The sequence below is a fragment of the Plectropomus leopardus genome, chromosome 4 (assembly GCF_008729295.1).
Source record: "Plectropomus leopardus isolate mb chromosome 4, YSFRI_Pleo_2.0, whole genome shotgun sequence".
In the NCBI taxonomy this organism is placed as follows: Eukaryota; Metazoa; Chordata; class Actinopteri; order Perciformes; family Serranidae; genus Plectropomus; species Plectropomus leopardus.
In genome coordinates, this window is record NC_056466.1 from 25,595,287 (window position 1) to 25,656,234 (window position 60,948).

At 38.3% G+C, this 60,948-nt stretch overlaps 5 protein-coding genes across 5 annotated transcripts; 3 read left to right on the forward strand and 2 right to left on the reverse strand.

The window, feature by feature from the left end:
- The first annotated feature begins 4,924 nt into the window (after positions 1-4,924).
- On the forward strand, positions 4,925-34,823 carry LOC121941679 (ecto-ADP-ribosyltransferase 4-like). The gene is made up of 6 exons (XM_042484509.1): positions 4,925-4,992; positions 5,285-5,415; positions 5,528-5,729; positions 29,855-29,865; positions 33,392-33,402; positions 33,995-34,823. Exons 1-6 carry the CDS (start codon positions 4,925-4,927, stop codon positions 34,730-34,732), a joined length of 1,161 nt encoding a protein of 386 aa, XP_042340443.1. The 3' UTR covers positions 34,733-34,823.
- A 704-nt stretch (positions 34,824-35,527) lies between these two features.
- Positions 35,528-37,288, forward strand: LOC121942572 (erythroblast NAD(P)(+)--arginine ADP-ribosyltransferase-like). The gene is made up of 3 exons (XM_042485820.1): positions 35,528-35,569; positions 35,680-35,777; positions 36,369-37,288. Exons 2-3 carry the CDS (start codon positions 35,703-35,705, stop codon positions 37,107-37,109), a joined length of 816 nt encoding a protein of 271 aa, XP_042341754.1. The 5' UTR covers positions 35,528-35,569; positions 35,680-35,702; the 3' UTR covers positions 37,110-37,288.
- A 1,296-nt stretch (positions 37,289-38,584) lies between these two features.
- Positions 38,585-43,209, reverse strand: LOC121941680 (complement C1q-like protein 2). Its single transcript, XM_042484510.1, has 6 exons — positions 43,183-43,209; positions 41,130-41,241; positions 40,382-40,388; positions 40,008-40,249; positions 39,260-39,391; positions 38,585-39,049 (listed from the first exon to the last, which is right to left on the reverse strand). Exons 1-6 carry the CDS (start codon positions 43,207-43,209, stop codon positions 38,748-38,750), a joined length of 822 nt encoding a protein of 273 aa, XP_042340444.1. The 3' UTR covers positions 38,585-38,747.
- Positions 43,210-43,421: 212 nt separating this feature from the next.
- tppp2 (tubulin polymerization-promoting protein family member 2) lies at positions 43,422-47,682 on the reverse strand. Its single transcript, XM_042485536.1, has 4 exons — positions 47,581-47,682; positions 46,479-46,670; positions 46,058-46,211; positions 43,422-45,303 (listed from the first exon to the last, which is right to left on the reverse strand). Exons 2-4 carry the CDS (start codon positions 46,667-46,669, stop codon positions 45,112-45,114), a joined length of 537 nt encoding a protein of 178 aa, XP_042341470.1. The 5' UTR covers position 46,670; positions 47,581-47,682; the 3' UTR covers positions 43,422-45,111.
- Positions 47,683-50,355: 2,673 nt separating this feature from the next.
- Positions 50,356-54,691, forward strand: ftr84 (finTRIM family, member 84). The gene is made up of 7 exons (XM_042485557.1): positions 50,356-51,080; positions 51,209-51,304; positions 51,749-51,982; positions 52,256-52,412; positions 52,513-52,569; positions 52,742-52,795; positions 53,689-54,691. The coding sequence occupies exons 1-7, from the start codon at positions 50,508-50,510 to the stop codon at positions 54,228-54,230; spliced, it is 1,713 nt and encodes a 570-aa protein (XP_042341491.1). The 5' UTR covers positions 50,356-50,507; the 3' UTR covers positions 54,231-54,691.
- Positions 54,692-60,948: the final 6,257 nt, after the last annotated feature.

Genomic DNA, 60,948 nt, shown 5'->3' on the forward strand with positions numbered 1-60,948 from the left:
TAACTGCTTGAGAGATTTTTCAAATTGGTATCAATTTGATGAATACTTGACAGAGAAAATGTAATGCATATGAAATGAATTGATCAAGGACCATAGAACATTCAAAGCAAAATCATTGACTTTATCCTTGATAGGAAGAATTTATTCAAGTCATATTTTATGCAGATTGCTAATTTATATGAAAATGCCCATAAAATATTGGACTTAGTTAATGGCACTTAAATGCCATGGGTCTTATTTCTTAATTTGTAATTTCAGGAATGTAAGAGTTATTCCTTTAAATAATGGACAGCCCATTTTAAAAAGGCTGTTGATGGGGTGCTCTGTTTCCCTCTGTGCCAGGTATTTTGGAAATTCTTACTTTCTTTTCCTCTCTCCTTCCTCAATTTCTCTCTCTTTTCTTGGAGTTTTTGAACCCATAAATTAATGCAATTCTTATAAGCAAGGTGATAAAAATGCATTATGAATCGCCTGCACTTTTGAACCTCACAGAGTGCGAAACTGCTTTAAACTTAGTAGGAACAGAAGAAGACAGACTAAAAGAAAGAGTGAGAAAGAATGAGGGAGGGCAGAAAGAGGAGGAAACTTCATAACAGTGCGTCGTCAGCAGAAGGACTACAGTATTTCATACTGATGGTGTACTGACTGACTGGTGTGTGTGCGTGTGTGTGAAACTTGTATATCATGCATGATACAAGGTTGACTAGCAAGGACCACACAGAAGATAACTGGTAAGTAGCTAAGAGCCCAAGGTGTGTGAATACAGAGACAGGAGGCAAGGTAAGTTCAAATTATATATATTATAAATTATCACAATTTTAAGTTTCATTCAAGTTCAGTTAAGTTAGGTTCTGTTCATTCAGGTTCCAGAGTACATGTTCCTATCACACTTTGTGGGAGGAGGTGACGCCGGTTTTGGATGGGTAGCTCACCATCATCAACAGTCAAGATCATGAGGAATAATTAATCTATCATTATCTCAATTCTTGTTGTACAACATCAAAATAGTAATATCAAAATCATGTTCATCTAAAGCAAAGGGCCCTTTAAGTTAAGATTAACATCAAAATATGCATTTACTCAGGTTATAGTGAAATAACTCAAAATATATTCATTCACAGGTTGAATAGAATTGCTAATATCCACACTGAAATATGGCCTACTGTGCAGCTAACAGTGGCTAGTCACTCACACACAAATCAATGCAATGTCAACTAGAGTTGCCAACTGTTTCTTAAAATATGGAATCATCCCGTATTTGGGACCTCGGAGACGTGTCCAGTGATGAACTGATACGAAACGCACTTTGTTCCGTATTTTGGAAAATCATGGATTTGTTTTCTATCAAAATGTGCAGAACCAATTAGCTCTGCATATGACTGCTGCTGCTGCTACAGTGTCTCTCTCTCTTTTTCTGTCTCGTTTCACACAGCACGCGTCAGCAGTCTCGCCGAACTACAGCCTGCTTCATGCTTGTGGAGTTCACACATGCAGCGCTGTTGCAAAGTCGCTGCCAGCAGCTATGAGCACCCTCTATTTCCATTTTATATAACCACAAATTCCACTCATTTATGAAGTCGCGCAAGCTCCTGTATTGCCGACGACACGTTCCTGTAAATGTTTCAAAATAAAATGTCTTCTATCAGAAACTGAAGGGATTCTATCCACAGAGGCATTGTCAGAGGTCCTTTGTTTTGAAAGGGAAGCAGGGAAGTTGGAGTAAAGCAGACATTTCTCTCTGTCATCTCTGTGACAAAGAAACTTTAAAACTGCAGTAAAAAATGGAATCGAATCAATATTATCATTGAAACATCATTTTTACTTTCTATTTCTGTCTGGAATGTGCTTATCTTTGATCAAGGAGAATTAATTCTTGCCTAGATACAAAAGTCACTGTGTCATTCTTTTTTCATTATCTTTTACCATTAGGGGAAAATGTGATAGATATATTCTGCCAATTCATCACTGCCATTGACTTCCATTGTATCTGAAAATGTGTCACATAAACCCTTGAAAGTCACCTTTACACATCTGTGGTGCATTTATTTTGCTAAACAGTTTTTGTTTTTCCCCATAATAGTTACTCTACAAATTTAAAACATATCTGAAGTCAACGCCAGTGGTGATTCAGCAGAGAATAACTAATACATAGTTCACCTATGGTGAAAGATTATGGAAAATAATGACAGTGACTTTTGTATCAAGGCAAGAATGATTTGGAAACCACATGTCAGAATGACTGATCCTTTAAAAGAAAGTTCTTTAATAAGATTTGTTTTATTTTACTTATTCAAAAGAATCACAATGCTATTGTTTGCATGGATTTGCACTGTGGTTGTTTGCACTGTTGAAGAGCATGTTAAAAGAAAGTTCGGTAACACTTTCTATGACCACATCTATAATGCATTACATATAGATGCTTTTATAATAATGTAAGCTTCATCATAATGTTTCATTGTAGGTATTAAGTAAAGTGTAATCATTTTCATGCATTATTAAGAATGTATGCCACATCATATGTGTTTACTGCATACTATACACTAGAATACTTTGAAAATGTATTTAGAAGACTGAATTCTGACAATGTGTTTTAGCCACAGAATTAGATTTCACAAAGATTGGGGATCTTGCAGTGTCAGAGGTGGACAGAAACTGTTGCAGCCCTTGAAATCTGCAGTGAGTATGAAATATCCTGTAGATAGCTAGCTAAACAGTGTCCCCATATCAAACAGGCTATCTGCAAGTTAGCCACTGGGATGTTTGCTTTTATGAGCAAAATGGAACGGGCAGGCAGAACAGATCGGATACTAACAGACACAACACAAACAGCCAGATGAGATCAGGGAAAAGAGGAAGTGATCTGGCCTCACCTTGATTTTTATGACATGGGAGTGGTCGAGGAATGTCTACGAGGCTACTGGGGTTTTAACCTGGGTTACAAATAACATTCATCAGAGCACATACACATAAACACTTCTGGTTCATATTTATGCGCCCGTCATATGAATAAATATTGTAGTATCGCACTTCTGGTCGCACATACTTATCTGAAATGAACAGGCACAATAAACACATTTATAGTAGGTGACACACACACGCAGCATGACTGTTAACAAGACTCATAGTAGATGTTGGTCATTACTTCAGTGCTGTCTCCATTGCACATATCTCATGAATAGCTACTCTGTCCCTGGCTCTTTATCTCTCGCCCACATTTTCTCCCATATGAAATTTTCACCATTGATTCCCTACCTTTTTTTTTTCATTTAGTCATTTCATCCAAAACATTTCATCATGGTTTCTGTCTGCCTTTACTCTATTTCTTCCTGTATCTCAATCTGTTGGAGTTGGAGTATCTATCCAGCTGATATTTCTAGTTTTTTATTATTATATATTAATATTAAACTATTTAAACCTGGTAATTGATATTTTTGGAATAATGAAGTCTCACACTTTAAAGGTAATGAGAAAAGATGTATGCAGGGGACTTGCTGTTTTCTTTTTTGTTTTTTCTTTTTTTGCCAAGCTGCGCTTTCCAGGGAAAGATGTTTTCTGCTCTGTAATATCACTTTACACATTTTAATCAGCATTGCCCCCCATACAAATAGCATGAAAACGCATTTTGTCTGCAGTTGTGTGTAATGTTTGTGTGAGCAGGCTTGGAAGGTTTATGAAAATAGGTTTGCATGTGGGTGTAGGTGGGTGCACAAGGGCATTTGCGTGTGAAAGTGTGTGAATGAATGCACTCATGTGAGTGTTGCATTTCAAAAGTGATGCTCAGCAGCCCCATCATCATCATTCATCCTCTTGGAGATTTGAGCACAGAGTGGCAGAGTCATCTCAAAGACAATTAGAGGGAGAGCGAGCCTGTGCTCCAGTCAGCGCATTAATGTCTACTGCTGTGTGTTATTGTCTCTCTGTTACTGTGTGTGAGCTACTATGTTGAGTGTGTGTGAATGGATTTTTTAGTCCATAAAGGCAACATGAGCCAGCATATTGGTAGAGGCTTTGTAATTTCTTATCGTCTATCTCCAGCTTTGAGGAAAATTATCTCTTCAGACTGGCTTCTCCATAAGCTCTTGCTCCAGATCCAGAGTCATGCAACATGCTCCTGCCTTTCTATAAAAATCAATGCTGCTCTATTTTCTCAACTTTGTCATTCCAAGTACTATTTCACACAAGCTAGACCTAATAATAGGCTCTTGTCCACTCTTGGATCAAGTCCCTTAATAATGCATGTGCTACGTGTTAAACCAATCAGGGCTTACTGACCAGATGCACCTGATATTAGCTGTATGCATTAACAGGATATGGACAAGGAACATGTTTTCAGTCGTCTGTCTCACAATGCTTTTGATAGAACAGGTTAAAATTTAATCAATTTACTTGTCTACACACAATGGCAACCATGATCAAAATTCCCCACTTCCTGTGATCTTTGCCAACTAATAATGGCATAAAATACCTAAATAATTTATAATTTTTTAAAGACAAAGAAATAGAGGGGTACCTAGTAATATCTATACTTTATGAATAAGTCTTGACACTGGGGACATAATTGTGCTTGGTTTGTGACTGTTGGCGATATCAAAAAGCAAGGCCTCCTGGACAGAAAAGGAATTTCTGCTGCATTCTTGCAATCTTCACTCTAATAACAATAGCTGACCTCCGTTAAGGATTAATATGGGGAGTTTGGTTGATTACTAAGAGCTTCTCACTTAAAGGGATACTTTGCCAGTTTTCAACCAGCTTTACATCATGTGGGTAGGTTGTGCAAATGAACTGTGGTAAACTTCCCTCCATCTCTGCAGCACCCAGATTTTCCTGCTCATCTCTTATCACAAATCCAGTGAGATTTTTGCTGACTCTGGGGCTGTTACTCCAACTACAGTTTGTACATCCTCATTTTTATTTACCCGCCACCATGGACACAAAGAGTATAACAGGATGGAACTGGTTGCATTTGCATGAAACGCTGAACGACAGTGTCGGGTAATAACATTGCCGGTAACGATGTAATATTAGGAAGAGAGGTGGACGGGTCCCACAAACAACTGACTTACATGCGGGAGGGAACAGGAGGGAAACACAGGGATAGGCTTACAAATGAAGGTGTGGCAGGACATTAAAGCAGTGCAAGTGTGCAGGGAGGACTAACAGGCAAAGTGTGGTGGTTTTGGTTTTTTGGGTTTTTTGGGTGGATTACATTTTTGGGTGGAATTCTTGGGACTGTGTTTTTTGTGTGTGCAGCGCTGGTTTGTTCTCTTTTGTGGTTGTGTTGCAGGGGCTGGGCGTGGCTTCTGGGTGCTGGAGCTCACGGGCACTTCCTCACCTGCACCTCGTCAGTAATCAACCCCAGCATAAAGCCTGCTGCTCCACTCGACTCATGGGCCAGATTGTTACCTGCTACCCATGGTTAGATCGACCGCTTTACTCTTTGTGATCCTTATCATAACTAGTGTTGGCTCTTTGAATTTTTGGATATCTCTTGTGCTCGTGGTTTTTTTTTTTTCGTGTGTTTCTGCAGTGTCTCTACCTGCAAGCTCCAGTGCCTCACGACCCAGCCTCTCGCCTCTGTGTAGCAGCACCCGTTTTCCCCCTCCACTCTGGACTCCACCATCTTCCCGCCTCACCAGCCTCACCAGCCTCACCAGCCCTGCCGGCTCTCTTTATCTGCTCGGCTTCTTGGACTCCCCTTCCACACATTCCCCAATCCTTCCCCATCCATGGCCATTAAAACCTTTTTTCAATCATCTCCTCTGTCTGTGTGTTTGCTTCTTGGTCCATCCACCTCCTTTGGTTTTCAGACCACAACAGAAAGACAGACAAGACTGACAAAAGACAGGTGAACCAAATCAGGGAAGCACAGAGACGGGAAGTAAAACCACACGACACATGAGGATATATACTACAAAAATAAAACAAGAAACAGAACACGAGTAACATTAAACCATAACAATACTCAAAAACAACATCCACAATGTAACTCAAAACCTAAAACCATGACAAAGTTGGGATGAGCACGTTTTTTTCCTCTGTTTTCTCTGGACATGTGGCAACAATTTTAAAAGTATTTGACCCTTTTTACTGCATAGACAGTCCAGTTTTATGAAAAGACTGTCTTTTCAGGATGACAGAGCACCAAGTTTCATTGACACTCCGATATATTCCCAAACCACCCTGCTCCAATAAACACATGAAAACAAGAGCTACTGTATATGGTCAAATGATTAGTTGCCTGAATCTGTTTCTTGTCTTTGACGTCACAGGGTTTTTATTAATAACATAGTATGGCACAGCTGAGACTCTCCTTCTCTTCTTCAGAGTTACGAGAGCTGTTCTGCTCAGCACATTTCTTTCACGGCAAATGGACCTTTGTACTCCTTGGACTGTAGTAACCCAGGGAGTTTCCGCACTTGGCTTGTGAGGAAAAAATAATGTATCTCATAATTCCACCAAAAATATTTATTTCCAGAACAGCTCACTCCACTGTTTCTGTGCAGTAAACCTCAGGGCTCATAGGTTCCCAGCGTAATAAGTGTTCCATAATCGTGGCGCTGATGCTACAACTTTATGGTCCAATGTGGCTGATATGCATGTCCTATCTTACATCAAGTTTCTTCTTCATTTGGTGGCCCATTCCGAGTCTTCCTCTTCAGATCCAGCTATGCATACCTTATTTGTAATTATTCATAATAATTTCCTAGCTCTCCCTTATCCTATCAAAGTTATGGTGAGACTTACTGCCCTTCTTTGTAATCTGTTTTGCCACATTATGCAGAGCAGACATTTTTGTCAACAATTTTAAGCAAAATAGAATTTCAACTCATCAACTGTTTGGAAAGAAGTTGGGGATTTAGGGCCATCTTTGAGCACAATAACAAAATCAGAGATGTCCTTTTAATTAATCTTTCACCCTCATCTCCTTCTGAGCATCTGTGAGCCATTCACTGTTCCAAAAGAGCAGCCTCGCTGTTCGTCGAATGTGTGCCACTGCCATGAATATATAAATGGCAAACAGGGAGTGCTCTCTATGATGAACACTATGTCCTCTACAACCTTTGTGTGTATGCGTGTGAGTCACTCCATAATGTGACAGGTAGCAGGCCAATGAATACATCCCTGCTGAGCAAGTGCCCTTGTCATTTAGCCATTTGGATGTGTTCTTGGATGCATGCAGGTGTCTGCATATGAGCGTGTGGCCTGGCATAGAGCTATCTCTATGATGACTGTTGCCATGGACAGCTTGACTGACAGCAGCTGCACCTCACCAATATGGAATCAGGCACTGTGTTCGCTAGAGTACAGCATGTGTGACAAAAGAATGAGAGAGAAAAAGTTAACTATTTTTCATTTTAGCCAAGCACCAAGTAGTCATCTTTTAGGATTTTATTGTATTCTAATACAACCTACAAAACCTTCTAATAGGTTTCCAGTTGCATTTTTTTCTTTGTCCTGGGACGTATATTTCTTGTGCAGGTTCAAAATAAATGGCATTTTTCGTCAGATATATAAAGCTGTGAATACTCAAATCTGATTTCTACTCCCAGAGTAATCTATATATGGACACAGAAACACCCTTAATCATATTAAGACCTTGTTATGTTCCAACATACAACAAAGGAGAGAAGGACCATTTTACAGATTATCCATGTCACATTGGCAAAGTCCTAGTCTAAATGCTGGAGACGTTGTCCTTGGTTACAACAATTACAGACTTGGGGCTATTTATAGCATCAATATTATTGTTATTCATCGCATGTACCCATAAACCATCATCATCAGTAAAATCTACCATAGATTGGCCTAGTGCCGTTTTTCATGTTATTTAATCGGTGCAGGGTAGTGCAGAAGACTAACTGGTATTCCAACTCATATGACCACATATGTCATGTGTTCTGTCCTCTAACACAACCCATGGGAGCGCTACCTGAATAGTGCCCCTACCAGTGTCATACCTACATAACAGAAAAGGTTGTAAATTCGAGAGGCAGTAGTTTGGTACATGGGGACTTGCTTTGTGAAATGGATCGAGTCCTCGCATGGACCAAACCCGGTGTATGGACTGGTAGCTGGAGAAGTGCCAGTTCATGTTCCTGGGCAATGCTGAAGTGTCACTTAGCAAGGCACTGAACCCTAAACTGCTTGGGGCACCTATCCATAGGCAGTCCAGTCCCTCTAATATCTCTCCAGTAATGCATATGTATAGGTCCTGTTTGTGCACATGTTTGTATTTTGGGGCTGTTTTTGTTAAGTGAGACTAATAAAGATATTCAGTCTTTCTTTTCTAAATGACTGTTAACAGTTGCACTTAATGTTGTGAAACAGTTACAGCTGTGATAAAACAACTTGGTTAGGTTCAGAGAGAAAATGATTTGGGTTAAATAAGTTACTTATGGGATATTGTGTGATATATTACACATGACATACAACATATACGTCACATGTCATACTTTGTCACGCAGTTAAAATAACTGTTGACTTTTGGTTGCACAGGGGACACAAACAGCAGTCTCCTGGAGGAAAGTCCAGTGTTTTTGACACATCCACCCCAACATCCTCCCTGTTCAGACTTTGTTACTCTTTATACTATGTCACCGGACTTGCTACTTATTACTACAGCCACGAGGAGTCGCTGCCTAACAATAACATTACTATGGGTCTTAATAAGCTGCTTGTACAAAAACCTATTTGGTCGTATTTTGGAGAAGCACAGTCTCTGTAATAGCTCTGTACTCTGACAGTGCTATTACTATCAAATCAGATACTGCAGATTTATTGGCATAGCTGTCCTGATTTCTTCAGAAAGCTGCAAAGTTTTAATGATATGAGGAAGGTAGTAATACAGTATGAAGCTCTATGGATGACCAACAGCAAAAATGACCTAAAATAAATCATGAGATCAGTGCAGTCAGATTACCAGTATTTTTCCTTCTGTCCAATTCAGTCAAGTTTTTCCTAAACAAATCTGCTGGTTGGAGAGTGTTTGATTTGAAAAGTTTATTGACATTTTAAACACTATTCCATGATTTATGCGCGTTTCCTGCAAATGTTGTCTTGTTGATAATATCAGCAGAGATGTCTGTTCTGAGCACATGGTCTAAAACCCAGCTTCTACTAAAATTCCAACAACTCTCTTTGCTCTGCCTCATTTGTACAAACCTCCCACCTGTTTATGCCTTTCCTCCCACCTGTGCACTGTGCACTCTGTGCTGGGTGCCGAAATACCACATGGATGGGCAAAGCCAATTTCAAGGTCGAGATTATAACAAAGTGTTGCATGAAATTGCAGGCATGTCAACATGCCTCATGACAGGGTTACAGATAAGTACACCTTTGATTACAACTAAATTCATTGAATGTAAGCTGGTCAGTCATGGCTGTGCACTCTTCATGACAAGCATGGTAGAACCAGAGAAATGCTGTTTACATAGTTTTTGTGTGTATATACATGGATGTAGATTTTGGAGGTGGGCACAGGGAACAGGTCCCCCTCAGTACGTACAGCACTGGTTCCCAATTTAATAATACCCAAAGAAAGGATACCTCTAGGTAGCTGGAGTAAGGCTGAAGTAAAAACTGCAGTAAATGCCTGGCTGGACAACATCTTTATCAGTTATGTGAAAGAACTGCCTTTTGTTTCATCCTCTTAGAGGATATGCGGGACAAAGTTGCAGGGTAAAATAACCGATTTTTTGGGCTTCCTAACCTGAACCAAGACTTCAGCTGAATGTCTGAGAATGTCCAGTCAATACTTGTAAGGAACGATCTTCCCAACTTGTCTCAAAGAGAACAAACACATCACAAAAACAATCACTGAGATAGATTTTTTTTTGGTTTTTCAGTTTGAGGCTGTGTACCAATTGTTTGCACGATCAACTAAGAGTGAGACCCAGGTGTTAATTTTCCCATCTGTTCAACTGGCTGTGTACAACAGGCCTCAGCACAATGTCAAAGTAGTGTGGCACGGACTGGTGCAAATGGCATGCTTCTGACCCTGCAATCTTCCTTCTTGTTAAAGTTAATGTCCATAGATACCCAGCAGGAACTGACAGAAGGGATGAAGGTTGCAGGACAGAATCAAGGCAATGATGTTGTCAGCATTTTTTTTTCTTAGATCGCTCACCCTCGATGAAAGCCTGTAACACTACTGTACTTTGTTAGACATTACCCAATGTCCGACAACACTGAACTTGCCGGCTGAGATAAAAAAGGCACTCCAAGGTTATTACTCGGTGTGGCTGAGAGTTAAAAAGGGGGAGAGAAAGATGGAGACAGAAAAAGAGAGAGAAGGGCAGATGTCCACAACGTTGGAGCCACTCAGCAGTCACTCTCATTAACTCACAGTACAGTCAGGCTGAAAACAAGGCACATATGGGCACCCACACACTTGCATCCTGTCAACCTAGCGCCATAATGCTCGGTGGTCGTTACATCTTTGTTATTGTGTAATTACACTTTGGTTTCTTAATTAAAGCCTAATTTTCCAAGTACTTAAGTAGCTTCCTAATTAAGCACTAATTAACTCTATGTTACTATATCAGAGCCTTGACAACTATAAATCATAAATTATATGATGATGAATGTATGTAGATGTAAAATTGCTGTCTAAAATGACTGGCTGACTTATTTTTTATCTAAAGCTGCAATCTATGCAGGGGAGGGGACATAATTAAACATCTGAGTCCTCAAGGGGAAAAAAACCCTGCAAATGATGAACTACACAAAAGAGACATGCATGCTGAGCTGAATTTATTCATAATTTACAAAGGGTTTCTCTCACTGTCTTTCTCACTCTACCAGGTGTGATGAATGCACAAACTAATTAAGTCAACGAGGAGAGAGCTGAGGGGAGGTGAAGGAACAAGGGATGGGTAAACGAGCATACCTTACAAATGAGCATGTCTAAGTACGTGGTTGGTTTTTTTAGGGGTTTTTTTTAAACGTGTGCTTGAGTGTTATGTATGACTTTATGTTCTCATTTGGCCGTAATGGACAGGTGCATCATTATGTACGTGAGAAACTTAGTTAGAAGTTTGCACTTTTTCTCACAGACAAAATTCCCTCTAGGTCCCTTACTCCCACACAGGCAAATCTGGGGCACAGAAAACAGCCAACTCTAATGTCATTATAATGTGATGAGCATTGACTTAAAAAGAGCCCATGAAGTGAAAATGACTTCTGGTGGTTTTCAGCAATGCACCTCACCCTAAGGTTCTCCAAGGAGATGATGCAGACTGAAAGTTTCACAAAAAGTTTACCTGTTAGAAATTTGCACTCAAAAAAAAAAAGAGAAAAAAAAGCGACCCAGATCATTTTCTTCAACCGCATGGTAAATGTGCTGTGAAGTTCTGATGCGATGTGCTCCGCTGCTCATCAGCTTGCAAAACCCCTGCCTATTTCCTTTTTATCAGGTCCACTTGTCATAAAGTCAGCTCCAATCTCCATTTCATGGGTTCTTTAACAAGGCATATTGTTTTGAATTCTTCTCGAGCCACTGGAAAGTCATTTTTTATTCATGTGCTCCCAACTTCAACTCAATTCCAGTTGCTAAATATTTCAACATAATATAATATATATCTACATAAGATAAAGATGCTCCATGTTATGGAATAGATTGCTTAATTAATTACAACAGTTCAATGCTAAATTTAAAGATCAAAGGTAAACATAGATGTGATGGAAATGGTATTGCAAACAGTAAATCCTCAAGTAAAGCCATGATCAACTGATGGTTGACTGCAAACACTGCTATTTGCCGACTCCCCAGTCAGGGAAAGCCTCTTTGCCTATATAAAGTTTTTATTATTATTATTATTTTATTTTTATTCATACATTTTTTTTTTCAAATCTCTGCTTAGCATGTATATTGGTGGCAAATAAAGATATATTATGCTCGTTTTTTTTCTTTTTGAAAGAAAAATAATATAGACTCATACAAAAGTATTGACTTACACAAAAGTAATCCCTCTCAATCATCACTTATGACCCACTAAAAATTTGGCGGTGTATGTATCTGCAGAGACACTGCCCTCTGCCTGTATTTCCTTATTTTATTTTTATTTCTGTGCTTGGGCCCTCTATGGGTGTGTACCCCCACAGCAGGTGAGGTTGTGGCTTTATTATAAGGTAGTGACTGTGTGCAAGACTATAAGTCTCAGGTCTAAAGAGACAAAAAATGAAAAAAATTACGAAAGAAACTCGTTTACAAATGGTAACGAACAATCCTGCAGAGTGTACCTTTAAGGCAAGGCAAGGCAAGGCAGGTTTATTTGTATATCACATTTCACACACAGGGCAATTCAAAGTGCTTTACAGAGTAATAAAATATAAAAACATAATAAAATATACAGATTTACAATCAAAGAGAAAGAGATAAGATAAACAAGTTGAAATCAATTACTAAATTGCTTTAAAAAACACGTATTTAAGGATTAGCAACTATAGTATCTGCTCAAACACGGGAACAGTTTGGGGAGAAAATGTGCTGACATCACGTCATTTTCTTCTCTCTCCGATTATTTCATTTCAGCTTTCACTGTCATATAAAGATAAAAATGCCAAAAAACATTGAGAGAGTCATGGGGAATTTGTTTTACAGACAAATCTACCCATCACACTAAGATGTATATATGATTGCTACTTACTCATCCAACCTAAGATCCAACCAGCCTTCACCCTAATTTGTTATAATTTGTACTGGTACTTGTAAACAGTGAAGAAAATGAAAGATGAAGGGAAGCTGTTTTAGATTATATAAATATCGTAAGATATGAAACAATTAAGAAAGAAGTTAGATAGTTTCAGTAACAAATGTTGCATACTTATTCCAAAGAATTTCAGGAGGTTTTAACATGCTCTAAAAATATAGTCAGAACTTTCAGTAACTGTGAAAAACATTTTTTTCTGTTGTCATGGATTGAATTGGAATTGTGGTAATTTCTTGGTCAATGGGTTTAATTTAAATAAGACTTTTAAGTCATTGTAATAGAATAATCCGGTCGGTCTGCGTGACAGTGTTTTGAAAGTCATAGGAGCACAGTAAAGAAATCACTCAAGGACAAACATATTACTCTGCTGGTATTGACTACATGACAATTTAAGCACTTACTACTTTTATTTTGTGATCATTTAAATTACTTTATATGCTACATTTGTTACCTTCAAATTTTTCTCTGTGTAATCTGATGCAATGTTTGGTGTTAAAAAAAGGAAAAAAGTTAAATTTTTTTTCAGATAACTTTAAATCAACTCACAGTATGCCACTCTTATGCAAATGAGACCTCTGTTTAGTGCTGAAATTTATATTCCTTATGTTTTCATATCATAGAAGCCATATCCTTGCAGTTTTCTGCTTTTCAAGAAAACAGCTGTATCCCATGCATTACTGCATGGCCCTATAACAGAATTAGCATTTTCTGGAATCCAAGCATCTGGGCTTTGTGCATACCCAGTGCTTCTATTTTTATATGTTGCTTATTATGAGCCCGAGGTCTACGCTGGTGTGGCTTTGTCAGAAATTAGAACCAGGGAAATGTGTGGAGGAAAATGTGGTTGTGTGTATGTGTGTGTCCATGCACACATGTGCATGTGTAGAAGAATGTGCGTATCTGCAGAGTTATTACTCATCCCTGACTGAATTTACATTGTCCTCTAAGTCAGCAGGGTGGTGCAAAAAAGGTGTGTATTTGTGTGTGGTAGAGTGGGTGGATAGGTGTGTGTATGCGAGAGAGACGTTGTATTTGCTATGCTATGCAGATTCACAATGCATTATCGTGCTATTGTGTGTCTATATGTGTGTGTTTCACTGTGGTCTACTTGACCTCCTCTGCACCTCTTCTCTGGTCCTACTGTTTTCATTACAAGCAGCATGCCTCATGCTGCCGCTGTCTGCCCACACACATGCATATACTAGTATACAAGACACACACAACAGCACAACAACACCAAAGGACAACTTCTCTCTACTGATCATGTCTCTCTCTGGGATCCAAGGATAGCAAGACCAACAGCCAGCAGGGCCGCTGTCTAACCGATCACTCACAAACTGAGGACAAGGGAGAGAGCAAGGACAGTAATCAGAGAGAGCCAGTACAATCGAAGGACAAGAAAGAAGAACAGAGAGATGGAGTGATGGATGGAGGGGAAGACAGGTGACATAGGAAGGGAGGAGAGAAGGAATTAAGTGAATATCTTGAGACTACACCTTAAAAAGAAAAAAAAGTCATAAGAAATGCAGTTTTCTGCAATGTGTTTATATTTATTTACATTCATACTTATTTAATATTTTACCATTTACATAATAACATTGAATTTTGATTTAATCAAATTAGAAAAAAAAAGTTATTATATAGCCTCTTTTGCAGTCAGTTGTGTAATGGTAATATTGTATGTTAAACTTTCAAGGCTAAATCATTAAATTTATAATTAATTTAATTTAATTTGATTTAATTTAACTTAATAATTCAACTGGGAAAATTCAAGATCATAAAAGACATCCTACTCAGTCGTATTATTATTCTTTTCTACACTGTCTCATTAAAAAACCTTTATTCTATCCAATATTGATTTAGGTTTCATCTTTAAATTAAAGTTACATATGCTGAATGCATTTGAGTTTGAATATACATTTGATGGACTATGATGAGCCCCAGCAATATAAGAATAAGGTGTTATAATAGAGGGGATCCCAGGCTTCTCTGGTGAAGGAAGGGGGATTATCATACACTAGAAATGTTACCAAATAGAGATTTATCAAGATTTATTTAAACAGAAACTAATAGCATCAGAATTTGAGAAATAATTGTTTTCCCACTGCATGGTCCTGTCACAGCCTATTCAGATAACCGATAATAACAAGGACTCTAATTTCCATACCAACACTGTAATGCACGAAAGAAAAATATAAAACCATTAAAAAAAAGACAATTAAAATATGAAAAAAAAACTGTCAATCAAATCCTATCAGATCATCAGCATCAAAGGCACAAACAGACTTTGAAGCTCCTGCATTTTTAAATCATTGCAGACATGGTAACATTTTCATGGCATCTGCAAGTCTCTTCTGCTTTATTAATACCTACACCATAAATAAGCAGTAGATGGGCATATGGTAGGTCTCCAAAAGAGAGACCGTGACATCTCGGACACATGAAATTTACATAGTGCCCAGTGCCCAGAGCATATTTTCTAACCTTTACTTAGCTGCAGAATGTCAGTGAGATCAAGAGCTCTTATGTGAGAGAGACCCAAGCATAGCAGAATGAAAAAGTTATACATACTGCACATGGCTAGTCACACACAAACACAAGCACATACCTAAATACATATCATTTTTATCACTGATATCTCTAATCATCCATCATCGATTGGTAAAGAAAATACTGATTTTTAGAGAACAGGGAGCAGAGAAAAACAACAAACACCAAAAACAGTTTGTCAAATTTAAATCTTTACTTAAATGATCATGAGTCATACACATGTAAGCAGTCAGCAAAGGCAGAAAAATTCACCCAGGAAACTCACAGTAACAAAGTCCAGTTCCAAGCAGAGTCAAAATCCAGGTAAGCAAACACGAGGAAAAGGCTGGAAAGCATGAACACACTAGCGCAACAATGACAATCTGGCAACTGAATAGAGGAAACACTGGGCTTTAAATACACAACAGCTGATTACTAACTACACACACGTGAGTGAAACAAGACACTGGTGAAACACATGAGGTAATCAAAAAAGGCTGGAAAACGCAGGAAGTAAAAGTACTTAACACAATGAGAACACATTTCATAAATACAACAGGAAGTGGACACAAACATATGAACAGAAACTTGACAAAATATCACAACTCTATGTTTTTCTCTATGTGATTATTTTTTGGCCTTAAATCTAATACCAAACAACTAGTGCCAAATCTACAAGCAACAATAACCAAATCATCTGCATATATGATTAGTTTCAATATTGCTTAAGAATCCACCAGAATTTACAGTCAACCACAAGTCACCATCCTATAATACTAGATTTATATGCAAATGTAGCTCCTTAAATACTTACTTATACAGATGTTCTGTATCAGGTAGGCTGCCCCAGTTGCTAGCCAAAAGGTCCCAACTTCCAAATACTTTATGATAGGGACAGTTTGTCATGTCAGCATTGTCTTGAGGCACAGAAAGATATATTTGAATGTAGCTGTGGACATCTTAAGGTTATTCAATTATCCTAAAAACAAATGCGTATTACTCTGAAGGGCAGTTTCTTCAAACATTCACAACACACTCTCCCAAACAGAAACACGTGGTTTATTATACTATGCAGAATGACATCACAGGACCTTCCTAGCCATGATTATGAACAGTCTTGGCAGAAAGTCTGGATCTGGGGATAAGATTGAAATTGAGCACTAAGCCCTGTAATGTAAACATAGCCTTAGAATTATCTTATTAGTATAAAAATCATGGAATTGTGCAATATAGAAATCCAGCATTATAAACACTTACCTGAGGTCTTCCTGGTTGTGTGTGTGTGTGTGTGTGTGTGTGTGTGTGTGTGTGTGTGTGTGTGTGTGTGCATGTGTGCGTGCAGTAGTAGTAATAGTAGTAGTAGTAGTGGTACGATTTCCTTTTCTTCCCTGCATCATTAAAATGTCTTTATTTTATCCTGATCCTTATTTACCTTGTCTATCTCTACCCAACTAGAGATTATGTGTCTGCACGTGTGATTTTGTGCGGTTGTGTGCGTGCGTGCACATGTGCATATGTGTCTATGTGTGTGCTTTTCTTTATGTGAATAGATGAGGTGGGCACAACGCCTCCCATTAACCTGCCATTTCACAGTCCACAAAGTGTAATAATCTAGGGGCAGAAGACACACGTGCACACACTCACACACTCACACACACACACACACAAAGTGTAGGAGATGATTGCTATGACTACACCTGCAATCACACCACTTTATGGGGCCTTGAAGGCAGTCCCACACATACGCACAGAGAATACTATATATGATCTTTCCCTCTGGATGTTGCCATCATATCACATTACATCTGATTAAAGTTATTAAAGATCAGATGTGTGATGTCAGATAGTCCCCACCCATATTGGGCAATATGTTAATGTGTAATAGTATTCCTTTCACTTTTCCATGCTGCATGTGTGGGCGCACATGTGCAAATCAAGGTAAGAGGTTTATTACCTGTCTAACATGTACGTAGGAGGTGAGCACAGATGCAGCATTGATCCTTGGTGCTTTTTCTAATGTTTAGCTAGTTGCCGGAATAATAAAAATTACTTCTGCCCTATGAGTGACCTTTTTTTCCCCCAAGGGTAGTAGCAATATGTTGAACAATTCATTTAAAGGATGGTGCAAGGCAATAGAATGGAAAGTAAAGTAGAAAGGACATAAGTGAAAACATAGGAGAAGTGGACATGACATGAGCAAAAGTAATGCTCGTATGACTTTGAAATCTTCCGTGGTAGAGACGGATGTTGATTCCAGGGTGTACGTTTTTGCAGACATTAGTGTAAATTGTATTTGCTACATGACTGGTTTACAGAATGGTAATTCTACTTATTTAAGACAAAATGTTTTTTGTCATGATTTGTTCTTGTGCTTGTTTGGTAACTTCCTGGCACCAAAGAAACCCCCTTGCACCAATGTAGATGGAGTGGCTCACCTGACATTGAGTTTATGAAGCTCAGATGGGGCAGATTTTAGTATGACATTGGCATCTACTTTTCACAACTGCATGTGCTAAGAACACAGACGCACACCCTTTAACACACTGAAAAAGTGCAGGAGGTAATGACTGTGACTACACCTGCAATCTCACCGCTTTAGTGCTTTTTTGCTATTCATTTTAGTCTGACGTTGACAACCACTTGTCACAAATGCAAGCCTGCATTTTTTTGTGGCTTTATTTGGCAAAAGCACACACACAAACCTCCTCATGGACGGTATCCATGGAGCTGATCAACACTGAGGCTGCCAGTAGCACTCCCTAAGGCATGTGCCAGTGTTCTTAGCCAGGGTTTATTTGTAATAATCACGATGCGCACACACTCACAAAAACACTCACACACAAACATGCATAAGATCTTTGCAGGTGCTAGGTAACAACCATCTTCAGAAAAAGATACAATACATAATTTGGAGTATATATATCATTTGAGTGACATCAGTGTGCAACAACAAAACGGATTTTGCAGTCATCACATTAAAACAATTCTGACTTTGGGTTTCACACAGGACATGAACTCTGGACTCCTTGATGAAAGTCCAGGTTTGTTTTAACACATCGACCTCCCCTCCAACCCACCCTGGACTTTTTTTGCTCTTTATACGTCAGTTGCTCTAAGCATCAAGTATTTGCATTTATGATTTACAGTGGAGTGCGCTGAAAGTCCGGTGGGTCTCATAAAGACATTAAATGCTGCCTTTGGCATCTATCACATGCCAAGTGATATGACAAAGTGGCAGTAGGGCTTGAAAGAACTTTGACAATGAGTGAGCGAGAATCAGGCTGGCTTATGAGACATTGATAGCTGATTGAATAGCTATTTCCCTTTTGAATATGTTTTTTTTTCATTGTATAGGGAGAATAGCAGCAGTTCAGCAATTCTTTTGTAATGTTATTATTAGTACTTAGATTTTTCCTGCTTAGAAAAAAAGATCAGTATGTAGATGCTGAGGTATTTGGGTGTTCGATTATCAGCACTCTGTTTTTGATCAGATGCCTCACAGTTTGGTTGTCATCGTATTTCTTTCACACCACTGCATTGCTCACCCCTGCCTTATTGTGGCTAGACAGAGGATCATCACTTGGATTTTAAATGTAGGTATTGTCTCTGCCATGAAAACTTCAGCATCAGAAAGACAGTTTGTCTGCAATATGACACATTTTTGTAGTCTATATGCGCAGTATATACATTTGTATTTGTGTGGCAGAAAGAGAGACTGTGTGTAGAAAAGAGAAAAAATAGATGTTTGGAAAAAGGAGATACAGTAAAAGAGAAAGGAACAGGGTGGAGGAGATGAGAGTTGATATTAGAGGCTTTGCACGAATCCTTGGCACTGTACAGGATGTCAGTCAGCATTTTTTAAACACAATGGGACACGTTCCAAACCTAGCATCACACTCTCTCAAGGGAGGACACCACAGCTATTAAAAACCACCATTAAAAACAAAATGTGATCAACCGTTGTGGACATTCTGAGTCTGATCTACCGCGCTATCAAATCAGTATTGCCTCAGTTTTAATTATTGTGTCAGTATCAAGTATTGTGATAATAAACTTGTTATTGGTGTCAAAGTCAAACTTTTGGCATTGTGACACCACTAGTTTGCAATATGGACAACTCAAAAAAGAACCAAAAAGAAAACATTGATTTTCACCATACATATCTCTGCTTATCAAGACAACTCTTTTTGTACTTGTTCCTGTGAAGGAACTTAATTAATCCCCCTCTTTCTCTCAGTGGGGTGTGGCAGATGCATGCCAAACAACAAATCAAAAGCAGTATTCCCTGCAGAACTGGATCAGTCCAGTGGAGAATATGGGCTGTGGAACACACTTCAAACTAAACAGAAACCCCAAATAAATCCCCTGGACTCTTGAAATGAAACTGCAAATCCCAGTGGAAGTCACCGTCGAGAAAAGTGTGCTGACTGTGAGACACATTTCAAATTAAAAACGAGTCAATACAGCCCAACAAAAAACACTTTGCCTCTTGAAAGTAGAATTCTTTACAAAGCTCCAGCCACACCAACAGCATACCCTGTTTCCTCCTCTATGATGCACTGCAAACTCCTAACAATCCACGGGAATTTACAAGCCAAACCAACTAAACAAGTTCGGTTAAGCTATTATAAAAACTATGGTCACTCTCAAGGTGGCCAGAGTTCAGGGTCACTTGAACTGGTTAGGATTCATCTCTTACTTAAAGACTAGAAAAATATCCTGTCAACAAGGGTCCTGTCCAGTTCAGTGATGATTTAAAGGAACATTGCACAGAAAAGCTTAAGATATGTCATGACATGCTCACCCTCAGTCAAACTATCAATTTGTATGATGACATAATATGCTTTTAATTTGCTTTCACTGCTCAATGACAACTTGGGCAGATATTTTGAGGTTTTGAATTTAATCACAATCCTCCAAATATATCCCAATCACATAATGAAATCACTGACAATAAAACCAGTGTTTACCTTGTTATTTTGGCCTTTTCAGCTATTGTTAACTGCGCTACCAGTCATTACAGTATTAGCATAATGTGCTGCCTTCAAGTGGTTTTCAAAACATCCTAATTACAGGTAGAGCATGCTTCAAAAGCCATGGTGCTAAATACACATGAGGCAGGCAGATTTTACATTTCAGGATGTTTGTCTCGCTCTCTGTTTAACTTAACCATGCATATTTAATTAGCTTATTTAAATATCACTCTCAAAACGTCCTTGTCATTTAAAAAAAAAAAGCTCTGTGCCACTTTTTTTCTAAGCAGTCACAAGACAAGCAACAATGTGGTACAATCAACTGACATGCCTGTCAGTAAATAATGAAAGTTTTTCATTTTTGACCAACTTATTTCTTTAATCTATGAGTGCCATCCAGATCACTTGCCACACTTATCCTGATGGCAATAAAATAACATTCTGGCACAATACAAATGGCAGACCTTGCAAAATCAAAACTTTTTTGTGGCATAGGCGCAGACCCTTCCAGTCGCCTCTCTCACGGCTCTGCTAAATTTGTGCAAAGTTAGGCTCATATGTGTGTTGCAAGTCTTGGTGGTGCTTTTTGTGGTTTGCTTTTAGCAGTGTGTCCACTAATCAGGATGAGGAAATCAGATCACCAGTCTGTAAACTCACCCTCTGCAGACTTCTAGCTAGCTAGCTACTAGCTAGCCAGGTCAAGATTATCAAATGCAAACATCAGTTAATATCAAGTAACAGATGGAGAAGAATTGGGCACCACCAAACCAGCATCCTGCTAGCATTGTACAAGCGTTTGATAATAGACTGGATGACCTCAGTGCCACATCAGTTTCCAAAAGGATATCAGGAATTGTAATATCAGAAACCTAACCAAATTGTGGGCAGCGCCATTTAACCAGGAGGCTCTTTTTCTTTTGGCCAATTCATCAGAGCAGAGGACTCTGAAGGAGAGCTCTGAGAGAAGGAGAGGAGGCATGTGCTATACAGTGAATAGGGACTGATATGACTGTCAGAATGTGAAGTGCTGTCCTGTTCCTGCTGTGGATCACTGCTGTATGCTGTGCAGAGATGGCTGCAGTGCCATAGGGAGTCAATGTCCTTGTTTAGGTGAAGCAACCATATGGCTGTCGAGGATATGTAAACAGTTAAATCATTCCACAACCAGAAACTGAGGATAACCAGAACCATCTGGAAACATGTACAATTATAAAGCAGCAGCCCGTTATGTAAAAAGATGTAAAAAAGGACAGAATTGCAGTGTACAAGTTAAAGGAGCTTATGGGTTCACATTTTAATTAAGCTGTACCTTGTATAATTCCATGTGACGAATAAATAATTGATAGATAGATAGATATATGCATTCATTCATTGAAAATCAAAACAGGCAATCCTAGTAGTACTAAATGTATACAATTGAGGTACCCACCTAACTAACTGAAAAGAAACTACCCCACTCATCATGTTACTCAGCTTGGCTCTAGACTAAACCAAAACCCACAGGCTTGGAGCCAAGAGGCTGTGAGGAGAATTTTTAGTTCTATCAATCAAAATCAGCTTTTATATAGTACATCTGCTTAAAGCTCTTAGTGCAATCTATCTATTAACAAAAGCATATTGCTCTAGGCACAACCAAAAACTAATTTAGTAGTAAAACTTAAAAGATTTAAACAGACGTCAATAAGAAGAGCATAAATATTTTGGCTCTGCTGTTGTTGTACGTGGTCAGAATCTACTTCCTGCTGGCCACAAGCCTGCAAGACACTCCTCTGAGAGGGTGATAATGTGTTAGGACAGCTTCCAGTTCAGTACAAGTAAAAACCAAAGGGTGTCATAGGTACAGTACATTAACACACAGATGCACATATATTACGTCTGCATACATGTAAACATGCAGACAAAGTGTTATATCAGGGTAAGTGCTCATTTCAGAAAGTCACATTTTAAAATAAAATTTGAGCTTAGTGCTATTTATAAACCAAAGTAAAGAGGAGAAGCTGATTAAACCAAGCTGTTTTTGATGGAGCATGGCAGATAACATTTCTGGAGCTATAAACAAACAGAAAGAGTAAGGTGGTAATGTACTATAAAAGGGCCATGATGCTTAAATGGGTTTAGCTGATTTGCTAATGGTGGAAATGTTGAACAAACTTAAAACTGCAAGTTCTCTGAGTTGCCCTTAAACACATTTATTGTAAGAACTCTGAAGTACTCAAATGTAAATAAAATAATGCATGTGTTTGAACCATTGTTGATACCTTGGGCAGACTCATGTACCTAGCCAACTGGTTCCAAATCAAGCACAAAATTTGGTTTTAATTCAAACCTGGCCTGGGTGACTGTTAGGTTAAGTATCAGTTAGAATCATTTATCTAAAAGAAGACTCCATCTATTTAGCATTGCACTATACAATTTTCAGAATCACAATCAACAAAAAAGTCCCAAAATTGATACAGTAACGAAAGACAAATGTTGCCTCACATCCTCTGTGTCTCGGCCAAAAGTCGCACTTGAATGCATCCCAAAGACTAAAGCCAGTTGGTATGTTTGCTCTGGGTCTCCATGAGAGGAAATTACTTTACATACCAGGAGAAGAGAGAGGGCAGTAGTCTGTATATCTCTTGCAAAAAGGGAAACCAGAAGACCTACAGGATAGTTTAGTTAGCACATTCACATTGTTTGCCTTCTTGTATTTTACTGAGAACTATTAAGCCAACCATTTCCAGATTTGTTTCCCTTTTTGGATCAAGCACAAATACCATTTGGCTTTGCATCCACTTGAGCTAACTGCTGATGCTACTTTGAGGTTAGTCCAAAATAACATTCTGCCAGTCGCCCTCACAGTTTATTTACTTTAGTCTTTGTTTTTGCAAACAACTCATGAAACCAGAACTAAGACTACATCTAGGCCCGATCGGTAACATTTTCCTATTACCGTTTAGTGTTTTCATGTTATACTACTGGGCAGCAGTTGAACACAGTCAGTGCAATAGACACAGTCTATATTCGTAAACGTGTGTATGTTTTTAAGGGACACCAGGCAATTTGAAAGTTGATGACTCCAAAAACCCGGTGAGGTGAGGTGATGTCCATGTAAACTCATACTATAATGGCACTCAGCCACATCAGCCCAGCTGGTCAGTGATGATTTACTGAATACCAAAAGATACCACAGGGAGGAGAGATATTCAGTTCAGCTTTCTTGGGACAGATTGCTCACTCACCGCTAGGAGTCAGGCCTGTTAAGTTTCGATTTGTCACTTCCTGCTGGCTCAGAACATTTCCCAACAGAGTAGCCTATGGAATTTAATTTGGGTAAATAGGGCAAATCTACTGGGTCTCCATTAGTGGGGATGAGATGCTGTTGTCTGCTGAATCTCACCCTTTAGATTATAGGATGGGAGCTACTTTCACATAAAACTCTTGCCTACTGCAGCTCTAACTACACCTTATGTCATATTTCATTTTTCAACATCTAAAGCTTGTATATTTTGGAGCTAGACATTGCATTCAGAAGCCATCTGTTTTGAAAGTGATTGTCAGCATGTCCCATCCATTCGTTCTGTCTGTCAGTCGCCATCCGTGTTTTCTCCACCTGACTGTGGCGTGTCCTCATGTCCCTTTTCATCAGTTGCAAAGCCTGTATGCTTCTGTTTCCACTTGCAGCTCTATCAGTCTATACCAGTCTGTTTGGAAAAATAAACACAAGCAAATACACAAGTGCACAGGTACACACACACACTTGCGCGCACAGCGTCTTCATTATTTTTTCTGGAAACTTCAGCGTGACTCCTGACTCCCGACCACCGTTACCTTCAGAGCAGTTCATTTGAAGTACAGCAGGAAGTGAGAGTGATAGCACGGCACTGGGGACTACTGCCGCTGCTGCTGACACTGTATGTTACCTGATAGTCAACTAGAGAGAAGAAAAAAGAAGGGTGGAGAGACAGAGGGAAAGAAGTCATGAAGAAGAGGAGAAAAAGGAAGATAGAGGGTGAGCATTAGTGTTACACAAAAGTCCCAGTCCCTTGGGATTAGCATTACCTTGGGACATCCACTGATTTGTAACAAGTCTGCAAGGTGCTTGGATGGCATGGTGTGTGTCTTAGGGAGTGGGATTTCAAAGTCAGCTACTTTGACTTTTAAAAACTCTACTTCTAACTTTAAAGCAGTTTGTTTGCAGAGGTGCCAATACAGAGAGCTCTGAGAAAAAAAAAGTCAGGGTCATCAAGCAAAAAAGTTGAGCCTGGTTTAACTGCAACCATCTGACTGCAAGGTTATTAAGTTAAGGTGATGCAGTTGCTAATGAAATACATGCAGGCCCACTTTGATGAAAATTCTGATGAAACCCTTTCTATAAACCACTGTGCAGTGATTCAAAGTCTCAAAAGTCTTAAATCTGATGGATCTATTACTCAAACAGGACTCCCTGGATTGTATTTCATGTCTAACCAGTGCCTTAACCCAGTCTCCAAGATTGTCAAAATATATCACTTGGGCAGCATCCCTAGCGTCATTATAGTGATGGGGACCATTCAAGCACAATTTGGCACCATTTAGCATCTGTGTGAAAGGCAAACTTCAGTGTTAACCAAACAGTGTTAACAGTCACAGTTTCACAGTCAGAGCAACAGATGTAGTTTAAAGAGCACGAATGTACTCTTAAGGATGGTGAAGGAGAGATGGATAGGTCCAACAAACACTAAATGTTTACCCAGGACAGTGGTGTTCAAGACCAACAAACAACTTCTGCTGCAGCGTTGTGCCACAGTAAGGCAGCTGCTTTTTAGCGACATCACAATCTTTTCCTAATCATAACCAAGTAGTTTTGTTGTGCCGAGCCCTTCTGCATCAAGATACAACTTAAAAGGCTGCCCCCAGCATATGCACAAGAAGGTGTGAGATGTACCTAGAAACATGCTTTGCACAGTGCTTTGCTGGTGCTTATGGGGATCCAAAGAAAGAAAGATAATGTGAAAGGATGAGTAAGCGAGACAACAAATACGCAGAAGATAAAGGTAGTTAGTGATGGCATACACAATACAAATCCAACAACCAAAACCACCAGTTTATTTTAACTATATTATTTTCTTTACCATCCCCTCTCCAGTCAAGAAACAAAACATAATTCTTTTATATTTGAATGTTTTGCTGCCGATTTCAAGTTTTCTGTACTCAGTCAAGATGTAACACACTGCTCTCAACAAATGTGACAGCATGTTTCAGAATCCTTTATAGATTTCAAGAAGCAGAAATATCGGAGGGTCATTTGGAGGGTTATTCATTACACAAGAATGCTCAACTGAGTGCCTTATTTGAATAAACTTTAAGAGAAATATATGGAGGAGAGAACATGAAAGAGAAAAAATCAGTTTCCTGCTCTACAAAATTCATGTTCAAATAGGAGAAGTATGGCCTGCATATTTTCTATGCTTTGTAATTGTTATAGGGATTAGAGATTACAATACTTTAAGTAATCCTTTCAAGAAAAGAAAAAAAATCCAGTATCCAGTGCCTACCATATTTCTTATAGTAGCCTCTGCTCCTGGTTTGAGATTATGGATCTGCCCTACTTGGTTTGTTTGTTTGTCCTCTTGAAAGATATCCCCAAAGAAAAAGATAAATAGAACTTTGTGGAAAGACAAGTCAAAGTCAAAAAAAGAGAAGACAAAAAACTCAATATTGCTGAAGGACAACATCTAAATCCAGATAGGGCTACATATAGTACTATTAAACTTTGTAGCAATTTGGCCAATATGATCTACTGCTGACATTGATAATTTCCTAAAATGCTGAAAAGTGATAACTTTTGGTTAGTTTTTGTGGTTTCTATTACATTTACCAGTGCTATCTCTCATTTTCTATTTATGATACACAACTCTTTATCTTTAACAGGAGGCAAGTAAGAGCTTGGCCAATAAAGTTGCACCTTGACAGTGAATACAGTGGAGTGCAGTTTTTTTTTTATTTTTTTTTTATGTGGGGTTAATCCAATTCATAGTCAAGGTCATATTCAAATAGAGACTACAAGAGGGTGGGTGGGTAGGAAGAAAGAACATTTGGGAAAAAAATCAAAAGAGGGAGATGAAGTAAAGTGGTAAAATTAGGAGAGGAGAAAGATGGAGATGGTAAAACTGATGAATAGAAAAAAAAGAGAAATAGAGGAGCGAGAAGCATGAGAGAAGAACAGTCTCTCCTCACCTGCTGCAGCATCTGTGCCCTGTCAGAGCTGCTTGACTTACTATAATATGCATGCACACACATACACACCCCTTTCAAAACTGTATGTAAAAGCAAGTGAAACAATGGAGAGATCTACACACACCAGCACACATATACTCGACACTGTGCTGTCATGTATGATGAATGTCTGTTTTTGCAGCCTCAATGACCTACTTGAACAGGATCCCTTCTACTGCGTCTACTGGCACTCACTCAGTGAAACATATTACCTATACATCTCCTTTCCCTCCTCTTTTGTTGCCTCTTTTCTCCACTTCTCTTTCTCTCCCCCTACTCATCCCGCTCTTCTCCAGGTATGTGCCGGATCTGATTTACTGAAAGTAACACACCCCCTTTAACTTTGTTTTGACAGTTTTTCTCCCTCCGTCATCAGTCCTCAGAACATCAATCCTTATCTTTTTTTCTTCTTGCTTCAACCCTTTATCTTCATGTCTGTTATTGCATTGTTACTGAGTTTGGGCTATTCTCAAAGTACTGCACCAGAATTTTTGTATAACCCATGTTATCATGAGACATAAATGGTGCATTTGTATATAACCCATGTAATCAGGGAAGCTGTGATCACGTAAACAATGAGCGACGGGAGTAAAGAAGTAAGTAGTATTTAGAGCTTAAGTCTGCATGACGAGTTGGGTTGGGGTGGTGGAAGAGTCAAACAAACACAGGACTTGCCCCCAGGACACCAGTGTTTGTGTCCCATGTGAAACTTTGATTTATTTTAAAGTATGTCATCATCATGTTTCTTTTCTTAAACTTAACCTTCTTAATGTTACTCGCCTAAACCAAACCTAAATAACTTCATGCTAAATACAGACCTTTATGTTAATTACGTAATGTGGTGACGTCCAACCATGTTTCTTTTCCTAACTATACATAAAGAACATGACATTGCCTAAACATGTTTCTATTTATAGTTAACTTCTATAACTTTACATCAAGTGTGCAGCATTATAACACCCAACCATGTTTCCATTCCTGAACCAATCATACATAACTTTAAACTTATTTGTAACTTCTCTTGCCTAAACCTAACATATTTAACTTTACTTGCCTAAAGCTAACCTACATAATTTTACATTATGTATGTTATTTCACGGTACACTGTGTGATAATGCCCAACCCTGTTTCTATTCTTAAACCTAACCTCTGTAAGTACATGTTAAATACATAACTTTGCATTATGTATGTTATGTGACAGTGGTATATTTATTAGATACGATACAACCGTTGAGTGGGCATTTTTGTAAGATATACAAATAGTTATACAAAGATACCTTGCCAAATTAGCTTGTAGAAAGTTGGGAAAATTTAAACTATTCCTTCTACAGTTACTTCTAAGTTAGTTTCAACACACTGAAACCCCAACACAACAATGGCCTTATAGCAAAACATATTTTCCCTAAAGAGAAGCCATTTTAGTGTATCTATAACTGAACCATTTTGCCTTTTCACTTCCACATACGCCTGTCCCCTTTTTTCAGTCTCTCTCTTCCTGTCATGTCTTCCTTTCATCTTTATCGATATCAATCCTCAGCATGATGACAATTCGTTGATTCATCTTTTATATACACCTCTGCTCTGTAACTTGTTGGCTTGCTTTCACTCATTCTTATCCGTCCAGCACTGTGTCCCTCCACCTTATCTACATCCCTCCTCTTTGCATCCCTTCACTAAAACTAAAATCCTTCCTTAAATCACCTCTTCCCCTCCCATGTGCCTCTCCATCCATCTCTCTCAATCAGTATACTATCAGGACTTTCAGTCATGATGATGATTGCTTATATCACTACTGTCCACAACTCTCTTGTGTATGACTGGTCTTGACTTTGAGTATAACTTTCTAGGACAGAATATTTTTTTCTCATTCCTACTTCATCCACCAGAGCTAATTCAACGAAATATCTTCCTTGGAAAAAATCAATTTAGAGAATTTGAAGACTTTTACAGTCCTGCATGGACTTCAGCCACATCTCACAATTTCGTCTAGTTCACTGCCAATGCAGGTAGCAGGGCCTTATCTAGTGAGGCAGAAAGTAAAGGTTTAACATGTCTCACTTTCATACTGGAGACAGAATCTTGCATTGCATCACAGATTCTTAATAAACTTCCAGCTTTTTTTTTTTTTTTTTTTACTGTAACTGTGATCTGTCCATAACCCTTAAAATGTTTTAGACACCTAACTTAGAGCCTATCCCAGCTCACATTGAGGCCTGCTACACCCTGGGCAGGTTGCTTGTCTATCATAAGCAACAATATAGTAAACCTGCCTCAAGCTCCTCCAATCATTTAGTGTAAATTTCCATACACTGTAGCATTTTCCCTTTTTGTAATGTATCCTCTGATACTTGCCTCAGTAACCTGTAGAAAAGTTAAATATTTTACTCTCAACTTAGCCTCCACTTCATTCTTTCCTTCAACCCTCTCATCATACACATCAAGCAGGAGGGAATGCGTCTCTGCTCCCTGTCACCATCCATATATTTCGACACCTTCCCCTTTTTCTGACCTGTCTACTCTTTAGATCTTTAGTATTCTTTTACTTACCAAGAATCTGATATATTTCCTTCTCTCCCTGCTAGGATTCACAAAAATCTGCCCTAGTGATTTATTTCCCCATGCTTCTTTTCACATTTCCTCCTTGTTTCCTTCTTTATCCTTGTACCCTGTCCTCAAGCCCCATTCCTTACCTTCTGGTCCCTTGTCCCACCCTGCTTCTTTTCGTAGGCATTCCTACATTTCCCTATAGTTCTTTTGGGGTTATTATTCCTAAAGTCTTCTTTCTTTTCTTCCCACTTTAATTTTTAATTCTTACCCTTGTTCCATACCTGTCCTTATTCCTTGACTTACTTTCTCTTTCCTCTACAGTCTCACTCCTCTCTTCCTACACTCTTACTTTCATAATTTCTTTCAAACCCCACTTTCCTAAATCACTTCACCTGTCTGTAATCCCTTCACATCCATTCCGCACTATCCCTCCCTTACTAGTTTTTTCTTTCCTTGCATCCCTCTTCCTTTTTTCACTTATTAATTCACTTTTTCACATATTTGGGTTTCCAACTCTTTCAATCTCTCTCTTGCTACCGTTGCCTTTCCTAACCATCTCTTTCTCTCTTTCTTCTTAAGCTGTATCAAAAATGCAGTACCCTTCATTCTGACTTTCCAGTCCCTTCCTCTCCATCCATTCTAAACTTTCCTTCTGTATTTTTAACCACATTCATTTCTTTCTCCTATGCTGGGAATGCTTGAGATAATTCACAATACACCCTCCCTACCCATACACATATACATGTACACACTCTGTTGTGTATGCTTTGTAGAGGGCTCATTCTCGGCTGGGTCTATTCTTATTCTACCTCTCTGTCTTTGCTGTATCACTGTGTTCCTCTCTTGCTCTTCCAGGTATGGCACAAGTAAACCAAATATCTGCTCTCCACCAATCCCTCTGATACTCTTGCTGGCTTGACGTTCCCTGTTTACTTGCACTCTTACTTCACTCTTTGCTCCCGTCTTCTCACAATTTTTCATACCTGACTTTTCCTGTCTTTCTCCTGTCTCTCTGCCAAGCCTGCTTTTTATCTTCTCCTCCTGAATAACCAACCAACCTTTGCCCCCATCTTTTCTTTTTATCAGCTCTCTGAGCATGTTGTATCTTGTCTCCCTACCATTCAGTCCTTCCTGCTCTCCTCTCCGGATCTCTCTAACATGACCTGCCTCACCCGCATTTGGAACCCCTTCTTACTGCTTTACGTCTACTGAGGATTGAATTAAAAAATAATCAAAATGTCCAAGGGGTAGGGCATACCAACACATGATTTGCTCATGCATGAAAACACACAAACACATGCACTCAGAAACAGGGCGCATGGTGTTGAGAAAACCTCGGTCAAGTTAATGATGGGTGGGTCAAATAATTGGACAATGCTGCCATCTGCTGGATATGTATTGACATCATACCTGTCAATAGGCCTTTTTTTCACAGAAAATTTTTTGAAATGTCCCAGTACGAGAAGCACAGGTAGAAAAAATTCAATGTAATGTCTGTAAATGGTGGTGCCACTCTCACCACAGTAGATATAAGAAAATTGCTGTAGCATTCTACTGAAGAATGGTGTTTGTTTCAAAATGGCCACATGATTTGATGGATGTAAGTGAAATACAGCAAAGGAACATTCTGTTATAATCTGTGCCTACTTGTATACCATCAGATTACAGACATAGGGTGTCTTCACAGTAGGCTACAGTTTGTTTCAGGAATCTTGCACTGTGCATCGGTTGGTGCAGTATTTACCTCTTCGGACCCCCTCACGCAAACTGAGCAATAATGTTAATATTGCATAGTCTCAGAGACTCAAATTCTTTCTGTAACAAACTAGCTGCTGCATGCTGATATTTTTACTGAGGGGATGTCCTCATAGTTAAAGTTTAGTTTTTTGTCCACATTGGTCAGTGCTCTACATATTTGATCTTTTGACTCTGTTGACACTGCTGATATCTGCACTAAGACATATTAGCACCACCACACACCATATACACAATAATGGAGAGGGCATGCAAAAAGCCTCTATTAACCTTTTTGACAGGATATTCATGACAAACTGTACTCTGAGCACTGTGATGCCTCCCAGCTCTATATCTGTATGTTTTCATCCACATACATGTGTAAGCAATGAACAAAAAAACTGTGGTTTCATTATTGAGTAGACTTATTATGTAGGCTAAACTTAGACCTGTATTAATTTTTTTTTGGACACTTGGGGGCAGTAACGTCATCATATTGTAACTTTTTAAGTTGAAGGCATAGTTCCGTTAGTTAGCATTTGTTTGTTAACAGTTGCCTTATACAAGTAATTAAATAAATAACATTAAGCAAATACAGACAACTTTGGATTGATGTTTGTGCTCATTTGATGAACTTCGCTTTTAGTCACTCTCTTGTAGCTCTGCTTTAATCTCAGCTAACTGCCGGGGAAAATGTCTGTTTGTCTGTTAAATGCTTCACTTTCTTCACCATCTAATTCCTCACTGTGTCTGACTGTAGCTGACTGTGCCTTCAGGAATAGAATTCTCATTAATACCTCCTGGCAGCTCTGTTTTCCTTACTTTCAACCATTCATAGAAGAATAAAACTGTAAGAAAATGACTAAGTTGGTTTATCCCAATGGTCAGAGGCACACATTATGTATTCATACCACCTTTTTTCCGTATGTATCTAATAAAGTGTAATCAGAAGAAGCTGTATGGGCATAACTAGTGTACCCTAGTTACTTCACATGTGCCACTGTGCTGCACTGTCAAAAGATCCCCTGTCATGCCTTAAAACCATAACAGTAATCATACTTTAATTGCAGAAAGCAGATACTGTAGCTTTTCTTCAAGACAGGGTCTTCATGTAGCTCATTTCACAAGCACTATTGTGAGTTCACACATTTCACATGTAGGTTTTGCTGCTTGTGGCCTTTAACAGGAAATGATGAGGACAAATGATGCAAACTTTGTGGTAGTTGCAAATCTTGATGTCTGTCACTCAGGTTCAACTATTGCTGCAACATACATTTTATTGTGGAGCCCCATGAAATGTAAAACTGGCCGATCTTTGATGATAACTACTCACCAAATAATCCATTACACATGAGTTGGCTGAGGGCACAACCATTGTGGTTCTTTTTGTAAGAGATTTGTTCACATATCTGTTCAGAACATTTCACATATAAGAGGTTGCATCTCTTATCACAAACTTGAAGGACTGTCCTAATCAAATTTAGGTAGCCCATCATCAAAAGGACAAACACTTTCTGTTATCCTTACTTAAGAAGTTTTACCAGTGCAGAATAACTTTCTGATCCCTCTTCTGTGCTTCCATGTTTCATTTGTTTATTACATAAAATAAATTGTTTTGAAGAAATTGGAAAGAGTACTGTTGAAGGATTACATTATATCATTATTGCAGTTAACTCTTAAAAAAGTATGAAGTTGTTGAAATCCAGTGCAGGTAAAATTTCTGTAGATTGTAATATATCGTTTAGACTGTAATTAATAGCTCAGTTGCAAAGTAGCTGATGTTTTGACAGTTGGTACAAGTGGGTTCTGAATGACTTTAACACACTCTATACAAGCTTTGTGATTATGTATTATTTTTGCTTATGTTGTGTTTCAACATTGATATCTCGAATTCCCAATCTTCTAGCAGATATTGTTTAAGAATCTTGATATATTTAGAATTAGAGTTTCGCTTGGCTATGATAAGATTGTTTACTTTTGCCAGATGCATCTCTATTTCAGGCTCAGACTGTTGCTTGCTTTGAAAATATGAGAGTATACTACTCTCTTAGATGGTGACAGATACTGCTACTTGGCATTGTTATTAACATAACAGTATGCTTGTCTGAGTGCACTGGCTTGACTAATTTATTGTGTATTGTGTGGTTACTGAGTGCATTTGAGCCGGCAATGACACCCTGAACATGTCATTCCTTTGTCTAGTAAAAGAGCAAACCACGTGTGTGTGTGTGTGTGTGTGTGTGTATGTGCGCACTCGCGCATATATATAACAGGGAACATACTCATCGTTACACAGTCACCAACAGGGAACGGCAAAACTAACAGGGGACATTTTTTAAGTCCCCACTTGGACATGCTCTAAATCATCATAAAATCATGTGTTATGGCCTCTGGTGAAATTTTTCAGATTTTGCCAAGAGGGGACCAAAGTGTGTGTGAGTGTTTATATCCATATTCAGAGCTCTCCCTCCTGGTTGGAGCTGGTATTTGAACGACCCATTCACACACGTCGCTTTTAACACTCCTCTCCCCAGCAGCCTTTCAGACTGCAGATGGGCCGTTAAACAGGCTTTAGTAATGTTAATGTGGGTGACATGAAGGCCACAGAATGTAATGTAGCTCCACTGTGTTTGCTCCTTTGCTGGATGCTGCCTGTAGGCTCCAAGAAGGTGAGTGGTACATTCCACGTAGCTGGATTTAAACCATGTGAAAAACTATAGAAAATAATAATAGTAATAAATAATAATAATAATAGAAGACTACAGAAAAATATTAACACAGTGTCAAAACATACTTTGAACATGTCTCTCACCCAGGATGCTGGTTTGAAAACTTAAAATCAGTAGAAGGTTCAACATGAAATGTTCTAATTTTTTTTCGATCAAGTACATAAAGAATACACGGCGTGCCTCAAGGCCCTAAAGCAGCATCTTTAGTATCTATGGGTAGCAGTATGGTACATACAGGTAGTGTTGAGGACAATGATTTTTTATATATGGGAGCTATTGGTTTTCAGTAGAACTCAATGTCTATGCAGCAGAAACATCAGTCATCATTAAGTAAGCTAAACTTTGTCCCACTAGTCAAATTAATTTGTTATTATGCATATTTTCTATACTGAATGTTGTGGTATGTAAATCATAGGCTCTGTAGAAACAAGTTTTCCCTTTGGAAACAATGCAAATCAATCTATTTAAAGTTAACTTAGCCTGCATCAAATTCATGACCTTTCCTCCCATCTTTTTATACCCTCCCCTGTAGATCAGTTTTATCATCAATCTACCAAAGAGAAACTCGGACATCCAAATGAGCATGGCTGAAGATGCTGTTGATGACATGTACTTTGGCTGCAGCAAAAGGATGGCGCAAAAGGTCAAGGACAACTACTTCAAAGAGAGCAAAGGAATATTTGAAAAAGTCTGGAAAGCTTCAGAAAAATGTGCATACCGTAATCTCCAACATAAAAACAAAGGGGATGAGGGTTTAACTAAGGATCACATGCAAGCAATCTGTGCTTATACATCTGGTTATCTAAGGTTTCATGCAATGTTCAATGATGCAGTTCAGACCAACAGAACAGACTATGGCACCTCCTTTCCCTTTCACTCTCTACAGTTCTGGCTGACATCTGCTATAAAGATCCTCAGTAAAAATAAAGACTGTCACATTACATACCGCAGAACAAATGCTGTTTATGCTGGCGATGTCAACCAAATAATTCGATTTGGTTTCTTTGCCTCAAGCTCTTACAAATCAGACCTAACCCGTTTTGGTAAGAAGACTTGCTTTAAAATTAAAACCTGTTCAGGTGCTTCCCTGAAAAACTACCCATATCTTAAAGATCATGAGCAAGAGGTGATCATCCCTCCCTATGAGAAGTTCAGGATAACTAAAAAAATAGAGAATAAATCTGCAAGAGATCTGAGGGACTGTGAGGTTGTGTATAACCTAGAAAATGCAGGGCTTCAAAGCAATCTCGACTGCCATGCTGCATACTAAACGACAGACCAGTCATGAAGAAAGTGAAGCTGTTTTTCTTCAACTGGTGGAGCAAAGTGGAAACTAAGTTGAGAGTTTAGTGTTGTTAAGCAAACACCCCACAATTGTTCCAAGATCATTACAATATGTCAGTTCATTCAACCCCTAAATCAGCCTCGGGGGTTCTCTATTGCAGATTTAAGTTTTCATACTTCTCTACATGAGCAACATTTTTTTTTTTTACAATTTTTAAAAAGGCATTTTGATGGTTTTTGCATTTGTCATCATTGTTATGTGAAACAAATATTGTTTTTCTGAATGAAATAAACACATTTTCAACATCAACTTTTATTTTGTTTTCCTTGGTGAATAGCAGTAGATAATATGCACAGTTCTGGATCTAATGAAAATTTAGGTTAACACTTCATAGTACTGTGTTACATTTAGAATTGTCAAGAGATGAGTAAGGAATTGGGCTTTACTTGAAGTGAATTGGGACATTCCTGAAATTGTAAAAATCACATTTGCAGTAATATTGTGAAAGAAGACCTCAAAAGTAAATTTTCAATTCTAGTTTTGTATTTTTAAAATGAGTGCTAATAAAGGTTCCCTCTTGGATAAAAAGAGCAAACCACCTGCTTGTATGTGTGTGTGTGTGTGTGTGCGCACGCGTGCGTGTGTGTGTGTGGGTGTGTTAGTGCATGCATGTGTATGTGTGTTTGCGTGCGTGCAAGCATTTAGTGATGTGCATGACACAAGGCAGGCTATATATAAGTCTTGGAAATTTGCTGTTGAGTGATTGTATGGTCAGAGCTTTTAATCTAAGGGGTGGTCAACACATTCTTCTCTGAAAGACTGGTGAGTTAAAACCACACATTTTCAGTATGAAAAAAACAAGATTTGAAATAGAATTTATCATTTGGTTTCTTTTATATATATATATATAAGTGCTGTGTGTGTTAACTCAGAAGCTACTTGCCAACCTGCAGTGATGAGGGGTATCGTGCTGATCTGTGCTCCACTGTGTTTGCTCCTTTGCTGGATGCTGCCTGTAGGCTCCAAGAAGGTGAGTGGTACATTCCACGTAGCTGGATTTAAACCATGTGAAAAACTATAGAAAATAATAATAGTAATAAAAAATAATAATAATAGAAGACTACAGAAAAATATTAACACAGTGTCAAAACATACTTTGAACATGTCTCTCACCCAGGATGCTGGTTTGAAAACTTAAAATCAGTAGAAGGTTCAACATGAAATGTTCTAATTTTTTTCGATCAAGTACATAAAGAATACACGGCGTGCCTCAAGGCCCTAAAGCAGCATCTTTAGTATCTATGGGTAGCAGTATGGTACATACAGGTAGTGTTGAGGACAATGATTTTTTATATATGGGAGCTATTGGTTTTCAGTAGAACTCAATGTCTATGCAGCAGAAACATCAGTCATCATTAAGTAAGCTAAACTTTGTCCCACTAGTCAAATTAATTTGTTATTATGCATATTTTCTATACTGAATGTTGTGGTATGTAAATCATAGGCTCTGTAGAAACAAGTTTTCCCTTTGGAAACAATGCAAATCAATCTATTTAAAGTTAACTTAGCCTGCATCAAATTCATGACCTTTCCTCCCATCTTTTTATACCCTCCCCTGTAGATCAGTTTTATCATCAATCTACCAAAGAGAAACTCGGACATCCAAATGAGCATGGCTGAAGATGCTGTTGATGACATGTACTTTGGCTGCAGCAAAAGGATGGCGCAAAAGGTCAAGGACAACTACTTCAAAGACGAGAGCAAAGGAATATTTGAAAAAGTCTGGAAAGCTTCAGAAAAATGTGCATACCATAATCTCCAACATAGAAACAAAGGGGATGAGGGTTTAACTAAGGATCACATGCAAGCAATCTGTGCTTATACATCTGGTTATCTAAGGTTTCATGCAATGTTCAATGATGCAGTTCAGACTAACAGAACAGACTATGGCACCTCCTTTCCCTTTCACTCTCTACAGTTCTGGCTGACATCTGCTATAAAGATCCTCAGTAAAAATAAAGACTGTCACATTACATACCGCAGAACAAATGCTGTTTATGCTGGCGATGTCAACCAAATAATTCGATTTGGTTTCTTTGCCTCAAGCTCTTACAAATCAGACCTAACCCATTTTGGTAAGAAGACTTGCTTTAAAATTAAAACCTGTTCAGGTGCTTCCCTGAAAAACTACCCATATCTTAAAGATCATGAGCAAGAGGTGATCATCCCTCCCTATGAGAAGTTCAGGATAACTAAAAAAATAGAGAATAAATCTGCAAGAGATCTGAGGGACTGTGAGGTTGTGTATAACCTAGAAAATGCAGGGCTTCAAAGCAATCTCGACTGCCATGCTGCATACTAAACGACAGACCAGTCATGAAGAAAGTGAAGCTGTTTTTCTTCAACTGGTGGAGCAAAGTGGAAACTAAGTTGAGAGTTTAGTGTTGTTAAGCAAACACCCCACAATTGTTCCAAGATCATTACAATATGTCAGTTCATTCTCAACCCCTAAATCAGCCTCGGGGGTTCTCTATTGCAGATTTAAGTTTTCATACTTCTCTACATGAGCAACATTTTTTTTTTTACAATTTTTAAAAAGGCATTTTGATGGTTTTTGCATTTGTCATCATTGTTATGTGAAACAAATATTGTTTTTCTGAATGAAATAAACACATTTTCAACATCAACTTTTATTTTGTTTTCCTTGGTGAATAGCAGTAGATAATATGCACAGTTCTGGATCTAATGAAAATTTAGGTTAACACTTCATAGTACTGTGTTACATTTAGAATTGTCAAGAGATGAGTAAGGAATTGGGCTTTACTTGAAGTGAATTGGGACATTCCTGGGACATCCAGGACCACCCTTTCGGTAATTTTGTGACCATCAAATACCAGAATTTTCCAACATTCAGACTGATTCAAAGTCACTATATAAACTATTACATGTTAAAGCAGCCTTACTGGTTTACAATTACATAACTTCTTGATGTATTCATTTTTTCAAAGGTGACAAGATCCACACTGTGGTGGATGCAGTGTAGAACGTGTCGAGGTGTCCTGAAAATAAGCATCTGATGACAGTGAGGTTGATTTTAAGTTCATGGCCTGCAGTATACAAAATCACAATATATCCCAGTTGAGATATTTTGAAAGAATTATGTGAGTGTTATTGATACTTGCACCTGAAATCTGATCATTTCGAGATCATTAAGAGTTGTAAGCTTGAGGCCTACAATTGTACAGAAATTCTACATGTTGCATTTAATATGTTACTGCTTTTATCTAGTGGGTGAAGTGGTTCTGCTTAGATGTAGTTTTAATACAATGGTTAATGCATCCATTCCAGCAGTTACACATGAAACCAAATGGTTGTAAGTGTCATTTCTGTGGTAAAAACCCACCTTATTTCCTGTAGCAGCCACAGAACACTCTTAGCAAAATCTTCCAACTTGAGCACACACCGACAAGCTTGCCTAAACATGCAGACTAAAGGCACAGTATATACTGCACTCTAACACATTTCATTTGAACCGATGCTTAAACAGATAGATAGATTGATAAAATGATACATAAGATTTGATCCTCCTCCCTTAATCCCTTAAGAAAGATAAATAGGGGCTAGGAATGAACAAAGAGCAACATTTTTGCCAACCTTTATATAGATAAGGTATTATAAAGGAAAAACCCTTTTCCAGCTGATGTGTACTACAGTGTAATTCTTGACATGACCATCAGATGGTACCAAAAGAGAGACATTTGAGATCCTACACAGAGTAGACAACCCTCCCAGCTATTTGCAGACACTAGCAGTAGAGTAAAACAACTGACAGGCAGATTATATTTTTATTAAAGTTCTTTAAAAAGCCCACTCAGTGCATTTACAAATAAGGCATTAGCATGTGATAATTACAGCTTTACATTTTCAACAAACAAAATGGGGAAAGCATTTAAGCTTCAGATTAGGGGGCCATGTGGGATCACAGTAAAATATATCAGTGTTAGGCCAGCATGGGGTAGACCAAGGAGCCAGAGAAGGTGTTTAGGCCCATGACATTCCCACATAGCTTCCTGCCGCTCAGCAGCTCTATGTAGACCTGGCCTCCCTGTTGCAGTTGCAGCAGTACTGTCTGAGAGCTGCTGTCTTCTGAGTCTTCTCTGTTGTCCTCCCAAGTGGATGCCTCCACCACACCGTTTCTCATGAGATTTACCTTGTGGTAAATCCTCTCGCCTTCCCGGCCCACCTTGGAATAGACCGAGAAGGAGAAGGAGTACAGTCCGGAACAAGGAGCCGTAAATATACCTGGAACAAATAACATTTTTATTAAAAAAAAGTGATGATGATGATGATACAAATGCCAGTTGTGGAAAGAAAAGTTATGATGATGAGTTCATATTTTCCTTGAATCTGGCCAAACAGTAGAGCAGCTAAGTTTACAACTTATCTGTGTTAAAGGTTTCTTATAATCAAAAACTAAGAATGAATATACTATACTCTCCTGCATGCACTTACCCAGGGTGGGATTATATCCATGTCCATGGTTGAGGGTGACAACATCATAAGGGATTGGGCTATTTCTGGTGAACGGTCCAAAGCAGTTTGTTCTAGCGTTTAGGGAGGCTGTGAATGCAACCCTCATCCTCCCTGAGTCAGAGACAAGCCAAAAGGGAAGGAAAAACATGTTATGTGACAACATCAACATAAATCGTTTTATCTGAGTACGCTAAGATCTGCTCAACCCTGGTTCCAGACCTGTGAACCACCAAACACATCTCAGATCTGTTGACCGATACAAATAGATCTGGTGTTGTGCCCATAATTGATTATTTAGAGAAACTGTTGACCAATCAGATTTTAGTAGATAGGATTAAGAATGGGGGCATCATCTCCCTATTACATGAACATAGCTACATTTTTGGTCAGAAAAATGGCAACAACTGTATATGAAATCATTGCAGGTGTACACATTTTTAAAAAGGATGTTTCATTTAGTTTTTACTGTTGTTAAATGAGGTCCCTGTTTTCTTTTATTCATGCTGAAAGTTTGCCTGTTTTTAGATTCTCCATGTTCTTCAGAAGCATACGAGTAAAACAAAGTTTTCTTCGTGAATTAACAGCTGTTGAGTTATTGATATATACATAGTTATTTTGCCGTTGAAGTTTTCCTTTAGAGATAACATCTTTTAAATTGACGTATTTCTGTCATCAATGTGAGAAAACTACCTCCAAAATTAAAAGTGTGGATTGTTTTTCAAGGTACCTATGACATCAATAAGGCTGTGACCTAGTTGAGACACCCTCGTCAACAGGTCCATCACTCTAACAAAGATTTGATCCTCCACTTCTTGCAGCTCACGGGCAGCACAGCAGCAACCTCGCAGGTGCTTGACTGCACACTCACAGTCCCACTTGCCACACGGCAGCTCCCCCTCCCACGCTTCTGCAGATGTGGAGGAATGAAACGAAAAGAGTCTTATCAATCTTGGAATCAGCTGCTGTTTTCTTTGCAGTTAGAATCAACATTGACACCTCACATTCCACTGACATGCGATGCACATATGTAGTACGGTCAGACTCTTGCCATGACATTTCAAGACAAACACCAAACACTGAAGTGCTGAAATATGTCAATACTTGGTCTCTTCAGAGCAAGACACATTTCATTAAAATTTACACATCAACACATTTAATCCATTGACACAGAAGAAGATTAATGGGTGTGTTTAAAGAGAGTGATGGGCAAATAATGATATACCAACTCTGGCAAAACTTTCTATAGGGGACATGGGCAAGGGCACTACTCAAAAAGCAAAAGCTATTTGTATGTACAAGAGGAAGACAAAATTTGTAAATTCCCCCATACCATGTTTGTCAGCTAAGCTGTTTAGCTAACACTAGCAGCAGTTAGCAGCTAAGACATTCGGGAGCTCCTTACCCTCCGAGTAGAGGACGATGATTGTAAATAATTGTGTACACATGGCTGCCAACAAGTATGTTATCCATCACATTAGAGGCAGAGGCTGTTGTGTTAAACGTCACACCCATCACACCTCTTTTGTTTTAGCAATGCTGACATGCTTTCTAAAATTATACTGGAGAAGCATAATCCCATCGTTGTTTGGATTGATGTAAAAATGCAAAGGAGGTGTAAAGAAGGGACTAGAAAGCAGCTCAGTGATCAGATCTCTTTGTAAAAACAGCTAGTATGATGATCCTTCACTATTTTTTCCACAATGACAGTCCGGCTCACCTCTGATCAATCATCTTCATCACCTACTCACAACATGTAGCAAAATCCCTCCTAACCAACATGTTCCTCTCAAATGTTTGTTACCATGTAAAGTTGTTGTCAAAACAATAGCTGAATAACAGTTTAGTTTACCTGCGGCCGCTCGTAGGCTGTTGATAGTGACTTCAGTGTTCACACTGTCACACAGCAGGCTCAGGATGAGCAGAGTGCATGTTATAGCTCTCATTTCACAACGCAAGAACTTCTGTAGACAGAGATGTTTGAGAGAATCACTGAAAGTATTTGCTCACGCTGGATTAGATGATGTAACACCTAAGACAATGTAACTAAATGAAAACACAATAAAAGAAAACAATGTTTTATCAAGTAATAAGTATGAGCTGTCATTTTTATTTTTATTATTGTTTTTGTCTTTGAACAAAATTGGGTTATCTGACAAAGTCATTTCACAGGTACTTAAAAAACATTTGGTCCATTAGCCTAATTGTCAGGTAAAATTTTTCCTTTAGCAGATATGCCTCTACTCTTTAATGAGATTTAGCTTTAAGATTATAGCTTTAATTACACTGCTGGGATTTTAATTCAGCAAATACCAGAAAATTTAAAATAAATGTTTTCAGGATGAATTGTATTCAGCTTTGTAAAATTTTTTTGGAAGCACCAAAACAAAAATGTTTTAATGTTAAAAGTGCAGTTTGTATAAACTAACACACTGATAGCTTGTATCAAAAAAGATGTAGTTTTGTATCTGTCTCATTTTACAAACTAATGTGTTGACTCACTGCAGTCCAACAGAGAACGTCCTCTTCAAACTGTATCCAGGTAAAATCTTAACTTCCAGTGTTTACAGCGCAAGTAATCCTGATAAACAGTAAAAAGTAAAAATTCTAATACTGAGGAGCTGCGGGTCTTGTGGTAGTATGCACAATGCCAGCTTGTCAGTGAAGCTCCTTTTTACATCAGTTTTATTTTCAAGTGGGTGGAGAGATCTCTGTGTCCACTGTTAAGGCAACTGGTAGCCCACTGGTCTATTTTCCTAATTCATTTCCCTCCCATACACACTGTTATCCCTGTGCTCCACAGGCTATAGGTGTGACCTGTGAGGGCAGCTTTCAGCAGGGATCATCCCGATAAGCTCCCCAGTGTATATTGAAATCTGCCAAAGATTGTATCTCACAGAGCCTGTGTGTATAGGTTGAGGTTAGTTATGAGGTTACGAGGTCAGAGGTTTCAGGTTGGCTCAGTTTGTTGTCTATGATGAACTCGCTGCATTATCCCTCTGCACCTCAGGCTGGGCTTTCCTTATATTGTGTGGGTCTTTCTGTTAATCAGTTGGACTGGAGGAAGTTTGAAATGGAGGGAATTGAGTTGATTGTTGACATAAGTGTTATTTAAGTTTTACTTCACTTATAGTTCATTGTAGCTAAATGACCTTTAACATACTTTGTTACCTAAAATTACCACATTACATACTACACACACACTTATGTAATACTGCACTATTTAGTGTGAAAGCTGTGGACCTTGGCCTCACTTGTTTCACACTTCACCTGGTCACTTTGAAACTTCCATATTTGGTAACTTACATTGTATTATTTCTGTATTACAAATTGTCTGAAATTGTGTTTAAACATGAAAAAAATGTCTTACCTAATCAAATATATGGTAATTTGCATAACTTTAACAAAATAATAATTCTGAGCATTGGATACAGCCAGGTTCTGTTTTTTCTGCATTCATTTTGTTGGCATAATAGAGTAAGGGGTTTTTACAAGAGGGAATTTTGGATATCCCCCTTTATCCCTACTTCAATCAGAGAACAAGTCATTAAAAACATATTTTTTCATGTTATTAGAAATAAAATGATAAATCAGGTTATGATTGTTGGGATCTGCAGTACTTTGTCTTTTTCACCTTGTTTCTCCACTGTTCTCCCATCCCCTCTTGTTAAATGTTTGTCCCCAGTTTGTTTCCCCTGTATGTGTGTGCCTTAGGCGGGGCGGGGCGTGGCTTACATACACTCTGCTCTCCAGCTGAACTCCTCACACACCTGCTGATCATTTACTCTGATTGCAAGCTACCTGATTTGAGCCCAGCTTTCCTTGCCTGTTTGTGTCACTTTGTTGTGAACCTTTCTGTGGTAACACATCTCTTCTTCTCTATGCTTCAGATCTGCCAAACTCACCAGCCCTGTCCAGCCCTGTGCAGCCATGTCCAGCCTCGCCCACCTGTAGTGTCTTCCCTTAACAGGGTTTGAATTGTGATTCAGACCCTCACCAGACAAAATAAATGCATTTGTTCTCAAAGTATTCTGATGATTACTATTTACAGAATAATTATTTCATGGTCTATTTTTTTTTTTTCTATATTCTTTTTGTTTTTTCGAGGTGAGAAAAAAAAAGATTACTCCACAAAGGTTCGGTTTTATTGAATTAATTTATTGGATTACTTCTTCATTATGTTTTGTGATATGTTTTGCGATCTCAGTGATTATAGTGAATCATGAGTTGAGCAATGCAGAGAATACAGGCTATTATGAAATTCAATGGCACTATCCACACAAAACCCAGGTGATTCTTATCAGCTCAGGCCTATAGTGTGAGATATAGAGGAGGTAAGCTATCTTTAGACATGTGCACCATACAATGAGCATTGTTAAAACTGGTCCTATGAATCCCCCATAAATGCCATCAGTGTCATATTACAAGGAGGGTCCAGGAAGAAGGATGAGTGTATACAGATTGTTTATTGTTCTACCAGGGCCCTTTATGTTGGAAACTGTATCCTAGCTATTTCTGGAAATCAGCAGATCTCAGGTGAGGGTTATTGGCTTTAATCTTCAGTGTTTTAAACTATTATTCATAACACATGCTTAAGAAATTCTTTCCTTTTATTTTCTGCTAATTAAAATGTGACCATGTTTTCATGTAACCTGTTACATAAAGTCAATGCAGATTGTTGTGAGAATAAAAAACAAAAAAATAAAAACAATTCAGTTTTGAACATCTCATCTCAAGATATGGGTAGCAAGGCTGCAACAGAAAAGTATGCACAATATGTATCATAGCACATGGTGGTTAAATTGTACAATATCTTAGCTACAACCCAGCACTGTATTTGTTAAAGTTAGTGTCAGGGACTAGAATTTGGTCTTGAGGGGATTATAATGTATACTGTCATACATTGCAGCATCCCATGTGGGTCACTGAAATATAAAATAGTATAATATAATAATATGTAACCACATGAAACCATCATATTGATGATACATTCTTAACTGATTTACCCTCAGAACTAAAACAGCAAAAAGATGCATTTTATGAGCATAAGGAATAGCAGCATAATGACAGTAAGTTTAAAAAAAAGTGGAAAAGACTAGATCTTGCACTGTAGCTTCATCATTGCAATATATGTTTGTGTTCTTCACGGCTTGTTATGTTTTTCTCTTGAAAATATAAATGCAATTTACTGATATGAATAAATTCCATGAGAATAATAATGGCCACTGATTGGTCATGTAGCAAAAGGCACTGAACTCTAAAGCTTAGCAAGGGAGGAGGAGTGTTATTTCTTAAAATCACCTAAAGTGTCATCCATTGCATGAAGATTAGTGAGAATAAAAGCACAATGATGTACAGCATTCATGCTAGTGGCTATATAGTATACTAAGGCACAGTGTCAAGCTGTAGTACAAGCAGAGTTAGTGTTTATAAGCTACCGTGGCTACAAGCATAGTTTTATCTTTTTGTCTGTTTAAAATCACAGAAAACATACAGAGCACAATCAGTTGTTCATGCTATGACCCATAATTCTCTGCACTCAGTGCAGCTGAGCATTTGCATTATCTTTGGAATATTTTCAAGAATAGGTTTCTTTTAAATGTTCATTCTGGTTGGAATACTTAAAAGTCCAATTATATATATTTTTCCTTTATTTCATTTTTTCTCATGGATCCAACAAGTGTTATGAAAACAAGGCCCACAAGACATACCTATACAGAGTATTGGTTTTGTCTTGAAAAATAAAAAATTGTCTTGAGTAGCCAGTTAATCGTGTTGTTTTTTTAACACTCCTTTTTTAAGTTATTGAAACAAAGTTTCACCCTCTGATAGAATTATGCTTCTTTCACTTTTTGATCATAAGTGCCACTGCCCTTGTAAGCTCCCACATAGCCGCTGTTGTCAGGAATGTCCTCGCGCCCGGCCCTTCCTTTTCCTTTGCCTGACTCGTCGAACCGCTCCTTGTGCGCTCCAGTGTACTTGGTAGCATCGGTTAGTCTGTCCACTGCTGCAGCCTTTGCCACTTTCTAAAAACAATACATTTACAAAAGCAGTCATTTCAATCCCTCAGGTAAGACTACACACACACACACACACACACACACACATATACATATACACTCCAATATTACCAACAGGGGACTGTCGTGCTACCTTATCTAAAGTGTAGACGTCTGTTTGTGGTCATTTTCAAACAGAAATAGCATTGAAAATGTAGGTCTTCTTTCACAATATTACTGTAAATGTGCATTTTTATAAACACGCACACAAACATGCAAATTTCATCCTGTCTTCTATCATTAATTTTTCTTCAGCTCTCAGCTCTTTAGCTTTCCAGCCTTTCATTTAAGTTATCCCAGTAAATGAACTGATTTCTATTGTAAAAACAGATAAATAAAAAATGTAAAATAAAAAAAAAAAATAGCACCATCCGGTGGTACAAGAACAACGCATACAGAAAATAATGCTTTTTAATAATTTGGCCATGGCACATGAACCACATTTATTCATAACACTAAGATATGCAAATAAATTGTTATGAATCTCGATCAGAAGTCCCTCTGGCTTATTGCCCCAAACTTAACACTAACCCAAACCCTGATTCCAGTTTTTTGTTTAGTAGATTTCTATTACATTTCTTATGGGAAACCCTGACACTTATCAAAATCTTAAGAGTATTTTCTGCTGGTCAGTCACTGTCAGCACTAAGTGTAGTCAGAGAACATTGCATGTCTTTGAGTAGTAAAAAGTGAGTACGTTTATAACTGATGAAATACTCACAGTGACTCCGATGTTGGCAGGCTCCTTACCAACAATGAGACCATAAAGCTGCTGAAGGGACTCTTCTTTGCTTTTGCCTTTAAAGCGTTTGGGAGCCAGTTCTGTCAAGGCCTGGTTGAACTGCTCAAATGTGATTACACGAGCCGACTTTGCCCTAAGGAAACAAACAGTGTTGGCGCATGTTTTCTGAGGAAAGTAAAATATTATCCAAATAATGCCTTGCACCTATTTTCATATTAAAATGATGCTGTGATGTTAGCAAAAGGAGGGTGTACAACAGGTATAACAGTCTTAATAAACATTGGTTAAAGGGACACCGAATATGCTAGTTCTGGCACTGTCCCATGTATTTTTAGTTGATATTTGCATCCACTTCTCTTGGCTGTTTGCTATGGAAGGATGAGCCTTGGTAAAATCTTACTTGACCTTGCTGAAAACTATGTCAACATCTGTAGTTGTGACGTTCTTGCCGTCAATGATGTTGCAGTCCTTGCAGAGCTTAGCAAAGTTCTTGCCATTCAGCTCCTTTCCGCTGGCTTTAGTGTCTCCATGGACTGCAAACTTCTGGAAGGAGGTCTCCACCTCTGCTAGAGACACTGAGCCTTCAGCCATACTGAAGGAAACACATGAACACAGTATTAAACTGATTATGTTCAACATATCAGCTTAATAGTCACATATGGCTGCAATTTCCCAGAATCCCTTCAAAAAGTGATGACAGAATGGGTTCACTTTGGTTGATGTTCATTTACTTTCTACCCTTGCGAGGATATTTTGTGAAATTAAACAGCTCAAATTCATAATGACTCTATTAGCTGATTGAGTTGGGCTTGCCAAGAAATGGCTGCCATTATGGCCAGTCCACACACACTCACGCATATACACACTTTGACATCCATCATTATGTTTGTGTTACTCAAGCCGCTCTCAGGCCAATTTAATTCAATCAGCTCAATTTCCAAACGGCTGCTCTGCTTTCCAATCTGCAGTGAGTGGACAAACATGTCCTTTCTCTTTCTCTTTTTTCTCCTCTACTCAATCTTTTTATATATATATATATATATATATATATATAAAAGAAAATTACTCTTTTATTTATTTCCTTTTACATAGCATAAAAAAGCACGTATACACTCATGGATTTTTTTTTTTTGGTAGGACAATTTATAAGTGGGTATCTAGAAAACAAAACAGCTGATAATTGTTGAAGGCATTTAACCAAAACATAAATCAAATGCATTATTAACATTATAGATCCAATTATGCAGTTCTATGTGGCTACATAAACTTTGGGAAATGAGGTTAAGTAGTTTTGAGAAATCTGATACCAAAATATTGTTTCATCTAAAAATGTCCACAATAATATTAGAAATTGTTGATTGTTGTCGATGAAAGACATCTATATATAGTAACCGTCAAATAGCTAGTCCTCGTTCTCTGCTGCTGCTTTGCTTTGCCCTCTATGTTGTAGTAGGTGCTAGTGCATGACATGGTGGTGCTGAGAAAGAGAGAGTAAAGTGTACCTGCTGCCGTAAATAAAAGGATGCTGTTGAAATCCTGATTTGTGTACAGCTGCCCGACTTCTTTGTCTTCCTCCTCCTTTTTTCGTCTTCTGTCTCCTCTGCCTCTCCTCCTTCCTGCCACTCCCGTCTCACAATGACGACAGAGATGGAGAGATACAGAGAGAGAGGAAGAAAGAAGGGAGGAGGGAGAGAGTACTGACCAGCACAGTCAGTGACATCATAGGCACTCAGCCTCTCTTGTGTCTATTCACTCTCATTAGCTCCCTGCCTCTATACACAGACATAGCTCCTTTTGTGAAAGGATTTGTCACTTTGTGTTCATTTCACTTCATTAGTATATTCATTTTGTGTTATATTTCTTCTGATATTTCTTCTGTAATACATGTTTTGGAGCAACATCACTAAAAATTAGTGTCCCCCTTTTATAACAGTTAGCTCAACTCACAGCTATCTTCCATGCTGCTCTCTGTTGCTCGCCCAGCCACTTGCTTTCTCTCTCTCTTTTTTTTCTCTTTCACTGTCATTGTCACAAGAGCCCTTTTGTCTGGACAAAGATAAGAGCTGCCCTTCAAAGGACAAAGAGTACTGACAGCTGACACATTACAGGAAAGATTATCCCATCTCACAGCTTCATATCAAGCCAACTAAATATCAGACCAGCAAAACACAGCAGGCCTCTTTTCACACTGATAACAGTGGGATCACTTTTGTGGTCATGTATCATGTAAACTGTAAAACTGCAATACTCTACTGCAACTGTTTTGCTGAACGCCATTTAGCCATTGTTTCCATCTACAGTATATTCAATATATTACCAGTATATATACTTGTATAGTAGTAGTAGTAGTACAGTAGGTAACATTGAACAATTTTGAACATGCATCTCAAAAAGAGATATTACTTTCCATCACATTGTTCTGTCTATGGAGATAGTTAGTTTGCAAACAGGCATTAAACTGAGATTTGCAAGAAGGGGAAGCCTGGAACTAGTACTTGAAGGTAAAATGACACCAAAAAATGCAGCAATTATAGATTAAATATCAAAACATAATCAGTATTTCCCCTGTCTCAGCATCAGTATGTATTTATCGTGCTCAGGCTCAACCACCAGTGATGGAGCAGTCACTGTTCTTTTGTGCAGTTCTTTTAGAAACGAATGGCTATGTACAAATAAATATGGTTGTCACTGACGGTGAACTAGTTTTCGACACAAGAATTATTCACAAATAGTAGTATATGAGGAGAATAAAGCAATTTGAGAGCTGAGTTGATTTAAAATGTTTGGTTCACAGGAATAAGCATGTCCTTTAGCAGTTGATAAACAATACTGCCTTAAACTTTTGTTTTCTCTTCATTTAGCAGATCAAAAATAAGTAAAGAAATAATTGAATATCTTATGGTAGTATTATCTGTAATTTCATTTTCTCTGAGTGGGTCAATACAGCACTTTTACACTTAAGTATTAAACGGACCGTTTGTTGAGCTAATAAAAATCAAAGGAAATCACTGTTGGGGTAAACTCTATCAATCACACCCTATGGAGGAAACTCTTTGCTGGATGCAAAAACAGACAGTACTAAAAGTATATGCATAATCAAAAAATATAATCAGTGATTTTAAGATCTGTTCTAACCCTAACCCATCTCAAGCTTTAAAGCATTTTCAATCTGGCATTTACCAAATTATTATTGATAAGTAGTTTACAGTAACTGAAAAACAGGAAACATATAATAACTGAGTTTATGTTGTTGTGTAGTTTTAGTCTGCGTAATCAGCTGTCAGTCAGTTTTTAATATCTTATTACCCACTTTCAAATAACAGATTATGTCTTGCCACTGGTACTGCAGTGTTTTTACCTTGAGTTGTTTTTCAGGATGTACTCCTATGGGTACCCACATAATGATACTGATGCTCTCTGTTTTGTTCACAGGACAAACAGAACAAGTTGTTTTGACATCATGCACCATCATGAAACTCACGGCCCAGTCATTCATGGAGAGCTTAGGGGTGTGGGACCAAGTGTCTCCTCATTGAAAAAAAACATAGTAATACCCCACCCAGTAATGTTGTATTTTGGGGAAAATTGAAGTAAAACAATAGTAGACAGTTAAACTAATCTGTAATGGAATAACTGACTGGTTTCTGAGCGGTGTCTATTTTTCATCACTTGCACAATGTGCTGACATCGTGTGTAATGATGAACCTTGTTTTGTAAATATAAAAAATGTTAATACTTAAGCAAACCACAGTGTCAAGATATCAACTCATTATCACTTAATTACCAATACCAATGCTAGTATATATTTATCTGAATGAGATTTAATCATTCATGCTCTTAGTCGCCTATATATTCAGCTGCAGTCCTCGACTCCAGGGGCTCCAGGTAAAGAAGCCCATTGTGGCTCTGTCCTAATTAAGGATATCCAGTATATATATAGTATATCTTAATAGTATATTAAGAGGGTTTAGTCTTCATTGTAAGGTATGCAGATATGAGTGACCATCGAAGGTCCCTTTTTCCAATTTTTTGGGGTGCACTCCTGCCTATATTGGTTTTAATTTTGCTGACAACTTGACCTCACTGTGTGAGTTCACTTGATATTCCAGCTTGTTAAGCAGAATCCGTCACGGTTGCATGCCTCGGTACTTTCACTGACATGCTGGGAAAGGGATTCTGTGGGAGGACTTCACCATGTGTTTACAATAGAAACAAAGCATTCCCTTTAAATATCAATAGAGATCAGCTTTGACTCTGGTTTGACAAGGAGTGGATCACAGGAGTGTATGTTTCGCCTCTCTCTTGACTGAAACAGAACTTTGAAGACTTACTTGAAGACTTACTTTTAACAGTTCAGAGATTCAGACGGGTCACAAATTAACTATTCTGATTCTGATTTCGTAACATATTTGTCTGAACCAGCATCATCATGGCGGAGTCTGGTTTCCCTTTACCCCCAGATGATTATTGTCAACTGTGTGTTGACGCACTGAGAGACCCAGTAACCATCCCCTGTGGTGACACCTACTGCCTGGAGTGCATCAAAATCTACTGGGACCAGTTTGACCACATGGGCGTGTACAGCTGCCCACAGTGCCGCGCAACCTTCACACCACGACCCGTGCTGAGACGTAATCTGCCGGACGTGCACCATGAGCCACGGCGCCAGCCTCTGGAGCTCACTCCATTCCCCTACATGCACAGAGAATCCTTCTGCGATTTCTGCGTTGGTCGTCGTAACAAGGCAGTGAAGTCGTGCCTGATGTGCCTGGCCTACTACTGCGAGACGCATGTCAAGCCACATTATGAGTCTTCCACCTTCAAGAGACACAAGCTGGTGGATGAGACAGGCCATCTGGACAGGAAGATCTGCCCTCAGCATGAGAAAGGCTTAGAGCTGTTCTGTCGTTCTGATCAGATGTGTATCTGTGTGCTCTGTACTGTAAGAGAACACCGCGGTCACAACATTGCCTCAGCAGAAGAAGAGCGCATCGAAAAACAAGTGAGTTTGAATGGATTTTGAGTGAACATGTATGACTTGCCTGACATATGACCTTGTTTATGTTTTGTTCTCTTTTGTGACTGTGATTGACAGAAACCTGCCCTCTTATTGTCATGTTCCTCCAACAGAAAGTCCTGGTGGTCACCCAGTCTGAAGTCCAGCACATCATTCAAGAAAGGATGAAGGAGCTGCAGGAGCTTAAGCATAATGTTGATGTTCTCAAAGTAAGATTGCTATGCTATGCTTGCATTGCCTATGCAAAAAACATTGAAAAAATGAATGTTAATATTTAAACTGACATTAAGTATATCAGGGAAAATATAATATGACCTGAGATAAAAAATTGTATTTATTGCATTGGGGTTGTATGAGGTACTTTTCCATAGTCAGTGTATTACCCACAGTAAATGGCGGTCAGCCACGTTGGAGATGCAGGCAGGAGTACTGCCATTGAAGTTGTCACAGTATTCTGCTGTCTATGGGGTCAGCAGCAAAAAGTATTTTAGCCTCCTTAAACCATTAGTAAATATTTTCACCACTGAAGGCAAAACACTAACTATGGATAATATAGCCAATCTTATTTTTTTAAGGCATTATCTGATTGTGTTATCAAATATCACATCCCAAACTCTCCTAAGACCTCACAACAAACTGGTTTTCCCTTTTAGAGTAATGCCCAGCGAGCACAGGCAGAAAGTGACAAGACCTTCCATGAAATGCTGCAAGCAGTAGAACGCTGGAAAGCTGAAATCCATCAGATGATAACGGCCAACATGCAGGCAGCAATGTCGCAGGCTGAGGGTTATGTGGAACGTCTGGAGCAGGAGATACTGGAGCTACAGCGCAGAGATGCAGAGCTACGGCAGATCCTGGAAACAGAGGACAACATTCACTTTCTGCAGGTGCTGAAAGGTCATATAAGGGCTGCAAGAAATACTAACATGTCTTCATCCTTATTGTGTAATGTAATATTGATGGAATGCTCCATTTTTTGGATGAAGGTTGTACACTCACTGCTATTAGAGACAGTGAACTTTGACTCGATAGTACACTGTGGGCAGAGATGTTTACACATTCAACACTTGAATCTGTGTGTTGTGTGAACTCTCAGAGTTATCTTTTGTTAGACAGAGAAGAGTTTCATTGTATCTAACATATAAATACTGGTTGAATAGAATTTTCCGACCCTGTGCGTTCCTCCTGAAGCCATGGTGCCCAAAGTGCTCATCAACCCTCAGTTCTCCTTTGGAGAGATGAGCAAGACGGCCACAGAGATGAAGGAACATCTGGATGACATCTGTAAGAAGGAACTGAGCAAAATCTCCAAGACAGGTTTGAGCCTAGTTAATGACATTTACAAAATATCTTCATACTGTGAAAACTTTAAAGTGTGTCACTAACAGGTGAACATTCTGCTGTATTATCTTAACAGTTAGTGAAACCCCTGTGTACATACTTTTGCCAAGAAATGGAGACAAACGGCTGAAAGGTAAGTGTGTGTTTACTGAAATATGTATAATAGATTAAATATATTTTTTTTATTTTGGTTTAGAGAACAAGGAACTGGATTTATGTAATTATGTAGTTCAACTCAGATTTACTAAAACATAAACAATAAGATAAAATGTGTCACAAAATAATGTGTGTCCATATCCAAATAGTTCCTTCCAGGGTTGATTTCCAGGAGCCAAAAACGAGGACAGACTTCTTAAGATGTGAGTAAATGATTTACAGTTCTTTCTTACACAGGCTCCACCCGCTACTGAACTCTTTTGGTAATATTAGTACTTTAATCACTAGCATGTGTTCACACACTGAGATCTGAATAAACCCAGCCAATTGGAACGTGCTTACCTGATTATGTGCAGACCCCAAAGTATATAAGGTGGCAGCTCACCTGCATTTCACCTGTTCTGTTTAGCAACTGCGATTTGTACACTGCTTGTCTTTTGACCCCTGCAGGGTTAGGCCAAAGCTCCTCCCAGTTCAGATGTTGGGTTGGGCAGGCAATGGCAACTGACATTGGACTAGTCAGGAATAGTGTGGCTTGGTCAATGTCATGTCACGACAGGTGCTCATTCAACAGGCTCCATCCACTGTTCTATTAGCACAGCCCTCTACCTGGGGGCCCTGTTGCTTCAGTGCTGCTTTCTGAAGACGGTGGATGCCTGACAGCGTGCAAGCCACGTCATTAGTTCAGGCATTCAGGTACGCACGTCCTGATTGGCCGGCTACTTTTATTCAGATCTCAGTGTGTAAATTAATGCTGGTGATAGGAGGTATAGTAATAACGAAAGAGTCCAGTAGAGTGGAGACTGTGCTATTAGAACTACACTAGGGTTACAGTATTGTAACCATTGTTCATTTCATACAGAGCCTATCACTGTTGTCAGAATCAAAGCTGTGACTGATTTAACTTAGCTGACAACAGGAATAAGCATTTATATTTGATTATGTAGTACTTTTAGATATTAAGTTGTTGTGAGTGATAATCAGAGTGAGGGAAAAGGAATGAATGAATGAATGACTGCTCCTTTCTTGATCAATGTGATGCTCCACATCGAATCATAAATAATAAATACATTTGCATAATGCTGTCTTTGCTCAGACCTCTGCAAGATGTCCTTCGATCCAAACACAGTCTATAAAGAGTTGGTCCTATCAGATGGAAACCAGAGAGTCACACGGAAGAAAACAGTTCAGTTTTACCCAGATCATCCAGAGCGCTTCGATGGCTTCTCCCAGGTGCTGTGCAAAGAGCCTATGACTGGTTTCAGATTTTATTGGGAGGCTGAGTGGAACGGGGAGTTTTCCATTGGGGTGGCCTACAAGAGCATCAGTCGCAAGGGAAAGAATTCGCACAGCCTGCTTGGCTACAACGACAAGTCTTGGAGTCTCCTCTGCTCAGACTCAGGCTACTCTGCCTGGCACAACAAAGTAGACAGAGACCTTCCTGAAGCCCGCCGGGCCACACGAATTGGGGTCTACCTGGATTATGCAGGAAACACTGTGGCCTTTTACTCAATATCAGAGAATATGGAGCTTATCCACAGATTTAAAGCTCAGTTCAGTGAGCCCTTGTATGCTGGTTTTGGTGTGGGCTCCTCTGTTACCCTCTGCCAGCTGAAGCAGAATCACAATCCTTACTAATGATAATGCCTCAGTGAATGTAATTCCAAGGCAAATTTCTGTTTGTAGAAGTACACTGTGATTTAATAGAAACACTGCAAGTAATGAATCCTCTAATGCAAATAACAGAAAGCTTAAATTCAATAGTGCTGTTCCTAGAAGCATTGGCATGCTGTGGCTAAATTCATTTGCAGACAGACAACAAAAATATTGTTTTTGTATACAGTAAAAACAGAAATTTAGATGCTTTGAATTACAGCAAGTAACTTTCACGGTTAAGGTGTAAAGCAATTATATTAAACACTGAAAATGCCTTGATAACAAGACATTCGCTATGTTGTTCTGTAGTAGCATAGTATGGACATATCAAAAACTGGCTCTACAATGGACCATTCAAGCTTTTGTGTTGGCCACCATAATTCTCTTAAATGTCTGGTTTCACGTCTGCAACCTCAACACTAGATGGCAGTATATCCGATACACTGGACCTTTAAATGTTTTATAATATAATATATTGATTAATATTTATATAATTGATTGATTCATCAATGTATTTATTTTGAACATGTAAAATAGAACAAAAACAGTAGATAAAAAGATATCTATAACAAAATATTCTTTTAAAAAAAGAAGTGATAAGATGTTATTGATTTAATGATTGCAATTGATTTAATGATTGTAAATAACTGAAATGAGTTTAGTTAGTCATGTATATCATTTATTGTTGATAATGCAAACACTGAAACGCAATGCAAATGCAAACATTTTTATCCTGATAATAAACACAGTAATCAGCACTAGGCGCTACATGTATTATTGTTGTGGATGTATATAATGGTAATGTACAGACTGTTGATGTCATAATTTGTCAATAAATAACATAAGCAAAAGTGGACACAATAACTATGTACTTCAAAACACACACAAAAAAAATAATCAGTAATTCTTTACTTCCTTTACATGACATTAAAAGAAGCCCAATTTGATCATTTGTAGAAAAGCATTTATTCTGCACCATGCATTATGTATTTTCTGATTTTAAAAGTGTGAAATAAAATACCATAGGCTTTTTCTTGATGTGGCTTCTTTTTTTCTTTTAATTTTCTCACATCCTATGTAATAGACCTTATCGTAATGAGTTTAGAGTGATGTTTAATAAACTTTCTCTTCTATTAAAAATTGTTTGTATGATGTTACATTCTAACAATGTAAAATAACATCTATCCTTCCTGCAGGTTGTAAGTTCTCAACCACTTTTGATACTTCAGCATCAGGGTGGATGCATATGCTGTACATGTTCAAACACTTTACATAAACACACTGAATGTAAACTTAAACATGTACACTGCTGAACCCTAAACACTCAACATGACCTTCAACAGGCTGCACCAAAAAAATGCCTACTGAACAAGTGTAAAGCAGTATCAATATCTTCAAATTTATAAAATGTCATTGACTGAAGAATCAGAATTTGGATTGTAAAGTAGGCTTTCACATACAAGGAATTTGCTTTGGTATCTTCTTTTAGCTCACATGATTTGAAAAAGAAATTATCTAAAGGTTTGTACAACACTGCTTTACATGTTTGCCATGTAACAGACACCAAGCGTGGCCCTATGCAAACTCACAGGTGAAGGAAGCAGTCAAGCAGCAAACTGCTACAGAAATTCAGAAATGCAATACTGCTCACAGTGCAATAGTATTAGTATGTATTACGACATCTCTCGTTGTTGCTAAAAGTAAATACACAAGAGCCAGTTTACATTTATTTATGTGGCATATATACCTAAGAATATATGTTATAGGGTGGAGGTAACATTCTAAATATGCATGGAGCTATTTATTATTGTATAGTAATGTTTTCATTGCATGTGCTATTCTATTCTACCCTCTACAGTGTGTGTAAAAGTTAGCATACAGAATGAAAAATATTAAAGCAGCAGTACTGTTGTGTTTGTAAACCAAAACTTTAAGGTGAACATGAAGTTTTCTTGTAAACATACAAACACTATATACTTATATACTTACATTCACCTGCACCAGAACTCAAAGTGTGTATCCTTGAGCTCTGAGAAATGTGTTGTATGCATTTCCTTCCACATAAAACATGAAACTGATGTTTTAAAATATTCTGAATCTTGCATTGTTTACATCCATTTCTACTATCTAGCAATAGTTTTCTCTGCATTGTTACAGCCATCTGTACACCAGAGGAATAGTATCCAGTCTGTTCTTATACATTTCATACATTTTTCTACAAAAAGCAATTCACCAAAATCTTTATATATTCCATGTGACCATAAGCCAAATGACTGATTCTAAGCCACATACCACTACCGTCCAAAGTCAACCACAATGGCTCCAGGATAGACACAAGTGCCTAAATTTAGCACAAATTTGCTAGAGCTGACAAAGAGGCAACTGGAAGCATCTGCACCTATATCATCAGTCTTTACATCTGTACTTTAGACATTAAGACGTAAAGATGTTAGTGCATTGGTTACGTAATTTTACACTAAGTACAAAACGTCATTCACGGGGTGCAAATTACAAGGTATCATCAAGCTGTTATATGAGCATTTGATGACATGTAAAATCATTGACATGTTCTGTAACCCAGGTGCATATACTACAGTAACTTGCTGTCAAATAATTATCAAACATTCATCACATTCATTTTTTATACCTGTATAGGATCACAGTGACAACTATATATCCTAATAGACATATGGCAAAAGGTGTGACAGGACACCGTTCCCTATCTTATCTTGTTTTAAATAAAATTTTCATTTTGCAGCCTGTTGACTCATTGTTGTTTTTGTATTGTATTTGATTATGCCAGCCCTGAACCAAGTAGTAACAGCCTGCAAGGCTATTTGTCTGTCAGTGCTAATATTAACCTCCCTGCTGCCTGACCAGAAGTCCAGACTCTGCTCAACTCTATACCAGGTTTGTATCAAGGTCCAGAAGCTTTAGATTTTGGAGGCAAATTTGTTGGAATAGTATGCTATCGGTGTGCCTTGAAATTTGTTGTAAAGGTTTGCTGAATGAAGATTTGTTGTGAATTTTTTACCTCATATTCACAAGCCGTAGATGTTCAATTTCAGAACCTCTAAATATGTCTCTTTTTCTCCTTCACAGAGACGACATGAACAGCACCTCATATGGTTTTCACCTTCATTTTAAAGCTTTGACCATGGCTTCAGCTGCATTCAATGACATCGTGGGTCTCCCTTTGAATATTTATGTCATGTGGCTGATATTGACAGGGCCCAGAGAGACTTTGGCCTCAGAAATCTTCTCCCTCAACCTGGCTATGTCTGAGATCCTTTTCTCTTTATCCTGTGTGTGCCTCATAGCACATGTACAGTTTGGATCACTCCTTGGGTTTAAAGTCTTCATTTTCTCACGTGGCCTTCTCTTTACAGCCCGTCCTCTTTTTCTGTGTTGCATCTGTGGCGATTACTATCTTGGGATCGTCCACCCTGTGTTATTTCTCCGATTTAAACCAATGAGGTACAGGGTGGCCTGTTGTCGTGCTGTGTGGTTGATTACCTTGGTTTCCTGCATCTACTCTTGGTGCACCTATTTACATTTACAGTTTCTGTATGGGTTTTTAGTCCAGAATATTCTATACCTCTCAGTAATGCTCTTCTGTTGCTTCTCAGCTCTGAGGGTTCTGAAACGCCCTGGGCCAGGAGAAAAAATAACAGAGAAGAAGAAGAGCAATGCAATGAAGAGAAGGGCCTATAACATCATTTTGCTTATTGTGATTTCCTTGGTCGTTAATTTCCTTTTGTACATGGCTCTTATCCCTTTCCAATATTGCTTGACATGGCTGGAGTATAGCAAAGCCTTAACTATTTGCACATCTGTTGTTTTAATAACTGGGTTTCTACAGCCTGTCCTTTACCTCCACAGGACTGAAAAACTTCTCTGCTTCAAGAGGCTCTAATTATCACTGTCAATATACTTCTGTAACATATGTTTTGCAGTGTTTACTAGTTCCTGGTGCATTTGGTTTATATCATAACAATTATAACATTTGCTTGACAAAGCACACATTTGCAAGACTATTATTAAAATGTAATATATTAATGAAATTGCTGTAATGCCAGTCTGTGCTCAAAAACCGCTGGTATTCTTCCTAACTTGATTCTGCTTGCTCTCACGGTGACATCCTTTACCTCAATTATGTAATTTTTCGTTGGTTGTGACACATAAACTGTACAATAAATGTGCATTGTACATTACTTCATTCAGATTTATGAGGCTCATTTATTGATTTTTTTATGTTTGATAAAAAATTTGTTAGGGATGATGAATTTGAGATTCTGCAACACAACCATTATTATAGCTGCTGTAAAGCAGTGAGTCAAGGCTGATCATTTTGAGGAGGAATGTAAATAAGAAATGAAAATTTTTAAACATTAGACACTTGCTGTAGCCATTAATTTTAGTTGAGAAACTTTGGTCTGTATATTTACATGCATGAAGAACAACCTATACAACACATATTTTGTGAAGGCTAACTCACCTGTATACATTTTATTAAGACTCAGAATTTAAGAGTTGGGTTTGCTTAGAGTGTCTTCAGCTTCCAGTCTGATCCGCTCTTCCACAGCACCAACCTCTTGTCCAAAAATCGCCACTTCTGGCTCAAAACAAAAGAAAAGATGACGACAGCCAACACGCCGAACTCAGGCTTGTAAGGAGCAGCCCACATGCCAGTGGGTGACATCACGGTTGCTGCATCCATTATTTATACATTCTATGATGGTATGTGATTAAACTAAAACCATGTTGTTCCTGTTTCGGGAGGGAAAGAGGAGGTTTTCATTCTAAAAAGTTAAAAAGTGAACAAAACATTACACTAGTCTATCTGTTGACTTTAGAAACTTGGAAGAAAACTTCTTTTGACTCATGGATACTCATTGTACCTGAAAGAATTTAACACATCAATTACTACCTGTAAATTTAGGTTTTGAACTAACTTTGCATTTGCTTATAATTTCCATATTCACTGAGAGAACTGAGGTTGAGCAGGTGATGCATTACAAACACCAGGACTTCACATCTGAGGGGAGCATTCGTAATCCTGCCCAGACAGGTCAGAAAAAAATGTGGTTTGTGTCAATTTCTGTTAAATAACTGATTTATCCTACATTGTTAATATTATTATTGATAGAATTATATCATACAAAGTTTATAACTATATTCAGCTCAGTTGTATTCTTGGTTTTGATAATACAACTCTGCGGTGCTGTATCTGTGTAGAGCAGTTTCTAGCTGTGGTTCACCCTGTGCTGTGCCTCAAACCACTGAGGTACAAGATGCCCCCCTCTGTGGTGGCTTGGGCAATTATCATGGGCTTATCTTTATTTTACACAATCTTTCCCACAGTGAAGATTGTTGTTTTTGTAAGTTAATGTGTAATCTTAATGTTGGTGATGCTGTTCTGCTACTTTGCAGTCCGTGTGGCTCCAGAGAGACCTCGGCCAGGGGAGGGCAAAGGGACAGACACAACAATATGAAGAGAAGAGCTTCTTTCACCATCTTACTGATCATTGTGTCATTTGTGAGAACATATCTCCTTTGGTGTGTTGCTATTCTCGCTAATCTAAGAACTTGGTATACATATGGTAGGAGAATGATAGTAAGAACTTGCACTTCCATTACTTGTATCAATGGATTTGTTCAGTCGCTCCTTTACCTGCAAAAGACTGGAAAATTGCCTTGCAGTAAAGCTATGTGAGGATGTGCATAGGGTGAGCTTTCTTAGCCTATGTATGGATGTTCATTTCTGACCACTGGGAAAAATACTGTTACTCAAAGGTCTTCATTTTTCAACAGGGGTAAATTCATGATAGCATAAACAGAATACTGAAGATGTCTCCCATTGAGTGATATATAGCAAAATTACTAATAAATAAAGCAAATTAGACCATTGTCTTAAAAAGAAGAAAAGCAGACCAAGGGGTCAGACTTCCTATCATCTTCATTTAAATTATAAATCCTGAGTCTTTACTGTATTACATTTTGGAATGTATTTACATATATGGTAAATTGTTGTATCTCTAGTCCAACAGACACATGAGTCATGTAAAACATCCTGAGCGTGAAAGTTTATTTAAAGCGATTTTGCTCAAATAACATAATTACCCATTGCCATTGCTGTTTGTTTGTATAATTGATGAGTGATGTCCTGTCACTGTCTCACAGAAGGCTCAGAATACACTCAGATGGTTACGCAGTAAGATTAAAATTGACTAAAATTACCCATACTGTCCAAAATTGCCAGTTACACCGTAAAATTAAAAAAACAAACAAACAAAAGTACAAAAGAGAGACAGAAAAATCTGAGAAAACTTAAACTTTCAATGGAGTAAACTTAAAATAAGAAACTTTGAGTTAAGAAATTCATTTATGTCTTGAGTTAAGAAGGTGGCTTATGGGAACGCAATAGAAAAAAGACTACTAAAGACAAATAATATTGCTTGATTTAAGAACAAAATACATTGCCCATCCATTTGCTTATCTGATACTAAATGGTTACATAAATATCATAAATAAGTGAAACTGCATGCCTAGCAACTATGTCTCAGACATTATGTTATTGTATGAGCACATTATCATGCGATCTTGAACTGCTCAAAGCTTCTTAGGGAGGGCTTCTTAGCAAACTGAAGAACAGATATATTAACTGTGTTACATTATTCTGTACAACATAACAGCGTAA

Excerpts from the sequence above, each read along its gene's own strand:
- LOC121941679 (XM_042484509.1), top strand. The coding sequence starts at position 4,925 with ATGGACACAAAGAGTATAACAGGATGGAACTGGTTGCATTTGCATGAA. Across the intron at positions 4,993-5,284 it reads ACGCTGAACGACAGTGTCGG|GGGCTGGGCGTGGCTTCTGG; the intron begins GTAATAACATTG and ends GTTGTGTTGCAG. Across the intron at positions 5,416-5,527 it reads ATTGTTACCTGCTACCCATG|TGTCTCTACCTGCAAGCTCC; the intron begins GTTAGATCGACC and ends GTGTTTCTGCAG.
- LOC121942572 (XM_042485820.1), top strand. The coding sequence starts at position 35,703 with ATGAGGGGTATCGTGCTGATCTGTGCTCCACTGTGTTTGCTCCTTTGC. Across the intron at positions 35,778-36,368 it reads TGCCTGTAGGCTCCAAGAAG|ATCAGTTTTATCATCAATCT; the intron begins GTGAGTGGTACA and ends CCTCCCCTGTAG.
- LOC121941680 (XM_042484510.1), bottom strand. The coding sequence starts at position 43,209 with ATGGCTGCACAGGGCTGGACAGGGCTG. Across the intron at positions 41,242-43,182 it reads CACAGGGCTGGACAGGGCTG|AAGTTCTTGCGTTGTGAAAT; the intron begins GTGAGTTTGGCA and ends CTCTGTCTACAG. Across the intron at positions 39,050-39,259 it reads TGGATATAATCCCACCCTGG|GTATATTTACGGCTCCTTGT; the intron begins GTAAGTGCATGC and ends TATTTGTTCCAG.
- tppp2 (XM_042485536.1), bottom strand. The coding sequence starts at position 46,669 with ATGGCTGAAGGCTCAGTGTCTCTAGCAGAGGTGGAGACCTCCTTCCAG. Across the intron at positions 46,212-46,478 it reads ATAGTTTTCAGCAAGGTCAA|GGCAAAGTCGGCTCGTGTAA; the intron begins GTAAGATTTTAC and ends TTGTTTCCTTAG. Across the intron at positions 45,304-46,057 it reads CTGCCAACATCGGAGTCACT|AAAGTGGCAAAGGCTGCAGC; the intron begins GTGAGTATTTCA and ends TATTGTTTTTAG.
- ftr84 (XM_042485557.1), top strand. The coding sequence starts at position 50,508 with ATGGCGGAGTCTGGTTTCCCTTTACCCCCAGATGATTATTGTCAACTG. Across the intron at positions 51,305-51,748 it reads ATAATGTTGATGTTCTCAAA|AGTAATGCCCAGCGAGCACA; the intron begins GTAAGATTGCTA and ends TTTCCCTTTTAG. Across the intron at positions 52,570-52,741 it reads TGGAGACAAACGGCTGAAAG|TTCCTTCCAGGGTTGATTTC; the intron begins GTAAGTGTGTGT and ends ATATCCAAATAG.